General features: G+C 41.0%; 1 protein-coding gene and 2 pseudogenes across 2 annotated transcripts in view; all 3 read left to right on the plus strand.

Annotated features, from left to right (window-relative positions):
- Window positions 1-13,786, plus strand: part of LOC139160048 (zinc finger protein 850-like) — a 15,436-nt gene extending 1,650 nt beyond the window's left edge. For both annotated transcript variants that reach the window (XM_070737575.1, XM_070737574.1), the window contains exon 2: window positions 9,782-13,786. In XM_070737575.1, the coding sequence (XP_070593676.1) occupies window positions 10,623-12,974 (2,352 nt within the window). In that variant the 5' untranslated portion in view covers window positions 9,782-10,622 and the 3' untranslated portion in view covers window positions 12,975-13,786. The remainder of the gene's footprint in view (window positions 1-9,781) is intronic.
- A 5,426-nt stretch (window positions 13,787-19,212) lies between these two features.
- LOC139159263 (zinc finger protein 850-like) lies at window positions 19,213-59,719 on the plus strand (annotated as a pseudogene).
- LOC139160050 (zinc finger protein 252-like) lies at window positions 29,414-31,209 on the plus strand (annotated as a pseudogene).
- Window positions 59,720-60,948: the final 1,229 nt, after the last annotated feature.

Below are 60,948 nucleotides of genomic sequence, written 5' to 3' on the forward strand. Positions count from 1 at the left end.
ATATATTAAATATGAAATAAATACTCCATATTAACACTGTCTATTCCTTATTAAAGCATGGGCAATTTGGCATTTCATGACAATAACAGTTATTGTTTCTATTGTATCATAACTCCCATTAAAGACCAAAATAATGAGCCATTCTTTAGCCAAAAGGGGAAATAAGTGGAGCAGTGGGGGAAAGCAAATTAAGTAAGATTGTATTGAATTACTAGAAAAGATAGGAGAGAAGAAACACAGACCTTCCTTTTCTGGAAGACTGATGGGGGGGAGGTAGCCTGAAGAGCCACTTTTGTGCTCTTCCGAGGATCGAAGCAGCAGCTGGAAGGTGAGTTAGAAACATAGAAACATAGAAGACTGACGGCAGAAAAAGACCACATGGTCCATCTAGTCTGCCCTTATACTATTTCCTGTATTTTATCTTACAATGGATATATGTTTATCCCAGGCATGTTTAAATTCAGTTACTGTGGGGAAAGTAGAAAAGTTGAGGGCAGGTAGGAGGAGAGTTTGTGACAGAGTTGGAAGGGACCTTGCGGGTCTTCTATTCCGACGCCCTGCACAAGCAGGTGACTCAATACCATTTCAGACAATTAGTTAGTTGTTCTCAGTTGTCAGGAAAATTCTCCTTAATTAATTGTAGGCTGCTTCTCTCCTGGATTAGATAGAACATAGAAACATAGAAGTCTGACGGCAGAAAAAGACCCCATGGTCCATCTAGTCTGCCCTTATACTATTTTCTGTATTTTATCTTAGGATGGATATATGTTTATCCCAGGCATGTTTAAATTCAGTTACTGTGGATTTATCTACCACGTCTGCTGGAAGTTTGTTCCAAGGATCTACTACTCTTTCAGTAAAATAATATTTTCTCATGTTGCTTTTGATCTTTCCCCCAACTAACCTCAGATTGTGTCCCCTTGTTCTTGTGTTCACTTTCCTATTAAAAACACTTCCCTCCTGGACCTTATTTAACCCTTTAATATATTTAAATGTTTCGATCATGTCCCCCCTTTTCCTTCTGTCCTCCAGACTATACAGATTGAGTTCATTAAGTCTTTCCTGATACGTTTTATACTTAAGACCTTCCACCATTCTTGTAGCCCGTCTTTGGACCCGTTCAATTTTGTCAATATCTTTTTGTAGGTGAGGTCTCCAGAACTGAACACAGTATTCCAAATGTGGTCTCACCAGCATTCTATATAGCGGGATCATAATCTCCCTCTTCCTGCTTGTTATACCTCTAGCTATGCAGCCAAGCATCCTACTTGCTTTCCCTACCGCCTGACTGCACTGTTCACCCATTTTGAGACTGTCAGAAATCACTACGCCTAAATCCTTTTCTTTTGAAGTATTTGCTAACACAGAACTGCCAATACAATAGTCAGATTGAGGATTCCTTTTCCCCAAGTGCATTATTTTACATTTGGAAACATTAAACTGCAGTTTCCATTGCTTTGACCATTTATCTAGTAAAGCTAAATCATTTACCATATTGCCGACGCCTCCAGGAATATCAACCCTATTGCACACTTTAGAGTCATCGGCAAATAGGCAAACCTTCCCTACCAGACCTTCCCCTATGTCACTCACAAACATATTAAAAAGAATAGGACCCAGAACAGACCCTTGTGGCACACCGCTTGTAACCTGACTCTGCTCAGAATACTCGCCATTCACAACAACCCTCTGGTGTCTATGCTTCAGCCAGCTGCAAATCCATTGAACTATCCAGGGATTAAGTCCAATCTTCACTAATTTATCTATCAGCTCTTTATGTGGAACCGTATCAAAGGCTTTGCTGAAGTCCAGGTAGGCAATATCCACGGCACCACCTTCATCCAACACCTTTGTGACATAGTCAAAGAAATCAATGAGATTAGTCTGACATGATTTGCCTTCAGTAAAGCCATGCTGATTTGGGTCCAATAAGTTATTGTTTTTTAGGTGCTGATTTATCCTCTTTTTCAGTAGAGTCTCCATCATTTTAACGACAACTGATGTCAAGCTAACTGGCCTGTAGTTACCAGCTTCTTCTCTACTGCCCTTCTTGTGGATAGGCACAACACTTGCCATTCTCCAATCCTCAGGAACATCTCCTGTTAACAAGGATTGGTTAAACAAATCAGTCAGGGGGGTAGCAATGACAGATCTGAGTTCTTTAAGAACTCTGGGGTGGATGCCATCTGGACCCATTGCCTTATTTATCTTTAATCGTTCAAGTTCTTCTAAGACATCGGCTTCTAAGATCACTGGAGCTGAATCCGTACAGTTGGAAGCAATGCTATATCCCTCTATAGTATTATTTTGTAAGGTGTCTTTTGAGAAAACTGAACAGAAGTAGCTATTGAAATGGTCAGCGATCTCCTTATTCCCATTAATGCATGTATTTTTCCCGGTACTAAGCTTCGTGATGCCACAGTTTTTCTTCTTCTTATCACTAATATATCTGAAAAAGGTTTTATCTCCCTTCTTTAGAGATTTGGCAATTTCTTCCTCTTTTGAGGCTTTAGCAGCATATATTATCTGTTTCGCCTCCTTCTGTCTCATTTTATACACCTCCCTATCAGCTATACTTCCAGACTCTTTATACCTCCTATAGGCAGCCTTTTTTTCATTGACTATAGTCCTTACATCATTGCTAAACCATAGCGGTTTCTTCTTCCTTTTACCTTTAGTTATTTGTCTTACATACAGTCCAGTGGCTTTTAAGATGGCCTTTTTAAATACAGTCCACTGGGTGCTCGCTCCTGCCATTTTATCCCTCCCCTTTAATTCATTATCTAAATATTCCCCCATTGCATTAAAATTTGTTTTTCTGAAATCCAATACTTTGGTTGCATTATAGGATTGCTCACAATGAGTTTTTACATCAAACCACAAACATAGATGGTCACTGCAACCTAAATTTTCTCCCACCTTGACATCTGAAACCCAATTCCCATTTGTAAAAACTAAATCTAGAATATTCTCCCCTCTAGTTGGTGTCTTAACCAGCTGTGCCAGAGCTGCTCCTGTAAAGGCCTCTACTATATTCTTACTTTTGCATGTAAGGGCACTGGGGATATTCCAGTCAACATCAGGCATGTTGAAATCACCCATAACCACAATATCTCCCTTTACTGCCATTTGGGTAATTTCATCCACCATCTTGTTGTCATATTCCTCAGATTGCCCTGGAGGCCTATAGATCACCCCAATTCTAATGACAGAACCGTCTTTATTTTGCATGCAAATCCAGAGGGTCTCTAGATCTTGACATGTATTTTGAATTAGTGTTGTTTTTAGAGTTTCTTTAACATAAATGGCTACTCCACCTCCCCTTCTCTCTATTCTATCCTTCCTATACAGTGTATATCCTGGTATGGATATTTCCCATTCATTAGAATCCTTAAACCATGTCTCAGTTATGGCAACCAGGTCCAAATTATCTCTAGATATTATGGCCATTAATTCACAGAGCTTGTTGCTCAAGCTTCGAGCATTCGTGCACATTACACGAAGAACATTATTTTCTTTATTAGTTTGCCCCTTATCATCAACAACTACATCTATTTTATTTGCAGCTCCCTTTTCATAAGCTTCCAAAAACTGCTTTATCCTCATTGGTCGGGGACAGAAATCACCCACATCAGTTACATCTCTGTCCCCTTTACCTAGTTTAAATGCCTGTCCAAAAAAGTTCTGAATTCCTCACCGAGTACCTGGGTACCTCTGTATGATGGATGCAAACCATCCCTCTTAAACAACTCCCTATTAGACCACCTACTGACATCATGACTTACATAGCCAAAACCTTCAGCTTTACACCACTGCTTTAACCACACATTAAACTCTATGATACACGTTGTTTTATCCTCTTGGCCACAAACCGGTAACACCTCTGAGAAAGTCACTGAATCTGCTATTTTACCCAGCTCCACACTTAGACATTGAAAATCTCTTTTTACTACATTGACATTTCTCTGGGACAAATCATTTGTGCCAAGATGCACCACCACATCAATGTTATTACCTTTACTCACAGCCTTGACAATGTTTGTAATCCTCCTCCTGTCCCTGCTGGCAGTGGCCCCTGGGAGACACCTCAGCACCTTCACCACGTCCTTACTCTGTCCCAAATCAACACCTCTAACAGTCGAATCACCCACAAGAAAATGTGTCCTCTTTTTATTTCTACTAACTGCACTTGATGGTTTGATTCCACCCACTGCTCCTTGTCTTGCCTTCTGCTGCACTGCAAAATAAGTTGACCCCGTTCTTGGCCCTTCAACTATTGGAACATTGATATCACGTCACCCTTAATCCTTCTTTTCAATAGACTAGACATACTCAATTCCTGCAACCCTTCTTTATGTGTTTTAGCCTCAAGCCCCCTATTGCTCTTCTCTGCCCTCTTTATAGAGTCTCAACACCTTTTTTAAAAACATGGCAATCAAAACTAGTTGCAGTAATGCAAGTGTGATCTTACCAAAGCATTATAAATTGATACTAACACTTCACATGATCTTCATTCTAGCCCTGTGTTAAGGCAGCCTAGGATTGCATCAGTTTTTGTGGCCACTGCATCACACTGTTGGCTCTTTTTAGTTGATTGTTCACTATGGTAGGACTTCAAGATCCATCTCGCCATTACTGCTATTGAGCCAGGTTTTTCGTGTGCAACCTCTTTTCTTTTCTCCACTGAATTTCATTTTGTTGGATAGGGCCCAGTGTTCGAATCTATCAAGATTCTTCTGTATATTGAGTCTGTCTATTGGGGTGTTGGCTATTCCTGCCAGCTTAGTGTTATCTACAAATTGTCCTCTGGGAATTTGGTGGAATATAAGTACAAACAAACAATGAGTTCCCATTGTAGTCATTCATTGAAATTATTCATGAAGATATTGAAGAATACTGAGATTAACATAGAGCCTTGGTGTACTTCACTGCTTACTTCCCTCCATATAGATGTACAGTGGTACTTCTACTTACGAACTTAATTCGTTCTGTGACCCGGTTCATAAGTAGAAAAGTTCGTAAGTAGAGGCAATTTTTCCCATAGAAATCAATGTAAACTATTTTGAATAATGCGAATAATGCGTGCAAACCCATCCCAAAACTCACCCCTTTTGCCTTATTACTGCCTGCATTCTCATCTTTTTTCGGGGGAGGGGGCTGAGGGGGCGTAAAGACTGTGGAGGCTGCCCGGAGAGAACCTCATGGGTGGATTGAAATGCGCGGGAAGCTGCCTGGCGGCTTGTCAGCCGACAGGGCTTCCACCCTCCTTGAAAGTTTTCCATGACAGTAGCAGGCAAAGGGGAATCTGGAGGAGTCCCTTCAAGGCGCCCAAAGCAGCGGGTTTTAATTCCTCCTACCTTCCATCCCCGCGGACCCTTCCCGATGCCTCCCTGCCATCCGCCAAGGAAGAAGTTTTCTGAGAGGGGCACCATAAAAATCTAATAAATAATAATAAAAAATAAATAAAAAGAAGAAGAGAGCGGAAAAGTTGTGAGGGACGGTAGAAGGACCCGCGTGAGGAACTAGAAGGACACCCGTGGAGCAGGGTGAAGAGAGTCAGGCAGAGGAGGAGGGTGCAAGGCAGGGTTTATCCCCAGCCTTGATCCCGAAGGCCAATCCGTGAAGTGAGCATCGGAGTCGCTGCGGTCTTTTGGGGAGGCTCCATCAGAGACTTCTCCATGTTTTCACTACTAAAGGCTTTGGTGCACAAAAGCCAAGGACGGTTGCTCCCTTTTAGGGAGAGGGACTTGGACTGAACGACTCTCCATTGGAGTTTTTGCCGGTCCATGGTGAGAATCCGGCACTACGGCAGGAAATGTGTTGCCCCCGCTGTGCTCTGGCTTCCATGTTTTTTAAATTATCAATGAGTCATCTGCTGGGTGGGTTGTTTCCAGATTCCAGCTACCACCATTCCGGCTGCCATTAATATGTGTATCGTTAGGTAATAATTATCTTGGCCCAATTTTTTATCTATGATTCCTAGAAGAAATGCTTTCGATTTCTTATTTATTTTGACTTTAATTATGTCCCTTATCCATTTTTGTATTTTGGTCCAAAATTTCTTGATCGATGGACAAGTCCACCACATAAGATAATAGGTTCCCATATTTTCTTTACGACTCCAACAATGTGGCTTTAATCTAGAATACATTTGGGCTAATCTTGCGGGAGGGAGATGCCATCATCTATAACACGTTTTGTATAAGCTCTCCCTATAAGTCAATTTCATCAATTTATAATTTTTAGGCTAAGTTATGTCCAAAATTTTTGTTCCAATTGTGAATATTAGTTAGAAAATTAGAAAGGAGATTCGTACGACCCCCACCCTCCTTGCCTTCCGTAAAAGTCTGAAGACGCACTTATACCGCCAGGCCTGGGGCCATCAGAACTCAATGAATGTGTTGAGAGAATGTAACATGAATAGAATGATTGTTTTTTATAGGGTGTTTTTTTTGGGGGGTGTTCAATTTTAATTAAATCAAGAGGCATAAACGATAATGACTATTTTTGGAAGTTAAGTTATAGCATTTAATTAGGAAGAAAGTGGACAATTACAGGTGGTAGACCCAGGCAACAAAAATAGGAGGAAGGAGGCAGCATTAGATCAAAAGTAGATGTACCCGGAATAATATATTAAAAATATAAATATATATAAAGGGAAAGATATGTTTAAGAAATAGCTATGATTTTGACATGATTGAAACATTTATATATGTTAAAGGGTTAAATAAAGTCCAGGAGGGAAGTGTTTTTAATAGGAAAGTGAACACAAGAACAAGGGGACACGATCTGAAGTTAGTTGGGGGAAAGATCAAAAGCAACGTGAGAAAATATTATTTACGGAAAGAGTAGTAGATCCTTGGAACAAACTTCCAGCAGACGTCGTAGATAAATCCACAGGAACTGAATTTAAACATGCCTGGGATAAACATAGATCCATTGTAAGATAAAATACAGAAAATAGTATAAGGGCAGACTAGATGGAATATGAGGTCTTTTTCGGCCGGATTATGATTAGATGTACTCAGGGAGGGATAAGAGGGAGAAAGAGGAAGTAGAAAGGGAGAGAGAGTGAGGAGGGAAGTAGGAAAGAGGTAGAGAGGGAAAAAGAAGGTAGAAGGAAGAGAGGGAGATAAAGGGAGGGGAATAGTATGAAATATAGAAGGAAAGCAGACTGGAGATAAAAGTATGAAAGGAGAAAACCAAAGATATATGTTTATGATATTTTGGATAAAAATATATAACTGGATGTCTCGATAATATGGTATATGTATGAATGTTTGTGTAAGTTTGGTGAAAACAATTAAAATTATTAAAAATAAAAATGAGTGACCACGCATATTTTTGACGTCAAGAATATAAGTGCTGGAAAAGCTCCAGGGATTGTGGGGAAATGCAGATATTGTAAATGACAGCTGATTATGCACAAGAAGATCCACACGGGAGAAAAGTCTTAAAAGTGCTCCCAATGTGGTAAGTTCTTTAGTGAGCATGGCAACATGGTGATACCTCAGCGGAATCGCATGATGTAAGAGTGTCCAGATTGTGTGAAAGTTTCATTGGAAGGCCTCACCTCATGAGACAACAGAGGACTCATATATGGGGGGTCAATGTTCCCTCTAATATTTTTTCGGTGTGGGCGGAAAAGTATAGTGTCTGAGCGGCATAGAAGTATAAATAAATGAATGAATGAATGAAGAATGAATAAGCAAATAAATAAACAAACAAACAAAAATTAAATTAAAAAATTAAATTAAATTAAATTAAATTAAATTAAATTATCTCCCCCCTGCCTCTGTGTGTGTGTGTTTTTGTGTGAACTCTTGAACCATTTCCAAAAACAGGTGAGGGCTGGGATTTTTTCTCTGCTATTTACCATATGCTTTAAATCAACAGTCACTTCTCTTTCTGTTTCTCTCTCTTTCCTGTCATTCTCTGCCGCAATCATTTTCTCATTTCTCTTTACTCCCCTTTTTTTCTATCATTTCTCTCTCTCTCCCTTCCTTCCACTCTTCTCTCTCTTTCTTCCTCTCTATCACTCTCTTCCTTCATCTCTCTCTCTCTCTCTCTCTCTTTCTCTCTCTTGCTTTCTTCCTCTCTCTCACTCTCTTCCTTCCTTTCTCATCTCTCTCTCTCTCTCTCTTTCTTTCTTTCTCTTTCTCTATCTCTATCTCTCCCGCTCTTTCTCTATCTCTCCCCCTCTTGCTCTCTCTCTTTTTCTCACTTTCCCTCTCTTGTTTTCTTTTTCTCTCTCTTGCTTTCTCTCTCTCACTCTTTCTCTCTTGTTTTCTTTCTCTCACTCTTTCTCTCATTCTCTCTCTCTCTTGCTATCTCTTTCTCTCCCCCCTCTTTCTCTCTCTCTCTCTTTCTCACTTTCTCTCTCGTTCTCCGGAGACAACCTTCGAAGCCTTCATCGCAGGCAGGAGCATGTTTCAAAATTCTGCAGAAGGCAGCCCAGAGCAGCCAAACCAGTCCAGCAAGTGAGGGAGACAGAGGCAAGGGGCAGAGCCAAAAGCGAGGGCGACAGGGACCTCTGCTTCTCAAGCCCTGGGCTCATCTGGGCTCTGCCTATGTTAGTTTGAAACGCCTCCTGCTTGCTGGCCGGCTCAGGTCTTTTCATCCACCACCTGTCTCCTTCAGATGGGGGATGCAGGCAAGGGCGGTGCATTTTAATGCCCTGCAGGACACTGATCCTCCTCCGCCTCCTAATATCGGGGAAACCAGGAGGGGGGAGAAACTCTCGCAGGCTGCATAAGGTATCTGAGCTGACAGCCAAACTTCTAGTTGGGCTGAGCTGCGCTTCCTTCCTTGCCAGTACAGTGGTACCTCATGATACGAACTTAATTGGTTCCAGGAGGAGGTTCGTAAGGTGAAAAGTTTGTAAGATGAAACAATGTTTCCCATAGGAATCAATGTAAAAGCAAATAATGCGTGCAAATCCTTCAGGAAAATCTCAAACTTTAGAAGGGAGGTGAACAGAGGGCAGGGAGGAGCAGCTAAAGGGGGCGGGTGGAAGAAGCAAGGCTAGGCTAAAGGGTGAGTGGGAAGGAAGAAAGGCAAGAGGGGCGCCCCTCCCTTTTCTTTCTTCAAAAGACACCCTTTCAGTGCCTGTGCAAGCACGCTGTTCTCCTACTTTTGTTAATGCGAAGTCTTTCCCCCTCCAAGCCGCCCCTCCCTTTTCTTTCTTCAAAAAAGGGGGGGGGGAAGAAACCCCTTCATCCCAGCAGCAGCGGCTTGGGTTCGTAAGGTGAAAATAGTTCGGAAGAAGAGGCAAAAAAATCTTAAACACCGGGTTCATATCTCGAAAAGTTCGTTAAAAGAGGCGTTCATAAGATGAGGTACCACGGTACTTGAGTTTAGCAGCTCTGTGTGCCTGTTGGCTGGTCTCTTTAGGAAATAAAAGCTTGAAAAATACAGAAACTCTCCTCATGAGGATAAGCAATTAACAACTTCTTGCAGTGAGAAGAGTTTCTCTACCGTGCAAGGGTTTTTTCTGTAAAGAGACCAGCTGAGAGATACACAGAGCTGCCAAACTCCAGTTCCGGTAAGACACCTGTCTCGTGCCCCACCCCCTTGGTGATCTGCTCCGCCCTCCCAGCCACCCCAAATTGTGTCTTATTTTCAGAAGGAAACAGCATCTACAATTATATAATCTATCCCTAGCATTTCAAGATATATTTGATGATAGTCCTTTGTATTGCTGAGAAATCTTGATTGACCCGATTAAATCTCTAACTATTTTATAAACAATTAAAATACTACTTTTCTTTTAATCTTACAGACAAAGAGGATGGCAATAAGAGCACTCTGGACAATTGTAAATAAAAACCAACGTTGAAAAGGGAAGAAAATCAAGCGGAAAATCAAAATATTTCCATTTCGTTCAGAAAACCATACAATTCCTACAGCAGCTGTTACATGAGAGAGAAAATCAAGAAAGATTTCAAACTCGAATAAGCAGATTAAGAAGAACTCAAGGAAAGGTTACATGAAAAGTCAAAGAAGATTATTTTTCAATCAGAAAACAATGAAATATCTGGAAGTCAGTGAGGAGGAAAAGGTCAATAGTAAAATCATGTAGCAAAGACAGGAATGCAAGCCTCTCATACCAATAAACAAAGCATTGCCCATATTTTTGGTGACCTCAACTGTGGAAAAGCAACATAAATTTGCCTAATGTTGGAAACAAAGAGATAGTAAATCATAGCTTTTTTTGCAATGAGGAGCTAGACATGCGAAAAGCATACGTATTATCTCAATGTAGCAAAATATGATCAGAACAGCTCCCTTGTGATTCATGGAAGCAACCACACCAGAGGGAAACCACAAAAGTGCTCCCTATGTGCTAAGTACTTTAGTGAACATGGCAACATGGTGGAATACCAGAAGACACACATGGAAGAGAAAACATATGACTGTGCAGATTGCGTAAATGTTTCTTTAGAAATTCTCAGGTCATGAGACACTAAAGGACACACACGAGAATAAAAGGGTTTGAACATCCTTTTCTGTGAGAAAGATTTCAAAGAGAGAATTCCATCCTGCTGAACTACCCGACTCGCAAAGAAGAGAAAACATTTCAATGTGCTGAGTTTGTAAAAAAATTACTAGTAATTTCAGTCATGAAACACCAGAGGACTCACACAGGAAAGAAATCATTTAAATGTCCTGACTGTGGGAAAAGTTTTAGTGATAGTTCCAAGCTGGTGGAACACCAGAGGACTCAAACAGGAGAGAAACCCTTTGAATGTCCTGACTGTGGGAATAGTTTTAGTCAGAATTCCAACCTGGTGCAACACCAGAGGACTCACACAGGAGATAAACCCTTTGAATGCCCTGGCTGTGAGAAAGGTTTTAGTCAGAATTCGAACCTGGTGAAACACAAGAGGACTCACACAGGAGATAAACCCTTTGAATGTCCTGGCTGTGAGAAAAGTTTTAGTCAGAATTCTGACCTGGTGCAACACCAGAGGACTCACACAGGAGAGAAACCCTTTGAATGTCCTGACTGTGAGAAAAGTTTTAGTCAGAATTCTGACCTGGTGAAACACCAGAGGACGCACACAGGAGAGAAACCCTTTGAATGTCCTGTCTGTGGGAAAAGTTTTAGTCAGAATTCTGACCTGATGAAACACAAGAGGACTCACACAAGAGAGAAACCCTTTGAATGTCCTTATTGTGGGAAAAGTTTTAGTCAGAATTCTGACCTGATGAAACACAAGAGGACTCACACAGGAGAGAAACCCTTTGAATGTCCTGACTGTGGGAAAAGTTTTAGTCAGAATTCCAGCCTGGTGCAACACCAGAGGACTCACACAGGAGAGAAACCCTTTGAATGTCCTGACTGTGAAAAAGGTTTTAGTCAGAATTCTGACCTGGTGAAACACAAGAGGACTCACACAGGAGAGAAACCCTTTGAATGTCCTGACTGTGGGAAAAATTTTAGTCAGAATTCCAGCCTGGTGCAACACCAGAGGACTCACACAGGAGAGAAACCCTTTGAATGTCCTGACTGTGAGAAAAGTTTTAGTCAGAATTCTGGCCTGATGAAACACAAGAGGACTCACACAGGAGAGAAACCCTTTGAATGTCCTGACTGTGGGAAAAGTTTTAGTCAGAATTCCAACCTGGTGCAACACCAGAGGACTCACACAGGAGAGAAACCCTTTGAATGTCCTGACTGTGGGAAAAGTTTTAGTCTGAATTCCAACCTGGTGCAACACCAGAGGACTCACACAGGAGAGAAACCCTTTGAATGTCCTGACTGTGGGAAAAGTTTTAGTCAGAATTCTGACCTGGTGAAACACCAGAGGACTCACACAGGAGAAAAACCCTTTGAATGTCCTGACTGTGGGAAACGTTTTAGTCAGAATTCCGACCTGGTGCAACACCAGAGGACTCACACAGGAGAGAAACCCTTTGAATGTCCTGATTGTGGGAAATGTTTTCGTCAGAATTCCGACCTGGTAAAACACAAGAGGACTCACACAGGAGAGAAACCCTTTGAATGTCCTGACTGTGGGAAAAGTTTTAGTCAGAATTCCGACCTGGTGAAACACCAGAGGACTCACACAGGAGAGAAACCCTTTGAATGTCCTGACTGTGGGAAAAATTTTAGTCAGAATACCAACCTGGTGAAACACCAGAGGATTCACACAGGAGAGAAACCCTTTGAATGTCCTGACTGTGGGAAAGGTTTTAGTCAGAATTCTGACCTGGTGAAACACAAGAGGACTCACACAGGAGAGAAACCCTTTGAATGTCCTGACTGTGAGAAAAGTTTTAGTCAGAATTCCGGCCTGATGAAACACAAGAGGACTCACACAGGAGAGAAACCCTTTGAATGTCCTGACTGTGGGAAAAGTTTTAGTCAGAATTCCAACCTGGTGCAACACCAGAGGACTCACACAGGAGAGAAACCCTTTGAATGTCCTGACTGTGGGAAAAGTTTTAGTCAGAATTCCGACCTGGTGCAACACCAGAGGACTCACACAGGAGAGAAACCCTTTGAATGTCCTGACTGTGGGAAAAGTTTTAGTAAGAATTCCGACCTGGTAAAACACAAGAGGATTCACACAGGAGAGAAACCCTTTGAATGTCCTGACTGTGGGAAAAGTTTTAGTCAGAATTCCGACCTGGTAAAACACAAGAGGATTCACACAGGAGAGAAACCCTTTGAATGTCCTAACTGTGTGAAAGGTTTTAGTGATCGTTCCAGCCTGGTGCAACACCTGAGGAGTCACACAGGAGAGAAACCCTTTGAATGTCCTGTCTGTGGGAAAAGTTTTAGTCGTAATTCCAGCCTGGTGCAGCACCAGAGGACTCACACAGGAGAGAAACCCTTTGAATGTCCTGACTGTGGGAAATGTTTTAGTCAGATTTCCAAACAGGTGCAACACCAGAGGACTCACACAGGAGAGGAACCCTTCAAATGTGCTGTGGGAAAGGTTTCAGCGATAGTTCCAGCCTTTTGAATCATAAGGGGACTCACACAGGAGTGAAACCCTTTGAATGTCCTCACTGTGAGAAACATTTTAGTCAAAATTCCACCCTCGTGATATACCAGAGGACTCACACAGGAGAGAAAGCCTTTGAATGTCCTGACTGCGGGAAAAGTTTTAGTCAGAATTTCATCTTGATCAGACACCAGAGGACTCACACAGATGAGAAACCCTTTTAATGTAGGAAAAGTTTTAGTCGTAAGTTCAGCCTGGTGAGAAACCTTTTGAATGAACTGATTGTGGGAAATGTTCTAACCTGGTGCAAAACCAGAGGACTCATACAGGAGGAAAACCCTTTCAATGTCCTGATTGTGGGAAAGGTTTCAGTCATAATTCCCATCTCATGGTACACCAGAGGACTCATACAGTAGAGAAACTCTTTGAATGTCCTGATTCCTGGATTGTTGTATCCCTTTCATCCTTGACACAAACTGTTTCAACTCCTACCCTCAAAATGTTGCTACAGAGCACTGCACACCAAGACAACTAGACACAAGTATAGTTTTTCCCCAAACACCATCACTCTGCTAAACAAATAATTCCCTCAACACTGTCAAACTACTTACTAATTCTGCACTTTCCTCCCTCTATTGACTGTATGACTGTAACTTTTTGCTTGTATCCTTAAGATTTTTATTAATATTGATTATTTCTTCATTTCTTATTTGACCCCTAAAATCATTAAGTGTTTTATCTCCTGATTCTTGACAAATGTATCTGTAATGTACACTGAGAGCATATCCACCAAGACAAATTCCCACTTGGGCAATAAATAATTCTATGAATATTCTTATTGTTGGAAAGGTTTTAGTCATAATTCTAGCCTGATGAAACACCAAAGGACTCACACAGGAGAGAAACACTTTGAATGTTCTGGTTGTGGGAAAGGTTTCAGTCTTATTTCCCATCTTGTGATATACCACTGATGTTAAAAAAATTATGAACAGATTAAAAATCTGGCAACGGGCCTGGAAAAGCGGGAACAGCTGGCTCTGGAGCAGGAGGATGAAGCGGAGAATCAGGATTTACTGAAACAAGTAGGGAGCCCTGAAACACGGGATGTACACGAAGAGGCAGTCAGGCGATAAATCACTGGATTGATGACCTTTTTGACAGGCAAATGTTCCGGCAAAGAATTTTTAAATTTTTTTTCTCTCCAATCAGAAATACAATATAAAATACCAACAACATCAAATTGCATCACAGTAAATCAATTTTGAGATTACGGTGTACAAATCCAATGCTACCTCCTTTATTTTTGACATCTGGACAAAAATAGCTTACATTATACTAATAAGCTATTAACTAATACACTTTTTAAGCTGTTCCTAATTTTGATCACCTCTAATTGATTTGGCTGTAATATTTCAAATTTCTCCATATCAATTTTCATGTACATTTATTAACCTTTTTAATAGTAAATGCCCTTTAAAATAAAAGAATCTATGAATAACCCCCCCCCAAAACCCTTCCAATAATGAATTCAAGGGGGAAAAGCCAAATAGTATACAGTGATCCCTCGATTTTCACGGGGGTTGCATTCCCAGACTGCCCGCGAAAGTCAAATTTCCGCGAAGTAGAGATGTGGAAGTAAAAACACAATTTTTTGCTATGGACAGGCAAAAACTACCCCCGCGCACCCTTTTCCAAGGCCGCGCAAGGAGCCGGGATTGAAGTTGGGGGCGGGGAGCGACAAAAGTGCGGAGGCTGGCAAAGATTGTTTTGAATGTCGGCCGCCCCCGCCCCCCAGCGCCTCCGCCCCCCTCGCCGCTACCCCCCGCCTGGCCGATCCGCCCCTCTCACCGGCTTTCTTGGAGCATGGGTCCTCCTGCAGCAGCGCTGGTGGCTACAGCTTCTCGTCCTCCTCATTCGGCCGCTAGCCGCTCTGAGCGCTTTGAGAATGCCTGCCCCGCCCCTATCGCAGTCCCTTAGCTGAGAGCACTTTCGTCCCAGCTGTTAGCGAGGGGGCTGCAGGAGAGGCGGGGCAGGTGTTCTCACACAGAGAGAGCAAGATACAGAGCGAGATAGAAAGGAGAGAGGGAGAGAGAGAGTAAGGAAGAGAGAGAGAGCAACCGGGGAGAGTAGAAGGTAGAGAGAGAGAGGGAAATGATAGAAAAAAGGGGAGAGTAAAAGAGAAATGAGAAAATGATTGAAGCCGAGAATGACAGGAAAGATAGAAAGAGAGAGAGAAGTGACTCTTGGTGATGACATATGACATCATCGGGTGCGAAAAACCGTGGTATAGAAAAAAAAATGCGGATTATTTTTTAATTAATATCTTTTGAAAAACCGTGGTATAGCCGTTTCGCAAAGGTTGAACCCACAAAACTCTAGGGATCACTGCATTGTCAAATTAACCAAATTAATAAACCTAATTAATAATAATTCCTTTAAATAGGAATTATAAAGAGAAAAAATAAAGATTTAAAGTTAAAAGGTTAGAATAAAGGAAAAGGGGAGGTGGGAAAAGAAAGTGCAGTAAGAAAGAAAAGAAAAATAAAGAAAAAGGATCTTTCTTCTTCTTACCAACCTCCCATGGAAATCCAAGTAACACTATCGTAGCTTGCAGAACTTTATGGTTTGCAAATGAACCAATAAAATCCTCCAACCCACTCTACACCATATCCCTTTAAATCCAGTGACATAATAAACCCATCATAACCTCCATTATCTATACCAGCGGTCCGCAAACTACAGCCCGGGGACCGCATGCGTCCGGCTGAGGCCATTTATTTGGCCCGCAGGTGAGTGTCAGCCTGGAGAAACCCCCATGGGCTTTGAGCCCCGCCCGGCTTCTCCAGCTGTGTCCAGGGACCACGCCAATGTCCCCTGTAAGGTGTGCTGCCACGCACACAAAAACAACCCCCCGTGCACTCTTTTCTAAGGCCGCACTGGGGAGCTGGGCATTGGAGTTGGGGCGGGGAGGGACAAGGAAAATGCGGGGAACTCTTGCACCAGGGAAGGTTCGCACGTGCCTATGCGCGCGAGCTCCCCATTCCACTGCCAGCCTGCCATACACCTGGGGGTGGATGGGGAGGCTGAGCACTCCAACGCGAACTTCAAAGAGGCCCTTACATGCAAAAGTAAGAATATAGTAGAGGCCTTTACAGGAGCAGCTCTGGCACAGCTGGTTAAGACACCGACTAGAGGGGAGAATATTCTAGATTTAGTTTTTACAAATGGGAATTGGGTTTCAGAGGTTAAGGTGGGAGAAAATTTATGTTGCACTGACCACCTATGTTTGTGGTTTGATGTAAAAACTGATTGTGAGCAATCCTTTACTGCAACCAAACTATTGGATTTCAAAAAAACAAATTTTAATGCAAAGGGGGAATATTTAAATAATGAATGGCCAGTGTTGTGCCTATCCACAAGAAGGGCAGTAGAGAAGAAGCTGGTAACTACAGGCCAGTTAGCTTGACATCAGTTATAGTTACGATGATGGAGACTCTACTCAAAAAGAGGATATATCAGCACCTAAAAAACAATAATTTATTGGACCCAAATCAGCATAGCTTTACTGAAGGCAAATCATGTCAGACTAATCTCATTGATTTCTTTGACTATGTCACCAAAGTGGTGGATGAAGGTGGTGCCATGGATATTGCCTACCTGGACTTCAGCAAAGCCTTTGATACGGTTCCACATAAAGAGCTGATAGATAAGTTAGTGAAGATTGGACAATTGCTGGATAGTTCAGTGGATTTGCAGCTGGCTGAAGCATAGACATCAGAGGGTTGTTGTTAATGGCAAGTATTCTGAGCAGAGACTGGTTACAAGCGATGTGCCAGAAGGGTCTGTTCTGGGTCCTATTCTTTTTAATATGTTTGTGAGTGACATAGGGGAAGGTTTGGTAGGGAAGGTTTGCCTATTTGTTGATGACTAAAGTGCAATAGGGTTGATATTCCTGGAGGAGTCTGTAATATGGTAAATGATTTAGCTTTACTAGATAAATGGTCAAAGCAATGGAAACTGCAGTTTAATGTTTCCAAATGTAAAATAATGTACTTGGGGAAAAGGAATCCTCAATCTGAGTATTGTATTGGCAGTTCTGTGTTAGCAAATACTTCAAAAGAAAAGGATTTAGGGGTAGTGATTTCTGACAGTCTCAAAATGGGTGAACAGTGCAGTCAGGTGGTAGGGAAAGCAAGTAGGATGCTTGGCTGCATAGCTAGAGGTATAACAAGCAGGAACAGGGAGATTATGATCCTGTTATATAGAATGCTGGTGAGACCACATTTGGAATACTGTGTTCAGTTCTGGAGACCTCACCTACAAAAAGATATTGACAAAATTGAACGGGTCCAAAGACGGGCTACAAGAATGGTGGAAGGCCTTAAGCATAAAACGTATCAGGAAAGACTTAATGAACTCAATCTGTATAGTCTGGAGGACAGAAGGAAAAGGGGGGACATGATCGAAACATTTAAATATATTGGGTTAAATAAGGTCCAGGAGGGAAGTGTTTTTAATAGGAAAGTGAACACAAGAACAAGGGGACACAATCTGAAGTTAGTTGGGGGAAAGATCAAAAGCAACATGAGAAAATATTATTTTACAAACTTCCAGCAGACGTGGTAGATAAATCCACAGTAACTGAATTTAGTATAATAGTATTTGGGCAGACTAGATGGACCATGAGGTCTTTTTCTGCCCTCAGACTTCTATGTTTCTATGTTTCTATTTTGAGACTGTTAGAAATCACTATCCCTAAATCCTTTTCTGAAGTTTTTGCTAACGCAGAACTGTCAATACAATACTCAGATTGAGGATTCCTTTTCCCCAAGTGCATTATTTGTACATTTGGAAACATTAAGTTGCAGTTTCCACTGCTTTGACCACTTATCTAATAAAGCTATATCATTTGCCATATTACAGATGCCTCCAGGAATATCAACCCTATTACACACTTTAGAGTCATTGGCATATAGGCAAACCTTCCCTACCAAAACTTCCCCTTTATTTCTTTATAAAAAATTAATGTAGGGAAAAATGTCCCCCCACCTTTTTTTTTATGTTGGTCTTGTAAATATGTAAATATATAAATAAATAAAATAAAAATCTTTAAGGAAAAATGTTTCCCCATTCCCCCTCCTTTTTTTGTATGTTGGTCTTGTAGATATTTTGTCCTCGGAGAGGGGGGCATACAAATCTAAATAATAATAATAATAATAATAATAGTAATAATAATAATAATAATAATAATAATAATAATAATAATAACAACAACAATAATAACAATAATCACAATCCCAGGGGACAGCAGAATTGAGGAGAAGCAGCTAGAATAATTAGTGAAATACGAAGATCTAAAAATCGAACTGCAACGACTCTGGCATAAGCCAGTGAAAGTGGTCCCAGTGGTACTTGGCACGCTGGGCACAGTGCCAAAGGATCTCAGCGGACATTTGAAAACCATCGGAATTGACAAAATCTCCATCTGTCAATTGCAAAAGGCTGCTTTACTGTGATCGGTAAACATAATTCGCCGCTACATCACGCAGTCTTAGGTGCTTGGGAAGAACCCGACTGGTGATGAAATACGAAATCCAGCACAGTGATCTCGTTTGCTGTGTTGTATTGACCAGCATAGTGATCTTGTTTGCTTAGTTGTATTGACATAATAATAATAATAATAATAATAATAATAATAATAATAATAATAATCCTAGGTGCTTGGGAAGCGCCCGACTGGTGATGAAATGCGAAATCCAGCATAGTGATCTTGTTTGCTGAGTTGTATTGACATAATAATAATAATAATAATAATAATAATAATAATAATAATAATAATCCTAGGTGCTTGGGAAGCGCCCGACTGGTGATGAAATACGAAATCCAGCATAGTGATCTTGTTTGCTGAGTTGTATTGACATAATAATAATAATAATAACAATAATAATAATAATAATAATAATAATAAATCTAAACTTGGTAAGCTAAGTAGCATCATATTTCACTATTTCACTAGGCTCACTTGAAGAAGTCAGTTGCTAGAAGTTAAAAACTTTTTGATATTTGATAGAATTTGTACAGTGAAAACATCTTGCAAACTTAGAGACGGGACAAGAGAGCTTTTCTGCCGCTATAATGAGATGGCAGTCAGAAAGGCAGAATCTCTGCCAGAAACGTGAGGAGTTAAAACCATCGAGTACTGAATTGCTAGAAAAGATCGGAGGGAAGAAACGCAGAACTTCCTTTTCCGGAATATTGATGGAGGGAAGGTAGCCTGCAGAGCGGCTTTTGTGGTCTTCCGAGGATCGAAGCAGCAGCTGGTAGGTGAGTTGAGGGCAGGTGGAAGTAGAGTCCGGGAGCGAGTTGGGCTGTTTGGTTTCTTCCACGGTCTGGAAGCAGAGAAGCAACCGGGCTGAAACCTGTCAGCTGCTGCAGGTTCCTCTCCTGCCCAAATATAAGCCCACTGGTGCTGCACGCTGTTAAACTGGTGGCTGCAATTTTCTGCTAGTGGGAACAATGAAAATGCCTCTTTCAAGTTAAGGTTGATTTTTTGAGAATGGCTTCCCTGCAGAGGTTGCGGGTGGAAACTTAGATCAGCTGATGTGCAAGGGAAGAAACCATGTTAAGCTTGTTATATATTATTTGTTAACCAAACTAATTTATGAGTAGAAATAATAGATTTAAAGATATATTTGCTCCCAACCAGTATATTATGTTCATAGAAGGCTTCATTTTAACAGAAGGCTACAATTGTTTGCATATTTCTTTGGCTTTAAATGTCAACTAGCAGTGGAATATACTAAATATCTTGCCAAATATTGGTCTAGTCACTAAAGTATCATACATTTGCTGATTCCTCCAGTTCAAAGTTTGGAAATGTAAATTAGCATATTACTTAATATTTAATTTTATAAGAGCTCTGTTTTAAGAGAACTGTCTGAGAGAGCTTATCTACAATTTTGGTCAGGAAACTATCTTTACTGCCCAAAAGCAATATCAGTAAGTCTTACTAAGCCCAACATTTCTTACAAAAGCGAGTACAGTTTGTGACAGTCTCCATCATTTTCCAACCATAGTTGATTGGGGGGGGGGGGGAGTTTCCTACTGTTTTGAGCCTGGAAGTGAAATCTGTGGCATCTCACTATGATACTATGCGGTATTCCAAGTATAAATACAGTATGGAATGCTGTGTGGAATACTGCATTTAGTTTTGATCACCACAATGCAAAAAGGATGTTGAGACTTTAGAAAAAGTGCAGAGAAGAGCAACAAAGATGATCAGGGGACTAGAAGCTAAAACATATGAAGAATGGTTGCAGGAACTGAGCATGGCTATATTAATTGAAAGAAAGACCAGGGGAGACATGATAGCAGTGTTCCAATATCTCAGGGGCTGCCACAAAGAAGAAGGAGTCAACCTATTCTCCAAAGCACCTGAAGGCAGAACAAGAAGCAATGGGTGGAAACTAAACAAGGAGTGAAGCATCTTAGAACTAAGGAGAACATTCCGCTGACTTGCATCTTAAGGAGGTACAGTAACTTCACATTTGAAGTATGTGGAAAAATTCAGAATATTAGTTTCACAATTCATGTAAACATAATGATCTCTGTGCACAGCTGTTTCAGGATCTGGTAAACAATGGAAGTACACAGGAGCTTACACAGAGAAATAATGTTGAACAAGTTATCCCTTAGTGCAGTACATAACCAATTAAGTATGGTCATAGGAATAAAAAAGATAATTCATAAGAATAAAAGGCAAACGTGTTTGACAAGGAGGGTTGCTCTTAAGGCCAAATTAAAAGTGAAAAGGAAACATAATAAAGTATATCTCCAGCATGACCACATTGTACATATTTTCAACAAGAGCTTTAATAAGTAAGTTTTACTTTGCAAGATGTAGAACATATATTAAATATGAAATAAATACTCCATATTAACACTGTCTATTCCTTATTAAAGCACGGGCAATTTGGCATTTCATGACAATAACAGTTCTAGTTTCTATTGTATCATAACTCCGATTAGAGACCAAAATAATGAGCCATTCTTTAGCCAAAAGGGGAAATAAGTGGAGCAGGGGGGGAAAGCAAATTAAGTAAGATTGTATTGAATTACTAGAAAAGATAGGAGAGAAGAAACACAGACCTTCCTTTTCTGGAAGACTGATGGGGGAGAGGTAGCCTGAAGAGCGACTTTTGTGCTCTTCCGAGGATTGAAGCAGCAGCTGGAAGGTGAGTTAGAAACATAGAAACATAGAAGACTGACGGCAGAAAAAGACCACATGGTCCATCTAGTCTGCCCTTATACTATTTCCTGTATTTTATCTTACAATGGATATATGTTTATCCCAGGCATGTTTAAATTCAGTTACTGTGGAGAAAGTAGAAAAGTTGAGGGCAGGTAGGAGGAGAGTTTGTGACAGAGTTGGAAGGGACCTTGCGGGTCTTCTATTCCGACGCCCTGCACAAGCAGGTGACTCAATACCATTTCAGACAATTAGTTAGTTGTTCTCAGTTGTCAGGAAAATTCTCCTTAATTAATTGTAGGCTGCTTCTCTCCTGGATTAGATTCCACCCACTGCTCCTTGTCTTGCCTTCTGCTGCACTGCAAAATAAGTTGACCCCGTTCTTGGCCCTTCAACTATTGGAACATTGATATTAATCCTTCTTTCCACTAGACTAGACATACTCAGTTCCTGCAACCCTTCTTTATATGTTTTAGCCTCAAGCCCCCTACTGCTCTTCTCTGCCCTCTTTATAGAGTCTCAACACCTTTTTTAAAAATATGACAATCAAAACTAGTTGCAGTAATCCAAGTGTGATCTTACCAAATCATTATAAATTGATACTAACACTTCACATGATCTTCATTCTAGCCCTGTGTTAAGGCAGCCTAGGATTTCATCAGTTTTTGTGGCCACTGCATCACCCTGTTGGCTCTTTTTAGTTGATTGTTCACTATGGTAGGACTTCAAGATCCATCTCGCAATTACTGCTATTGAGCCAGGTTTTTCGTGTGCAACCTCTCTTTTTTTCTCCACTGAATTTCATTTTGTTGGATAGGGCCCAGTGTTCGAATCTATCAAGATTCTTCTGTATATTAAGTTTGTCTATTGGGGTGTTGGCTATTCCTGCCAGCTTAGTGTTATCTCCAAATTGTCCTCTGGGAGTTGGGTGGAATATAAGTACAAACAAACAATGAGTTCCCATTCTAGTCATTCATTGAAATTATTCATGAAGATATTGAAGAATACTGAGATTAACATAGAGCCTTGGTGTACTTCACTGCTTACTTCCCTCCATATAGATGTACAGTGGTACTTCTACTTACGAACTTAATTCGTTCCGTGACCCGGTTCATAAGTAGAAAAGTTCGTAAGTAGAGGCAATTTTTCCCATAGAAATCAATGTAAACGATTTTGAATAATGCGAATAATGCGTGCAAACCCATCCCAAAACTCACCCCTTTTGCCTTATTACTGCCTGCATTCTCATCTTTTTTCGGGGGGGGGGGGGCTGGGGGGGCGTAAAGACTGTGGAGGCTGCCCGGAGAGAACCTCATGGGTGGATTGAAATGCGCGGGAAGCTGCCTGGCGGCTTGTCAGCCGGCAGGGCTTCCACCCTCCTTGAAAGTTTTCCATGACAGTAGCAGGCAAAGGGGAATCTGGAGGAGTCCCTTCAAGGCGCCCAAAGCAGCGGGTTTTAATTCCTTCTACCTTCCATCCCCGCGGACCCTTCCCGATGCCTCCCTGCCAACCGCCAAGGAAGAAGTTTTCGGAGAGGGGCAGCATACAAATCTAATAAATAATAATAATAAATAAATAAAAAGAAGAAGAGAGCCAAAAAGTTGTGAGGGACGGTAGAAGGACCCGCGTGAGGAACTAGAAGGACACCCGTGGAGCAGGGTGAAGAGAGCCAGGCAGAGGAGGAGGGTGCAAGGCAGGGTTTATCCCCAGCCTTGATCCCGAAGGCCAATCCGTGAAGTGAGCATCGGAGTCGCTGCGGTCTTTTGGGGAGCGCTCCATCAGAGACTTCTCCATGTTTTCACTACTAAAGGCTTTGGTGCACAAAAGCCAAGGACGGTTGCTCCCTTTTAGGGAGAGGGACTTGGACTGAACGACTCTCCATTGGAGTTTTTGCCGGTCCATGGTGAGAATCCGGCACTACGGCAGGAAATGTGTTGCCCCCGCTGTGCTCTGGCTTCCATGTTTTTTAAATTATCAATGAGTCATCTGCTGGGTGGGTTGTTTCCAGATTCCAGCTACCACCATTCCGGCTTCCATTAATATGTGTATCGTTTGGTAATAATAATCTTGGCCCAATTTTTTATCTATGATTCCTAGAAGAAATGCTTTCGATTTCTTATTTATTTTGACTTTAATTATGTCCCTTATGCATTTTTGTATTTTGGTCCAAAATTTCTTGATCGATGGACAAGTCCACCACATAAGATAATAGGTTCCCATATTTTCTTTACGACTCCAACAATGTGGCTTTAATCTAGAATACATTTGGGCTAATCTTGCGGGAGGGAGATGCCATCATCTATAACACGTTTTGTATAAGCTCTCCCTATAAGCAGTCAATTTCATCAATTTATAATTTTTAGGCTAAGTTATGTCCAAAATTTTTGTTCCAATTGTGAATATTAGTTAGAAAATTAGAAAGGAGATTCGTACGACCCCCACCCTCCTTGCCTTCCGTAACAGTCTGAAGACGCACTTATACCGCCAGGCCTGGGGCCATCAGAACTCAATGAATGTGTTGAGAGAATGTAACATGAATAGAATGATTGTTTTTTATAGGGTGTTTTTTTTGGGGGGTGTTCAATTTTAATTAAATCAAGAGGCATAAACGATAATGACTATTTTTGGAAGTTAAGTTATAGCATTTAATTAGGAAGAAAGTGGACAATTACAGGTGGTAGACCCAGGCAACAAAAATAGGAGGAAGGAGGCAGCATTAGAGCAAAAGTAGATGTAGCCGGAATAATATATTAAAAATATAAATATATATAAAAGGAAAGATATGTTTAAGAAATAGCTCTGATGTTGACATGATCGAAACATTTAAATATGTTAAAGGGTTAAATAAAGTCCAGGAGGGAAGTGTTTTTAATAGGAAAGTGAACACAAGAACAAGGGGACACAATCTGAAGTTAGTTGGGGGGAAAGATCAGAAGCAACGTGAGAAAATATTATTTTACTGAAAGAGTAGTAGATCCTTGGAACAAACTTCCAGCAGACGTCGTAGATAAATCCACAGGAACTGAATTTAAACATGCCTGGGATAAACATATATCCATTGTAAGATAAAATACAGAAAATAGTATAAGGGCAGACCAGATGGACCATGAGGTCTTTTTCTGCCGTCAGACTTCTATGTCTCTGTTGAAATGAAGTTAAGGCTTCTGAATTGATAGTCTGCTAACCATAAAAGGGAGTAAGAGGAAGTAGAAAGGGAAGTAGGAAAGAGGTAGAGAAGGAGAAAGAAGGTAGAGGGAAGAGAGGGAGATAAAGGGAGGGGAGTAGTATGAAATATAGAAGGAAAGCAGACTGGAGATAAAAGTATGAAAGGAGAAAACCAAGGATATATGTTTATGATATTTCGGATAGAAATATATAACTGGATGTCTCGATAATATGGTATATGTACGAATGTTTATGTAAGTTTGGTGAAAAAAATAGAAATTATTAAAAAAAAATAAATGAGTGACCACACATATTTTTGACGTCAAGAATATAAGTGCTGGAAAAGCTCCAGGGATTGTGGGGAAATGCAGATATTGTAAATGACAGCTGATTATGCACAAGAAGATCCACACGGGAGAAAAGTCTTGAAAGTGCTCCCAATGTGGTAAATTCTTTAGTGAGCATGGCAACATGGTGATACCTCAGCGGAATCGCATGATGTAAGAGTGTCCAGATTGTGTGAAAGTTTCATTGGAAGGCCTCACCTCATGAGACAACAGAGGACTCATATATGGGGGGTCAATGTTCCCTCTAATATTTTTTCGGTGTGGGCGGAAAAGTATAGTGTCTGAGCGGCAGTCCTTTTGGGACTGAGCGGCATAGAAGTATAAATAAATAAATAAATACATAAATACATAAATAAGCAAGTAAATAAATAAAATAATAAATTAAATAAAATTAAATAATTAAATAAAATAAAATAATTAAATTAAATTAAATAAAATTAAATAATTAAATTAAATTAAATAATTAAATTACATTACATTACATTAAATTAAATTAAATAAAATTAAATTAATCTCCCCCCTGCCTCTGTGTGTGTGTGTTTCTCTGTGAACTCTTGAACCATTTCCAAAAAAAGGTGAGGGCTGGGGGTTTTTTTCTCTGTTATTATTTAAGTGCTTTTTACCATATGCTTTAAATCAAGAGTCACTTCTCTCTCTGTTTCTCTCTCTTTCCTGTCATTCTCTGCCTCATTTTCTCATTTCTCTTTTTTTCTCCCCTTTTTTCTATCATTTCTCTCTCTCCCTTCCTTCCACTCTTCTCTCTTTCTTGCTTTCTCTCTCTCTCTCTGGCTGGCATTTTGTCAGACTTTGAAGACATAGATTTTCTCCATATGTGTTTGTGTGTGTAGGTGGGTGTGTTTGTTTTTTTATTCAATCCATATACACTGTTTCCCCGAAAATAAGACATCCTGAAAATTAGTCCCACAGGGCTTTTCAGGACATGCATTGAAATAAGCCCTGTCCTGAAAATAAGCCCCCTCCCCAATACTTTCCGGGGAAAAGAGGAACATGCTGGGAAGTGTTCTTTCCCTGGCGGGGACTCTTTTACACAAGAAAGTGAGAGAAAGCGAGAGCAGGTGTGCAAACACCCGCAGGACTAGCTCGGCTCATATGGGCTCTGCGTACATCATTTTAAAATGTGCTCCTCCCTGTGAAAAACAGCAGACAACCTTCGAAGCCTTCATCGCAGGCAGGAGCATGTTTCAAAATTCTGCAGAAGGCAGCCCAGAGCAGCCAAACCAGTTTAGCAAGTGAGGGACTCAGAGAAAAGGTGCAGAGCCAAAAGCGAGGGCGACAGGGACCTCTGCTTCTCAAGCCCTGGGCTCATCTGGGCTCTGCCTATGTTAGTTTGAAACGCCTCCTGCTTGCTCGCCGGCTCAGGTCTTTTCATCCACCACCTGTCTCCTTCAGATGGGGGATGCAGGCAAGGGCGGTGCATTTTAATGCCCTGCAGGACACTGATCCTCCTCCGCCTCCTAATATCGGGGAAAGGAGGAGGGGGAAGAAACTCTCGCAGGCTGCATAAGGTATCTGAGCTGAGAGCGAAACTTCTAGTTGGGCTGAGCTGCGCTTCCTTCCTTGCCAGTACAGTGGTACCTCATGATACGAACTTAATTGGTTCCAGGAGGAGGTTCGTAAGGTGAAAAGTTCGTAAGACGAAACAATGTTTCCCATAGGAATCAATGTAAAAGCAAATAATGCGTGCAAATCCTTCAGGGAAATCCCAAACTTTAGAAGGGAGGCGAACAGAGGGCAGGGAGGAGCAGCTAAAGGGGGCGGGTGGAAGAAGCAAGGCTAAGCTAAAGGGTGAGTAGTTAGGAAGAAAGGCAAGGGAGGCGCCCCTCCCTTTTCTTTCTTCAAAAGACACCCTTTCAGTGCCTCTGCAGGCACGTTGTTCTCTGCAAAGTCTTTCCCCCTCCAAGCCGCCCCTCACTTTTCTTTTTTCAAAAGACACCCTTTCAGTGCCTTTGCAAGCACGCTGTTCTCTACAAAGTCTTTCCCCTCCAAGCCGCCCCTCCCTTTTCTTTCTTCAAAAGACACCCTTTCAGTGCCTCTGCAAGCACGCTGTTCTCTGCAAAGTCTTTCCCCCTCCAAGCCGCCCCTCCCTTTTCTTTCTTCAAAAGACACCCTTTCAGTGCCTCTGCAAGCACGCTGTTCTCTGCAAAGTCTTTCCCCCTCCAAGCCGCCCCTCCCTTTTCTTTCTTCAAAAGACACCCTTTCAGTGCCTCTGCAAGCACGCTGTTCTCCTACTTTTGTTAATGCAAAGTCTTTCCCCCTCCACACCGCCCCTCCCTTTTCTTTCTTCAAAAAAGGGGGGGGGAAAGAAACCCCTTCATCCCAGCAGCAGCGGCTTGGGTTCGTAAGGTGAAAATAGTTTGGAAGAAGAGGCAAAAAAATCTTAAACACCGGGTTCGTATCTCGAAAAGTTTGTTAGAAGAGGCGTTCGTAAGATGAGGTACCACTGTACTTGAGTTTAGCAGCTCTGTGTGCCGGTTGGCTGGTCTCTTTAGGAAATAAAAGCTTGAAAAATACAGAAACTCTCCTCATGAGGTTAAGCAATTAACAACTTCTCGCAGTGAGAAGAGTTTCTCTACCGTGCAAGGGTTTTTTCTGTAAAGAGACCAGCTGAGAGATACACAGAGCTGCCAAACTCCAGTACCAGTAAGACACCTGTCTCGCGCCCCACCCCCTTGGTGATCTGCTCCGCCCTCCCAGCCACCCCAAATTGTGTCTTATTTTCAGAAGGAAACAGCATCTACAATTATATAATCTATCCCTAGCATTTCAAGATTTATTTGATGATAGTCCTTTGTATTGCTGAGAAATCTTGATTGACCCGATTAAATCTCTAACTATTTTATAAACAATTAAAATACTACTTTTCTTTTAATCTTACAGACAAAGAGAATGGCAATAAGAGCACTCTGGACAATTGTAAATAAGAACCAACGTTGAAAAGGGAAGAAAATCAAGCGGAAAATCAAAATATTACCATTTCGTTCAGAAAACCATACAATTCCTACAGCAGCTGTTACACGAGAGAGAAAATCAAGACAGATTTCAAACTCGAATAAGCAGATTAAGAAGAACTCAAGGAAAGGTTACATGAAAAGTCAAAGAAGATTATTTTTCAATCAGAAAACAATGAAATATCTGGAAGTCAATGAGGAGGAAAAGGTCAATAGTAAAATCATGTAGAGAAGACAGGAATGAAAGCCTCTCCCACCACTAAACAAAGCATTGCCCCTATTTTTGGTGACCTCAACTGTGGGAAAGCAACATAAATTTGCCTAATGTTGAAAACAAAGAGATTGTAAATCATAGCTGTTTTTGCAATGAGGAGCTAGACATGCGAAAAGCATACGTATTATCTCAATGTAGCAAAATCTGATCAGAACAGCTCCCTTGTGATTCATGGAAGCAACCACACAAGAGGGAAACCACAAAAGTGCTCCCTATATGCTAAGTCTTTTAGTGCACATGGCAACATGGTGGAATACCAGAAGACACACATGGAAGAGAAAACATATGACTGTGCAGATTGTGTAAATGTTTCTTCAGAAATTCTCAGGTCATGAGACACTAAAGGACACACACGAGAATAAAAGGATTTGAACATCCTTTTCTGTGAGAAAGATTTCAAACAGAGAATTCCATCCTGCTGAACTACCCGACTCGCAAAGAAGAGAAAACATTTCAATGTGAGTATGTAAAAAAATTAGTAGTAATTTCAGTGATGAAACACCAGAGGACTCACACAGGAAAGAAATCATTTGAATGTCCTGACTGTGGGAAAAGTTTTAGTGATAGTTCCAAGCTGATGGAAAACCAGAGGACTCACACAGGAGATAAACCCTTTGAATGTCCTGACTGTGGGAATAGTTTTAGTCAGAATTCCGACCTGGTGCAACACCAGAGGACTCACACAGGAGAGAAACCCTTTGAATGTCCTGACTGTGAGAAAAGTTTTAGTCAGAATTCTGACCTGATGAAACACCAGAGGACTCACAGAGGAGAGAAACCCTTTGAATGTCCTGACTGTGAGAAAAGTTTTAGTCAGAATTCTGACCTGGTGAAACACCAGAGGACTCACACAGGAGAGAAACCCTTTGAATGTCCTGACTGTGAGAAAGGTTTTAGTCAGAATTCTGACCTGGTGAAACACCAGAGGACTCACACAGGAGAGAAACCCTTTGAATGTCCTGACTGTGGGAAAAGTTTTAGTCAGAATACCAACCTGGTGAAACACCAGAGGATTCACACAGGAGAGAAACCCTTTGAATGTCCTGACTGTGAGAAACGTTTTAGTCAGAATTCTGACCTGGTGAAACACAAGAGGACTCACACAGGAGAGAAACCCTTTGAATGTCCTGACTGTGGGAAAAGTTTTAGTCAGAATTCCGACCTGGTGCAACACCAGAGGACTCACACAGGAGAGAAACCCTTTGAATGTCCTGACTGTGGGAAAAAATTTAGTCAGAATTCCAGCCTGGTGAAACACCAGAGGACTCACACAGGAGAGAAACCCTTTGAATGTCCTGACTGTGAGAAAAGTTTTAGTCAGAATTCCAACCTGGTGCAACACCTGAGGAGTCACACAGGAGAGAAACCCTTTGAATGTCCTGTCTGTGGAAAATGTTTTAGTCAGAATTCCAACCTGGTGCAACACCAGAGGACTCACACAGGAGAAAAACCCTTTGCATGTCCTGTCTGTGGGAAATGTTTTAGTCAGAATTCCAACCTGGTGCAACACCAGAGGACTCATACAGGAGAGGAACCCTTCAAATGTACTGTGGGAAAGGTTTTAGCGATAGTTCCAGCCTGGTGAAACACCAGAGGACTCACACAGGAGTGAAACCCTTTGAATGTCCTGACTGTGGGAAAAGTTTTAGTCATAATTCCAGCCTGGTGCAACACCAGAGGACGCACACAGGAGAGAAACCCTTTGAATGTCCTGATTGTGGGAAAAGTTTTAGTCATAATTCCAACCTGGTGCAACACCAGAGGACTCACACAGGAGAGAAACCCTTTGAATGTCCTGACTGTGAGAAAGGTTTTAGTGATAGTTCCAGCCTAATGAAACACAAGAGGACTCACACAGGAGAGAAACCCTTTGAATGTCCTGACTGTGGGAAAGGTTTTAGTGATAGTTCCAGCGTAGTGAAACACAAGAGGACTCACACAGGAGAGAAACCCTTTGAATGTCAGGACTGTGGGAAACGTTTTAGTCAGAATTCCAACCTGGTGCAACACCTGAGGACTCACACAGGAGATAAACCCTTTGAATGTCCTGACTTTGGGAAAAGTTTGTCATAATTCCAGCCTGGTGCAACACCAGAGGACGCACAGGAGAGAAACCCTTTGAATGTCATGACTGTGGGGAAAGTTTTAGTCAGAATTCCAGCCTGGTGCAACACCAGAGGACGCACAGGAGCGAAACCCTTTGAATGTCCTGATTGTGGGAAACGTTTTAGTCAGAATTCCAACCTGGTGCAACACCTGAGGACTCACACAGGAGAGAAACCCTTTGAATGTCCTGACTGTGGGAAACGTTTTAGTCAGAATTCCAACCTAGTGCAACACCTGAGGACTCACACAGGAGAGAAACCCTTTGAATGTCCTGTCTGTGGAAAATGTTTTAGTCAGAATTCCAACCTAGTGCAACACCTGAGGAGTCACACAGGAGAGAAACCCTTTGAATGTCCTGTCTGTGGAAAATGTTTTAGTCAGAATTCCAACCTGGTGCAACACCAGAGGACTCACACAGGAGAAAAACCCTTTGCATGTCCTGTCTGTGGGAAATGTTTTAGTCAGAATTCCAACCTGGTGCAACACCAGAGGACTCATACAGGAGAGGAACCCTTCAAATGTACTGTGGGAAAGGTTTTAGCGATAGTTCCAGCCTGGTGAAACACCAGAGGACTCACACAGGAGTGAAACCCTTTGAATGTCCTGACTGTGGGAAAAGTTTTAGTCATAATTCCAGCCTGGTGCAACACCAGAGGACGCACACAGGAGAGAAACCCTTTGAATGTCCTGATTGTGGGAAAAGTTTTAGTCATAATTCCAACCTGGTGCAACACCAGAGGACTCACACAGGAGAGAAACCCTTTGAATGTCCTGACTGTGAGAAAGGTTTTAGTGATAGTTCCAGCCTAATGAAACACAAGAGGACTCACACAGGAGAGAAACCCTTTGAATGTCCTGACTGTGGGAAAGGTTTTAGTGATAGTTCCAGCGTAGTGAAACACAAGAGGACTCACACAGGAGAGAAACCCTTTGAATGTCAGGACTGTGGGAAACGTTTTAGTCAGAATTCCAACCTGGTGCAACACCTGAGGACTCACACAGGAGATAAACCCTTTGAATGTCCTGACTTTGGGAAAAGTTTGTCATAATTCCAGCCTGGTGCAACACCAGAGGACGCACAGGAGAGAAACCCTTTGAATGTCATGACTGTGGGGAAAGTTTTAGTCAGAATTCCAGCCTGGTGCAACACCAGAGGACGCACAGGAGCGAAACCCTTTGAATGTCCTGATTGTGGGAAACGTTTTAGTCAGAATTCCAACCTGGTGCAACACCTGAGGACTCACACAGGAGAGAAACCCTTTGAATGTCCTGACTGTGGGAAACGTTTTAGTCAGAATTCCAACCTAGTGCAACACCTGAGGACTCACACAGGAGATAAACCCTTTGAATGTCCTGACTGTGGGAAAAGTTTTAGTCATAATTCCAGCCTGGTGCAACACCAGAGGACGCACACAGGAGAGAAACCTTTTGAATGTCCTGACTGTGGGAAAGGTTTTAGTGATAGTTCCAGCCTGGTGCAACACCAGAGGACTCACACAGGAGATAAACCCTTTGAATGTCCTGATTGTGGGAAAAGTTTTAGTCATAATTCCAGCCTGGTGCAACACCAGAGGACTCACACAGGAGAGAAACCCTTTGAATGTCCTGACTGTGGGAAAGGTTTTAGTGATAGTTCCAGCGTAGTGAAACACCAGAGGACTCACACAGGAGAGAAACCCTTTGAATGTCCTGACTGTGGGAAAGGTTTTAGTGATAGTTCCAGCGTAGTGAAACACAAGAGGACTCACACAGCAGAGAAACCCTTTGAATGTCATGACTGTGGGAAACGTTTTAGTCAGAATTCCAACCTAGTGCAACACCTGAGGACTCACACAGGAGATAAACCCTTTGAATGTCCTGACTGTGGGAAAAGTTTTAGTCATAATTCCAGCCTGGTGCAACACCAGAGGACGCACACAGGAGAGAAACCCTTTGAATGTCCTGATTGTGGGAAAAGTTTTAGTCGTAATTCCAACCTGGTGCAACACCAGAGGACTCACACAGGAGAGAAACCCTTTGAATGTCCTGACTGTGAGAAAGGTTTTAGTGATAGTTCCAGCCTAATGAAACACAAGAGGACTCACACAGGAGAGAAACAATTTGAATGTCCTGATTGTGGGAAAAGTTTTAGTTGTAATTCCAACCTGGTAAAACACCAGAGGACTCACACAGGAGAGAAACCCTTTGAATGTCCTGACTGTGGGAAAGGTTTTAGTGATAGTTCCAGCGTAGTGAAACACAAGAGGACTCACACAGGAGAGAAACCCTTTGAATGTCAGGACTGTGGGAAACGTTTTAGTCAGAATTCCAGCCTGGTGCAACACCAGAGGACGCACAGGAGAGAAACCCTTTGAATGTCATGACTGTGGGGAAAGTTTTAGTCATAATTCCAGCCTGGTGCAACACCAGAGGACGCACAGGAGAGAAACCCTTTGAATGTCCTGATTGTGGGAAAAGTTTTAGTCACAATTCCAACCTGGTGAAACACCTGAGGACTCACACAGAGAAACCCTTTGAATGTCATGAATGTGGGAAACGTTTTAGTCAGAATTCCAACCTGGTGCAACACCTGAGGACTCACACAGGAGAGAAACCCTTTGAATGTCCTGACTGCGGGAAACGTTTTAGTCTGAATTTCATCTTGATCAGACACCAGAGGACTCACACAGGAGAGAAACCCTTTGAATGTAGGAAAAGTTTTAGTCGTAAGTTCAGCCTGGTGAGAAACCTTTTGAATGAACTGATTGTGGGAAAAGTTCTAACCTGGTGCAAAACCAGAGGACTCATACAGGAGGAAAACCCTTTCAATGTCCTGATTGTGGGAAAGGTTTCAGTCATGATTCCCATCTCATGGTACACCAGAGGACTCATACAGTAGAGAAACTCTTTGAATGTCTTGATTGTTGGATTGTTGCATCCCTCTCATCCTGGACTTAAACTGTTTCAACTCCTACCCTCAAAACGTTGCTACAGAGCACTGCACACCAAGACAACTAGACACAAATATAGTTTTTCCCCAAACACCATCACTCTGCTAAAATAATAATGCCCTCAACACTGTCAAACTGTTTACTAAGTCTGCACTTTCCTCCCACTAATGACTGTGTGACTGTAACTTTTTGCTTGTATCCTTAAGATTTTTATTAATCTTGATTATTCCTTCATTTCTTATTTGACCCCTAAAATCATTAAGTGTTTTATCTCCTGATTCTTGACAAATGTATCTTTTATGTACACTGAGAGCATATCCACCAAGACAAATTCCCACTTGGGCAATAAATAATTCTATGAATATTCTTATTGTTGGAAAGGTTTTAGTCATAATTCTAGCCTGATGAAACACCAAAGGACTCACACTGGAGAGAAACACTATGAATGTTCTGATTGTGGGAAAGGTTTCAGTCTTATTTCCCATCTTGTGATATACCACTGATGTTAAAAAAATTATGAACAGATTAAAAATCTGGCAACGGGCCTGGAAAAGCGGGAACAGCTGGCTCTGGAGCAGGAGGATGAAGAAGAGAATCTGGATTTACTGAAACAAGTAGAGATGTATACGAAGAGGCAGTCAGGCAATAAATCACTGGACCTTTTCGACAGGCAAAGATTTTTAAAAAAAAATTTCTCTCCAATCAGAAATACAATATAAAATACCAACAACATCAAATTGCATCACAATAAATCAATTTTGAGATTACGGTGTACAAATCCAATGCTACCTCCTTTATTTTTGACATCTGGACAAAAATAGCTTACATTATACTAATAAGCTATTAACTAATACACTTTTTAAGCTGTTCCTAATTTTGATCACCTCTAATTGATTTGGCTGTAATATTTCAAATTTCTCCATATCAATTTTCATGTACATTTATTAACCTTTTTAATAGTAAATGCCCTTTAAAATAAAAGAATCTATGAATAACACCCCCCCCCAAAAAAAACCTTCCAATAATGAATTCAAGGGGGAAAAGCCAAATAGTATAGAGCAGCGTTTCCCAACCGGTGTGCCGCGGCACACTAGTGTGCCGCGAGACATGGCCAGGTGTGCCGCCAAGCTTCAGCTGGGCGGGGCACTGCCGGTACTTCCGTCCTGGGGCTCCCGCTCGCAGCTGTCCCCCGCCTCCTGCTCGATGCCGCGGTTTTCGGCGCTCTCCTGCTGGGCCCCAAAGAAGAAAGGCAGGAAGAAGGAGAGCTCCATTCTTCGCACCTTTTTCCCGCCTTCCTTCTTTGGGGCCCAGCAGGAGAGCGCCGAAAACCGCGGCATCGAGCAGGAGGCAGGGGACAGCTGCGAGCGGGAGCCCCAGGACGCAAGTACCGGCAGCGCCCCGCCCAGCTGGAGCTTCTCTGGCGTCGACGGCAAGTGTCTGATGGGAGCGGGGGGGGCGGCTGCAGGCAGTCGCGGGGAGATGGCGGCGGCGAGAGGGATCGCTCTCTCTCTCTCTCTCTCAGCTGACTGCAAGCGGGAGCCCTGACGGTGGCGGTTGGACGTGCTGCTGGACGTCGTACATGCTGGCGCTGCGTGCCTGGCATATGCGGTGTCCAGCACCACGTCCAGCTGCCGCCGTCAGGGCTCCCGCTTGCAGTCAGCTGAGAGAGAGAGAGAAAGAAAGAGAGACATATAAGAGAGGCAGAGAGAGAGAGAAAGAGAGACATAGCAAGAGAGGCAGAGAAAGAGAGGCAGAGCAAGAAAGAGAGACAGCAAGAGAGGCAGAGAAAGAGAGAGAGAAAGAGAGAGAGAAAGAGAAACATAGCAAGAGAGGCAGAGAGAGAGAAAGAAAGAGAGACATAGCAAGAGAAAAAGAGAGACTTAGCAAGAGAGGCACAGAGAGAGAGAGAAAGAGAAAGAAAGAGAGACATAGCAAGAGAGACAGAGAGAGAGAAAGAGAGAGAAAGAAAGAGAGATAGCAAGAGGCAAAGAGAAAGAAAGAGACATATAGCAAGACAGTGAAAGAGAGAGAGAGAGCAAGAGAGAGAAAAACCAAGAAAGAGATAGCAAGAGAGACAGAGAGAGAGCAAGGGAGAGAGAAAGACATAGAGGAAGGGAAGGAGGGAGAGAGAAAGAGCAAAAAAGAGAGGAAGAAAGAAAGAGGGAGGGAGAGAGAGAAAGAAGGGAAGGAAGGAAAAGAGAGAAAGAGGGAGAAATAGAGCGAAAGGGAGGAAGAGAGAAGGTTTTTTTGTCCAAACTTTTCTTTAGCCTGCCCGCCCCCCCTTTCAGTGTTCCCCAGGATTTTGAAAATATGAATAATGTGCCGCGGCTCAAAAAAGGTTGGGAAACACTGGTATAGAGTGATCCCTCGATTTTTGCGGCGGTTGCATTGCCGGACTGCCCACGAAAATCAAATTTCCACGTAGTAGAGATGTGGAAGTAAAAACACAATTTTTTGCTATGGACAGCCAAAAACTACCCCCGCGCACCCTTTTCCAAGGCCGCGCAAGGAGCCGGGATTGAAGTTGGGGGTGGGGAGCGACGAAAGTGCGGAGGCCGGCAAAGATTGTTTTGAATGTCAGCCCCCCCGCCCCCCCCCAGCACCTCCGGCCCCCCTCGCTGCTACCCCCCGCCCGATCCGCCCCTCTCACCGGCTTTCTTGGGGCATGGGTCCTCCTGCAGCAGCGCTGGCGGCTACAGCTTCACGTCCTCATTCGACCGCTAGCTGCTCTGAGCGCTTTGAGAATGACGGCCCCGGCCCTTTCGCAGTCCATTAGCTGAGAGCGCTTTCGTCCCAGCTGTTAGCGAGGGGGCTGCAGAAGAGGCGGAGCAGGTGTTCTCACGGAGAGAGAGCAAGAGACAGAGCGAGATAGAAAGGAGAGAGGGAGAGAGAGTAAGAGAGAGAGAGAGCAAGAGGGGGGGAGAGGAAGGTAGAGAGAGACAGAAATGATAGAAAAAAGTGGAGAAAAAAAGAAATGAGGAAATGATTGAAGCTGAGAATGATAGGAAAGAGAGAGAGAAGTGACTCTTGGTGATGACGTATGACGTCATCGGGTGCGAAAAACCGTGGTATAGAAAAAAAAATGCGGAATATTTTTTAATTTATATTTTTTCAAAAAACATGGTATAGCCGTTTCGCGAAGTTTGAACCCACGAAAATCGAGGGATCATTCAAATTAACCAAATTAATAAACCTAATTAATAATAATTCCTTTCAATAGGAATTATAAAGAGAAAAAATAAAGATTTAAAGTTAAAAGGTTAGAATAAAGGAAAAGGGGAGGTGTGAAAAGAAAGCACAGTAAGAAAGAAAAGAAAAATAAAGAAAAAGGATCTTTCTTCTTCTTACCAACCTCCCATGTAAATCCAAGTAACACTATCGTAGCTTGCAGAACTTTATGGTTTGCGAATGAACCAATAAAATCCTCCAACCCACTCTAGACCATATCCCTTCAAATCCAGTGACATAATAAACTCATCATAGCCTCCATTATCTATACCAGCGGTCCCCAAACTACGGCCCAGGGGCCGCATGCGTCCCTCTGAGGCCATTTATCCGGCCCGCGGGTGAGTCTGTCAGCCTGGAGAAACCCCCATGGGCTTTGAGCCCCGCCCGGCTTCTCCGGCTGTGTCCAGGGACCCTGACAATGTCCCCTGTAAGGTGTGCTGGCACGCACACAAAAACAACCCCCTGTGCAGTCTTTTCCAAGGGCACACTGGGGAGCTGGGCATTGGAGTTGGGGCGGGGAGCAACAAGGAAAGTGTGGGGAAGTCTTGCACCAGGGAAGGTTCACATGCACCTATGCGCGCGAGCTCCCCATTCCACTGCCAGCCTGCCATACACCTGGGGGTGGGTGGGGAGGCTGAGCACTCCAACGCGAACTTCAAAGAGGCCCTTACATGCAAAAGTAAGAATATAGTAGAGGCCTTTACAGGAGCAGCTCTGGCACAGCTGGTTAAGACACCGACTAGAGGGGAGAATATTCTAGATTTAGTTTTTACGAATGGGAATTGGGTTTCAGAGGTCAAGGTGGGAGAAAATTTAGGTTGCAGTGACCATCTATGTTTCCGTTTTAATGTAAAATCTGATTGTGAGCAATCCTATACTGCAACCAAACTATTGGATTTCAAAAAAACAAATTTTAATGCAATGGGGGAATATTTAAATAATGAATTAAAGGGCAGGGATAAAATGGCAGGAGCGAGCACCCAGTGGACTCTATTAAAAAAGGCCATCTTAAAAGCCACTAGACTGTATGTAAGGCAAATAACTAAAGGTAAAAGGAAGAAGAAACCGCTATGGTTTAGCAATGATGTAAGGGCTATAGTCAATGAAAAAAAGTCTGCCTATAGGACTGAGGATTGGAGAATGACCAGTGTTGTGCCTATCCACAAGAAGGGCAGTAGAGAAGAAGCTGGAAACTACAGGCCAGTTAGCTTGACATCAGTTATAGTTAAAATGATGGAGACTCTACTCAAAAAGGATATATGAGCACCTAAAAAACAATAACTTATTGGACCCAAATCAGCATGGCTTTACTGAAGGCAAATCATGTCAGACTAATCTCATTGATTTCTTTGACTATGTCACAAAGGTGGTGGATGAAGGTGGTGCTGTGGATATTGCCTACCTGGACTTCAGCAAAGCCTTTAATACGGTTCCACATAAAGAGCTGATAGATAAGTTAGTGAAGATTGGACAATCGCTGGATAGTTCAGTGGATTTGCAGCTGGCTGAAGCATAGACATCAGAGGGTTGTTGTTAATGGCAAGTATTCTGAGTAGAGACTGGTTACAAGCGGTGTGCCACAAGGGTCTGTTCTGGGTCCTATTCTTTTTAATATGTTTGTGAGTGACATAGGGGAAGGTTTGGTAGGGAAGGTTTGCCTATTTGTTGATGACTACAGTGTGCAATAGGGTTGATATTCCTGGAGGCCTCTGTAATATGGCAAATGATTTAGCTTTACTAGATAAATAGTCAAAGCAATTGAAACTGCAGTTTAATGCTTCCAAATGTAAAATAATGCACTTGGGGAAAAGGAATCCTCCTGAGTATTGTATTGGCAGTTCTGTGTTAGCAAAAACTTCAGAAGGGAGTAGTTATATATGTATGTATGTATGTATGTATGTATGTATGTATGTATGTATGTATGACATATTTTTGCTGAATATTTAAAATTAAGGGAGACTAGGATAACGCTATTTCGGCCTTGTTCTGGCCTCATCAGCTAGCCATACCCTTACTGGGATTTGATCCTGGGGCCTCTGTCTTGTAAGGCAGAGAATTAACCTCTAGGCCACTAGATGTGATCCCTTCAGCTTTATACCAGGGAGGGGCTATGTGTTTTTTCTGTTGGATCACCCTGGTATATTGAAGGAATGTCACAGCTCCTTTTTGGCTCTAGACCCAACCCAGGGCCATTTCAAGGGAGTTAATTTATTCATAGCCAACAAATGTGGTGTCACCAGCACTCTATACAGCGGGATCACAATCTCCCTCTTCCTGCTTGTTATACCTCTAGCTATACAGCCAAGCATTCTACTTGCTTTCCCTACCACCTGATCGCACTGTTCACCCATTTTGAGACTGTTAGAAAATCACTACCCCTAAATCCTTTTCTGAAGTTTTTGCTAACACAGAACTGCCAATACAGTACTCAGATTGAGGATTCCTTTTCCACAAGTGCATTATTTTACATTTGGAAACATTAAACTGCAGTTTCCACTGCTTTGACCACTTATCTAATAAAGCTATATCATTTGCCATATTACAGATGCCTCCAGGAATATCAACCCTATTACACACTTTAGAGTCATTGGCATATAGGCAAACCTTCCCTACCAAAACTTCCCCTTTATTTCTTTATAAAAAATTAATTTAGGGAAAAATGTCCCCCCCCTTTTTTTATGTTGGTCTTGTAAATATGTAAATATATAAATAAATAAAATAAAAATCTTTAAGGAAAAATGTTTCCCCATTCCCCCTCCTTTTTTTGTATGTTGGTCTTGTAGATATTTTGTCCTCGGAGAGGGGGGCATAGAAATCTAAATAATAATAATAATAATAGTAATAATAATAACAACAACAATAATCACAATAATCACAATCCCAGGGGACAGCAGAATTGAGGAGAAGCAGCTAGAAAAATTAGTGAAATACGAAGATCTAAAAATCGAGCTGCAACGACTGGCATAAGCGAGTGAAAGTGGTCCCAGTGGTACTTGGCACGCTGGGCACAGTGCCAAAGGATCTCAGCGGACATTTGAAAACCATCGGAATTGACAAAATCTCCATCTGTCAATTGCAAAAGGCTGCTTTACTGTGATCGGTAAACATAATTCGCCGCTACATCACGCAGTCTTAGGTGCTTGGGAAGCACCCGACTGGTGATGAAATACGAAATCCAGCATAGTGATCTCGTTTGCTGTGTTGTATTGACCAGCAAAGTGATCTTGTTTGCTTAGTTGTATTGACATAATAATAATAATAATAATAATAATAATAATAATAATAATAATCCTAGGTGCTTGGGAAGCGCCCGACTGGTGATGAAATACGAAATCCAGCATAGTGATCTTGTTTGCTGAGTTGTATTGACATAATAATAATAATAACAATAACAATAACAATAATAATAAATCTAAACTTGGTAAGCTAAGTAGCATCATATTTCACTATTTCACTAGGCTCACTTGAAGAAGTCAGTTGCTAGAAGTTAAAAACTTTTTGATATTTGATAGAATTTGTACAGTGAAAACATCTTGCAAACTTAGATAGAGACGGGACAAGAGAGCTTTTCTGCCGCTATCATGACATGGCAGTCAGAAAGGCAGAATCTGTGCCACAAACGTGAGGAGTTAAAACCATCGAGTACTGAATTGCTAGAAAAGATCAGAGAGAGAAGAAACGCAAAACTTCCTTTTCCGGAATACTGATGGAGGGAAGGTAGCCTGCAGAGCGGCTTTTGTGGTCTTCCGAGGATCGAAGCAGCAGCAGCTGGTAGGTGAGTTGAGGGCAGGTGGGAGGAGAGTCCGGGAGCGAGTTAGGCTGTTTGGTTTCCTCCACGGTCTGGAAGCAGAGAAGCAACCGGGCTGAAACCTCTCAGCTGCTGCAGGTTCCTCTCCTGCCCAAATTTAAGCCCACTGGTGCTGCACGCTGTTAAACTGGTGGCTGCAATTTTCTGCTAGTGGGAACAATGAAAATGCCTCTTTCAAGTTAAGGTTGATTTTTTGAGAATGGCTTCCCTGCAGAGGTTGCGGGTGGAAACTTAGATCAGCTGATGTGCAAGGGAAGATACCATGTTAAGCTTGTTATATATTATTTGTTAACCAAACTAATTTATGAGTAGAAATAATAGATTTAAAGATATATTTGCTCCCAACCAGTATATTATGTTCATAGAAGGCTTCATTTTAACAGAAGGCTACAATTGTTTGGATAGTTCTTTGGCTTTAAATGTCAACTAGCAGTGGAATATACTAAATATCTTGCTAAATATTGGTCTAGTCACTAAAGTATCATACATTTGCTGATTCCTCCAGTTCAAAGTTTGGAAATGTAAATTAGCATATTACTTAATGTTCAATTTTATAAGAGCTCTGTTTTAAGAGAACTGTCTGAGAGAGCTTATCTACAATTTTGGTCAGGAAACTATCTTTACTGCCCAAAAGCAATATCAGTAAGTCTTACTAAGTCCAACATTTATTACAAAAGCGAGTACAGTTTGTGACAGTCTCCATCATTTTCCAACCATAGTTGATGGGGGGGGGGAGTTTCCTACTGTTTTGAGCCTAGAAGTGAAATCTGTGGCATCTCACTATGATACTATGCGGTATTCCAAGTATAAATACAGTATGGAATGCAGTATGGAATACTGCATTTAGTTTTGATCACCACAATGCAAAAAGGATGTTGAGACTTTAGAAAAAGTGCAGAGAAGAGCAACAAAGATGATCAGGGGACTAGAAGCTAAAACATACGAAGAATGGTTGCAGGAACTGAGCATGGCTATATTAATTGAAAGAAAGACCAGGGGAGACATGATAGCAGTGTTCCAATATCTCAGGGGTTGCCACAAAGGAGAAGGAGTCAACCTATTCTCCAAAGCACCTGAAGGCAGAACAAGAAGCAATGGGTGGAAACTAAACAAGGAGAGAAGCATCTTAGAACTAAGGAGAACATTCCGCTGACTTGCATCTTAAGGAGGTACAGTAACTTCACATTTGAAGTATGTGGAAAAATTCAGAATATTAGTTTCACAATTCATGTAAACATAATCTGTGCCCAACTGTTTCAGGATCTGGTAAACAATGGAAGTACACAGGAGCTTACACAGAGAAATAATGTTGAACAAGTTATCCCTTAGTGCAGTACATAACCAATTAAGTATGGTGATAGGAATAAAAAAGATAATTTATAAGAATATAAGGCAAACATGTTCGACAAGGAGGGTTGCTCTCAAGGCCAAATTAAAAGTGAAAAGGAAACATAATAAAGTACATCTCCAGCATGACCACATTGTACATATTTTCAACAAGAGCTTTAATAAGTAAGTTTTACTTTGCAAGATGTAGAACATATATTAAATATGAAATAAATACTCTATGTTAACACTGTCTATTCCTTATTAAAGCATGGGCAATTTGGCATTTCATGACAATAACAGTTATTGTTTCTATTGTATCATAACTCCCATTAAAGACCAAAATAATGAGCCATTCTTTAGCCAAAAGGGGAAATAAGTGGAGCAGGGGGGGAAAGCAAATTAAGTAAGATTGTATTGAATTACTAGAAAAGATCAGAGAGAAGAAACACAGACCTTCCTTTTCTGGAAGACTGATGGGGGGGAGGTAGCCTGAAGAGCCACTTTTGTGCTCTTCCGAGGATCGAAGCAGCAGCTGGAAGGTGAGTTAGAAACATAGAAACATAGAAGACTGACGGCAGAAAAAGACCACATGGTCCATCTAGTCTGCCCTTATACTATTTCCTGTATTTTATCTTACAATGGATATATGTTTATCCCAGGCATGTTTAAATTCAGTTACTGTGGAGAAAGTAGAAAAGTTGAGGGCAGGTAGGAGGAGAGTTTGTGACAGAGTTGGAAGGGACCTTGCGGGTCTTCTATTCCGACGCCCTGCACAAGCAGGTGACTCAATACCATTTCAGACAATTAGTTAGTTGTTCTCAGTTGTCAGGAAAATTCTCCTTAATTAATTGTAGGCTGCTTCTCTCCTGGATTAGATTCCACCCACTGCTCCTTGTCTTGCCTTCTGCTGCACTGCAAAATAAGTTGACCCCGTTCTTGGCCCTTCAACTATTGGAACATTAATCCTTCTTTTCAATAGACTAGACATACTCAATTCCTGCAACCCTTCTTTATATGTTTTAGCCTCAAGCCCCCTATTGCTCTTCTCTGCCTTCTTTATACCTTTTTTAAAAAAATATGGTAACACCTTCAACACCTTTTTTAAAAATATGGTAATCAAAACTAGTTGCAGTAATCCAAGTATGATGTTATCAAAGCATTATCAATTGACACTAAAACTTCACATGGTCTTCATTCTAGCCCTGTGTTAAGGCAGTCTAGTATTTCATCAGTTTTTGTGGCTACTGCATCACACTGTTGGCTTTTTTTAATTGATTGTTCACTATGGTAGGACTTCAAGATCCATCTCACAGTTACTGTTATTGAGCCAGGTTTTTCGTGTGCAACCTCTCTTTTTTTCTCCACTGAATTTCATTTTGTTGGATAGGGCCCAGTGTTCAAATCTATCAAGATTCTTCTGTATATTGAGTCTGTCTATTGGGGTGTTGGCTATTCCTGCCAGCTTAGTGTTATCTCCAAATTGTCCTCTGGGAGTTGGGTGGAATATAAGTACAAACAAACAATGAGTTCCCATTCTAGTCATTCATTGAAATTGTTCATGAAGATATTGAAGAATACTGAGATTAACATAGAGTCTTGGGGTACTGAGATATACTTTCCCCCTAGGCTTCTACAATTTATGTATGGTATGTTTGTATGTATGATTGGTTTTAAAATAAGGGTTTTTAACTGCTTTAGTATTGGATTGTCGCATGTTGTTTTTACCACTGTTGTTAGCCGCCACGAGTCTACGGAGAGGGGTGACATACAAATCCAATAAATAAATAAATACTTCACTGCTTACTTCCCTCCATATAGATGTACAGTGGTACTTCTTTTTTAAAAAAATAATATTTATTGATTATATACAAAACTATACACAAAAACGATACAAAACAGTATGAACAGGACAAGGTGTTCTTATCATATGCGTCTAATTGTTATTTTCATTAAGGTCGAACAAACCACATTCAACACTAACAATAAACATAGAACAACCCTTTTCCCTCCCTCCCCCCCTCTGCCAAGCTGCAGTTATATTTGTTTTTCATTTTTCTGGTTGTACTTTCAGCAGAATCCTGTTTCTTAGAATTTGCTTAATCTATTAGTCTAGTACTTCCTTTTCTAGGTGCTGTGTTTAAAATTCTGATTGTTATGTTTCTGGTATGTTTAATATTGAATAAATAAGTAAAAGGATATCAGCGAGCAATCAAATAAGTTGTTTTGTCTTGTTCTTCTCCTCCTTTCTCTTCATTCCTGATCTCTTTGTGATTTGTTCTTTTTTACTCAGTTTCCCTTCATTTCTGTCTCTCTCTCCCTTTCCTTGATCCAGTTATAGAACTTATCCCATGTGGTTATATTTTCTGTTTCCTTATTATCTTTCAGTTTTCGTGTTAAGGAATCATATTCGGCGCAGTCAAATATTTTTTTAATTATTTCTCTGTCTGATGGTACTTCCTCCCTTTTCCAGTTTTGAGCTATTGATATTCTGCTTGCTGTTATAATGTGTTGGATTATATGGTAATCTGTTTTCTTTATTTTTGCATCTATTATTCCCAGTAGAAAGATCTCTGGCTTAAGTGGTAGGTTGGTGCCCGTAATTTCGAATATCCAATGTTTTATTTTAGTCCATAGTTTTTTTATCTTTGGACAGCTCCACCAAATATGGTAGAAAGTTCCCGACGGATTTGAACACCTCCAACAATTTGGTCTGGTTTTAGGAAAGATCTGTGCTAGTCTTGATGGCGACATATGCCACCTGTAGAACATTTTTATGATGTTTTCTTTGAATGATACTGACTTCGTAATTTTGTAATTCTTATTCCAGATTGTCTCCCATTGTTCTATATGGATATTATAGCCAAAGTTCTTTGCCCAGCTGGTCATTGGGTCTTTAGATATTTCCGTTTCCATTTCATACATTATTAAGTAACTGTATATTCTTGTAATAAAAATTTTTTCGCTTCCTAATATTAGTTTATCCAGGGGTGTGTTATGTGCTGCTATTCCTTCTTTTTTAGTGTCTTTTTGCCATTTTGAAAATATTAGCCTATATGGCCACCAGTTCAAGGTTATATTCTGTTCTGCTAACTCTTCCTTCGTTTTTATCTTTCCTTCTGTATTTAGTAAGTGGTTATAAGTTATCATATTTTTTAATTCTATAGTGTTCGGGTGGGTAAGAGCTTCCAGACTGGAATACCATCTAGGTATTTTTGTATAATGATCTTTTTTTAATTTAAGCCATGTTGTTATTAAAACATCTCTGATCATGTGGTTTTTGAAATAAGTCGGAATCTTTTGGTGCTGATTCCATAGCATATTGTGCCAGCCAGAGAGTAAGTCATGGCCTTCTAGAGCTAGTATTCTCTCTGCTTTAAGCTCTATCCAATCTTTTATCCATAGCAAGTTGCATGATAAATGGTAAATCTTAAAGTCCGGTAACCCCAAACCTCCTTGTTTGGTTCTATCTTGTAGCCATTTTAATCTGATCCTGGGTCTTTTACTGTTCCATATGAATTTGGAAGTGATTTTATTCAATCTGTTAAAGAAGTCGTTATTTAATTTTGTTGGGATTGTTTGAAAGAGGTACAAGAATTTCGGCAGTATTGACATTTTGATTGTCGCTATTCTACCTAATAGTGAAATTTGCAGCTTGTCCCAGTCTTTTAATTGTTTCTCAGTTGTCTTTAATAATCTTTCGTAGTTATTATCTTTAATAGTACTACATTTTTTTGTAAGTAAAATCCCCAAATATTTTACTGTTTTAGCTATTTTAATTTTCAAAATTTCTTCCAGATCATTTTCCTGCTCTTTTGTCATATTTTTAGTTATAATTTTAGTTTTTTGCATATTTATTTTTAAACCTGCTACCTCACCGAAATCCTCCACCTCTTTCATAATAAATTTCCCCGATTCCAGTGGGTTTTCTAGTATCAAGTCCAAATCATCAGCGTAAGCCTGTAATTAAAACTCTTGTCCTTTGGTTTTTAATCCTCTTATTTTAGAGTTGGCTCTAATTTGTCTTAGCATGGTTTCTGTAGTAAGAATATATAGTAACGGGGATAGTGGGCAGCCTTGCCGAATTCCTTTTTCAATCTGAATTCTATCGGTTAGATCTCCATTTATTGCTATTCTTGTGTGTTGTTTATGGTAAATTGTCTCGATCATTCTTATAAATTTGGCACCAAATTTCATATGTTTTATTAATTCTATCATAAATCCCCAATTTAGATTGTCGAAAGCCTTCTGGGCATCTAAGAAAATAAGAGCTAATTGTTTGTCTGAGTGTTTTTCATAAAATTCTAAAACGTCTAATATTATCCTCGTGTTATTTCTTATATGTCTGCCGGGTAGAAAGCCATTTTGATTGGAATGTATCTTATTATTTAATATTGTTTTTAGTCTGTTTGCCATTAAACACATGAAAATTTTGTAATCCACATTTAGCAGGGAGATAGGTCTATAGTTTTGGATTTTATGCTTTCCTTCTTCATTCTTAGGAATCAAACTTGTAAATGCCTCCGTCCATGAGTTGGGCATTAAGCCTTTTTCTAGGACTTCATTATAAAGTGTTACTAGGAGGTCTCCTAACTCAGTGGAGAGTTCTTTATAGAATTCGGAGATGATGCCATCTGGACCTGGGGATTTATGGTTTTTCAGATTTTTAATTGTTTCCTCCAGTTCAGTTATCGTAATTTCTTTGTTTAACCTTTCCCTTTCGTTGTCTGTCAATTCTCCCGGTTCAGATTTTGTTATATACATCTTTTGTTTCTCTGGGGTTTTTATTTCCCTTTTATATAGTTCTATATAATAGTCAGTGGCAATTTGTTTTTTCCCTTCTAGAGTGAATTGTCTTTCTCCCCTGCTATCTTCTAGCGAATGAATATATCGTTCATTTTCTTCTTTTTTGAGTTTGTGGGCAAGCCATCTACCCGGCTTGTTTGCATTTTCAAAGTGGTCTAATTTAGCCCTTTTTAGCTTCCCTGCTAATTCATCCTGAGCCATTAGATTAATTTGGTGGGTTAATTTATCCTTTTCCTCTATAAGTTTCTCATTTGAAAGATCTTGTTGTAATTCTATTTCTAATTGTTTAATTCTAACTAGATAATCTTTAATCTTTTGGTTTTTAATTTTTTTTACTCTAGAGGAATATGATATAGTGATTCCTCTTAAATATGCCTTTAAGGTGTCCCATAGATTTTGTACGGAAGTGTCTTCATTCCAGTTATCTTTGAGAAAAAGAATTAATTCTCTTTTAACCTGGTCAGTGTAATTTTTTTCTTTAAGTAATGATTGGTTCAAGGACCACTTTTGAAAGTTCTTCCTTGGTTCTTTTATCTTGATTGTGATTGGGTGGTGATCTGCCCAAATGTTAGGACCAATCTCCACTTGCTCTATATATTTATCCATGTTCAGGTCACCCCAGGCCATATCTATTCTTGACCAGGATTGGTGTGGGTTTGAAAAAAAGGTGTATTCACTATTCCCCTGGTGTCTTTCTCTCCATAGATCCAAAAGATTAAATTCTCTTATTAGTTCAAAAAATTTGTTAGGTAGGATTTTCCTATCTTGAATTTTTTTTTTGGTTGTTTTATAGTCCTTTTTTTTAATCAGTGATCGCATTGAAGTCTCCTAATATACACACATTTTTCCCTTCTAATTGTATTAATTGATCCTTTATTTTTTGGTAAAATTCTGATTGGTTTGTATTTGGGGCATATATCACCATCAAGACTGCAGGACTTTGACCAATTTTGATTTTCAAATTGAGTATTCTTCCGTCGGGATCAGCATAGATTAACTCTGGTTGTAGCCTCTCTTTTACATACACTGCTATGCCTCTTTTCTTTGTTTCTGCTAGCGCCGTGAACAGTTTCCCTAATTTTTTATTCTTTAGTAAGTTTTGATCTTGCGATCTAATGTGCGTTTCTTGTAAGCAGATTATGTCTGCTTCTTCCTTCTTCAATTTAATCATCGTTTGTTTTCTTTTTATAATTGAATTTAGTCCGTTTATATTAACTGAGAAAATTTTTAATAATTTCATATTTATTATAAAGAATACGGAGAGAGAGAAAGAGAGAGAAAAAGAAAAAGAGAGGGAGTAGAAAAATTTGCTTGCTCGCCAAAGCTCCCCTTCTTCGTTTATTGTGTGTTATTTATCTAAGTGTATGTTCTATTGTAGTTGGTGTTGTGTACTTTCCTTTCTACTTCCTTTTTGCTGTTGCTCTTGTTGTTACTCTATTTTCTTCTCTAAAACTGAGATCCTTCTCGCTTTCTGCACTTTGTTGTCCTTGCTCGTTTTCTTCTGGTCTGGTCTGAGGGGCTCCTTCAGAGCCAAGTGTGTTTTCTCCTTCCAAATTTTGTATGATAAAATTATCTGCTTTTTCGAAAGAATCGATCTTGTACTTTCTTCCTTTCCAGGTCACCAGCAGGCCTTCTGGGATCAGCCATCTATATGGGATTCCCCTTCTCATCAGTTTAGCGGTCAAGAAGTGAAACTCCCTTCGTCCCTCTCTAATTCTCTTGGGTACCTGTTTCAGTATAGTTATTTCTCTGTCGTTAAACAGAATTTGCTCGTTTCTTGTGTTTCTATAGATCGCGTCCCTTGCAGTTTTTTTCGTGAAACGGATATGTACCTCTCTTGGGACTTTGTTTTTTTTAGCATAATTTGTTTGGATCCTGAAGACCTCGTCTATATGATTTTTTACTTCTTCTTCATCTATCTGCAGATTTTCTGATAAAATTTTTACCATTTTGGAAGTCAGATCTTCGTCCGCCTGTTCGGGGACGTTTTGAAAACGAAGATAATAAGAGGCTTTCTCCATCTCTAGGACCGCCACAGCCCCTTCCAACTCCTTATTTTCCGCCCTTAATCTTCCCTCGACAATAACGATGTTTTTGTCTGTTTTTGTTATGTTTTCTTCCATTCTTCTGATTTTCAACTCGTGGTTAATGACCGTTTCTTGGATTGATCCCATTTTTGCCTCTAGGCCTTCGATTTTGTCTGCCATCTTCTTAAAATTTTTGTTGGTTTCTTCTTGGTTTTTAACCATCGTTTCTTGTGTTGCAATGGAAGTTTCTTGGCTTCTAGCCATAAATTCTTGGATCAAATCCAGAGAGGCTTGAATTGACTGTAATGTCGGTAATTGATTTTGTTTTTCTATCGAGGCCATCTCTGCAGTCTGTTTCAAGTTGAGGGTATTCGGGCTTCCTGCAATGTTTGTTTTCTTGGCTGTTTTGGTAAAGGTAGTTGACATGCTTGGAGGGGAATTGCTTATAAAATTGATAATACAAGATTCGTTTTTAAATAGTGCAGTTATCTAAAAGTATTTGGTTGTAAATTAAATTGCTTCTTTTCTATTCAGCGAATTTACAGATTTAAGCCACTTCTCCTTTTGCCCTCAGACCATATACCTAAACTTTCCTTTTTTATTTCATCGTAAATTGTCTAAAATATTTAAATGTCTTACTACTAAAAACCTAAACCTAAATCCCCAATTTCTTATAGAATTTACTAAGTGGATGGTTTTGTATATAGTTTATATTAACACTGTTTAAATGTTTTGGTTTAATCAATAAGTCTTCCTCTGATCCCCACTAAACCACAATTCCCTGTCACTTCTATCTTTTCAAGTCTTTTCAATGTACAACGTATATTATAAACAGGTTAATTACATAAAAACATAAAAACAGTTAATTAAATTTCAACTGAAATACTAAATATTATAGATTGTAAAAACTTATATGACGTTTTTTAACGTTAAAGATAGTTTTATAGAGTTAGAAATTCTACTTGTGCTGATATATTTAGTATACTTGTGTTAATGTATTTAATAAACTTATATACTTATACTTGTATATTTATGCTTCTATTTGTATGTCTTCTACTAACTATTAATAAGTAATTGATCTTCAATAAATATTAAATATTAGATATTAAATACTATGTTTTAAATATTAAATATTAACTATTAAATATTAAACATTAAATCCTACCACAAATACAATTCATTAAGTCTCTCAAACCTGTTAAGTCTACCAATAATTAATAACCAGTAATTAATAGTCAATAATGCTCACGATTAAATAACAGTTAGTAATATGGGAGTAAGATTCAGAAGATTTATACTCTACAATATTTGAAATATATTTGAAATGTGAAATAAATGCATACGAAATAAATAGATTATTTAAAATGCTCTAAGATTAATAAGTAAGCAAGTTTTGATAGGCAAATTTTGATGGTAATTAAGGGGTAAGAACAAGAAAAGAGGGAAAAAGGACGATAGGAGAGGGGGAGAAGAAAAGTTACTAACTAAAGAACTAGTTTAGATTAAGGGTTACAAACTAAAGAGCTAGCTTAAAGTAATTTAAAATAATTTACAAAAGTCCACTTTCCGGGCTGCCCTAAGGTGTTAGTCTTCCTTTTTCCGTGTATTCCGTGTGTTTTCCGTCGTTCCGCTTCGTTCTTCGGCGTCTGTTGTCGGCTCTCGTTCCTTCTGCGTCACTTCCACTCTCTCTCGCTGTACAACCGGTTTACCACCCCCCGATTGCTCTCCCAGCCTCAAACGAGGCAAAAAGACACGTCAAATAAATCGGCAAATCGGCAAATCTTCCTCTGCTTCGCCCACACCGCTCCTTTCTCCTTTCTTCTAATCCTTCTGTCTCACGCTACCGCTCGTCCGCTGCTCCGCCGCAATGCCTCTCCTTCGTTCTCCGTTTCTCCTTCCACCACGCCTTTCTCCTCTTCTGTGTAGCTTTGTTTCGCCGCTCTTCCTTCCAAGCCTACGTTGCAGACACTACTCCTCCGTTATTCCTCCACTTCTCGCTCTTCCACTTGTTGGATCGGTTGCCAACAAAACACACAGAAGTCAAGTCTGGCCGTCTCTTCTCACTTCTCCTCACTTCCTTCACTTCCGCTCATCCGCCATCCACTTCCTTCCCCACACTCCGACTTACTTTGCTTTCTTAAACTCACGCTCCGCACACAATGATTGCCGCTTTACCGCACTCCAGGAGACTCACAACTCTTGATGCAAAGGTAAACACAACACCTTCTGATTTGAATATTAGAAATTAATTCTCGCTGAGTACACCACCTGTAGTTTCGACTCCCTGGTGGTAGTTTGCTGCGGGCCTTTCGGCCTTTGGGTTGAGGTAAACCACGACTTTTTTTCCCGCCCACTCACGGGGATTTGCCTCTGTTTCCAGGGGGTTTTGCGCGACCCCCCTTCTTTGAGACTTCCCCTTTCTTTAGTACCCTCGACCGTGAGAGACTATCTCCGTTATCACGGCTAATGAGCGAAAACTTCAACTACAAACCTGGAACCCCAAGTTTGTACGTCGCACCGGCCCAGCCCCGCCCCGGAAGTCTCTACAGTGGTACTTCTACTTACGAACTTAATTTGTTCCGTTACCCGGTTTGTAAGTAGAAAGATTTGTAAGTAGATGCAATTTTTCCCATAAAAATCAATGTAAATGATTTCGAATAATGCATGCAAACCCACCCCAAAACTCACCCCTTTTGCCTTATTACTGCCTGCATTCTCATCTTTTTTCAGGGGCGGCTGGGGGGGGGCGTAAAGACAGTGGAGGCTGCCCAGAGAGAACCTCATGGGTGGATTGAAATGTGCAGGAAGCTGCCTGGTGGCTTGTCAGCCGGCAAGGCTTCCACCCTCCTTGAAAGTTTTCGGAGAGGGGCAGCATACAAATCTAATAAATAATAATAAAAAATAAATAAAAAGAAGAAGAGAGCAGAAAAGTTGTGAGGGACGGTAGAAGAACCCGCGTGAGGAAGTAGAAGGACAACCAGGGAGCAGAGTGGGGAGAGCCAGGCAGAGGAGGAGGGTGCAAGGCAGGGTTTATCCCCAGCCTTGATCCCGAAGGCCAATCCGTGAAGTGAGCATCGGAGTCGCTGCGGTCCTTTGGGGAGTTTTTGCCGGTCCATGGTGAGAATCCAGCACTACGGCAGGAAATGTGTTGCCCCCGCTGTGCTCTGGCTTCCATGTTTTTTAAATTATCAATGAGTCATCTGCTGGGTGGATTGTTTTTTATAGGGTGTTTTTTGGGGGGGGTGTTCAATTTTAATTAAATCAAGAGGCATAAACGATAATGACTATTTTTGGAATTTAAGTTATAGCATTTAATTAGGAAGAAAGTGAACAATTACAGATGGTAGACCCAGGCAACAAAAATAGGAGGAAGGAGGCAGCATTAGATCAAAAGTAGATGTACCCGGAATAATATATTAAAAATATAAATATATATAAAGGGAAAGATATGTTTAAGAAATAGCTCTGATGTTGACATGATTGAAACATTTATATATGTTAAAGGATTAAATAAAGTCCAGGAGGGAAGTGTTTTTAATAGGAAAGTGAACACAAGAACAAGGGGACACAATCTGAAGTTAGTTGGGGGAAAAGATCAAAAGCAACGTGAGAAAATATTATTTTACGGAAAGAGTAGTAGATCCTTGGAACAAACTTCCAGCAGACGTCGTAGATAAATCCACAGGAACTGAATTTAAACATGCCTGGGATAAACATATATCCATTGTAAGATAAAATACAGAAAATAGTATAAGGGCAGACCAGATGGACCATGAGGTCTTTTTCTGCCATCAGACTTCTATGTTTCTATGTTGAAATGAAGTTAAGGCTTCTGAATTGATAGTCTGCTAACCATAAAAGGGAGTAAGAGGAAGTAGAAAGGGAAGTAGGAAAGAGGTAGAGAAGGAGAAAGAAGGTAGAGGGAAGAGAGGGAGATAAAGGGAGGGGAGTAGTATGAAATATAGAAGGAAAGCAGACTGGAGATAAAAGTATGAAAGGAGAAAACCAAGGATATATGTTTATGATATTTCGGATAGAAATATATAACTGGATGTCTCAATAATATGGTATATGTACGAATGTTTGTGTAAGTTTGGTGGAAAAAATAGAAATTATTAAAAAAAATAAATGAGTGACCACACATATTTCTGGCGTCAAGAATATAAGTGCTGGAAAAGCTCCAGGGATTGTGGGGAAATGCAGATATTGGAAATGACAGCTGATTATGCACAAGAAGATCCACACGGGAGAAAAGTCTTGAAAGTGCTCCCAATGTGGTAAATTCTTTAGTGAGCATGGCAACATGATGATACCTCAGCGGAATCGCATGATGTAAGAGTGTCCAGATTGTGTGAAAGTTTCATTGGAAGGCCTCACCTCATGAGACAACAGAGGACTCATATATGGGGGGTAAATGTTCCCGCTAATATTTTTTCGGTGTGGGCGGAAAAGTATAGTGTCTGAGTGGCATGGAAGTATAAATAAATAAATAAATAAGCAAATAAATAAGCAAATAAATAAGCAAATAAACAAACAAACAAATAAAAATTAAATTAAATTTAAAAATTAAATTTAATTTAATAATTTAATTTAATTAAAAATTAAATTTAAAATTAAATTAAATTAAATTATTAAATTAAATAATTAAATTAAATTAAATTAAATTAATCTCCCCCCTGCCTCTGTGTGTGTGTGTTTCTATGTGAACTCTTGAACCATTTCCAAAAAAAAGGTGAGGGCTGGGGTTTTTTTTCTCTGTTATTATTTAAGTGCTTTTTACCATATGCTTTAAATCAAGAGTCACTTCTCTCTCTGTTTCTCTCTCTTTCCTGTCATTCTCTGCCTCATTTTCTCATTTCTCTTTTTTTCTCCCCTTTTTTCTATCATTTCTCTCTCTCCCTTCCTTCCACTCTTCTCTCTTTCTTGCTTTCTCTCTCTCTCTCTGGCTGGCATTTTGTCAGACTTTGAAGACATAGATTTTCTCCATATGTGTTTGTGTGTGTAGGTGGGTGTGTTTGTTTTTTTATTCAATCCATATACACTGTTTCCCCGAAAATAAGACATCCTGAAAATAAGTCCCACAGGGCTTTTCAGGACATGCATTGAAATAAGCCCTGTCCTGAAAATAAGCCCCCTCCCCAATACTTTCTGGGGAAAAGAGGAACATGCTGGGAAGTGTTCTTTCCCTGGCGGGGACTCTTTTACACAAGAAAGTGAGAGAAAGCGAGAGCAGGTGTGCAAACACCCGCAGGACTAGCTCGGCTCATATGGGCTCTGCGTACATCATTTTGAAATGCGCTCCTCCCTGTGAAAAACAGCAGACAACCTTCGAAGCCTTCATCGCAGGCAGGAGCATGTTTCAAAATTCTGCAGAAGGCAGCCCAGAGCAGCCAAACCAGTTTAGCAAGTGAGGGAGTCAGAGAAAAGGTGCAGAGCCAAAAGCGAGGGCGACAGGAACCTCTGCTTCTCAAGCCCTGGGCTCATCTGGGCTCTGCCTATGTTAGTTTGAAACGCCTCCTGCTTGCTCGCCGGCTCAGGTCTTTTCATCCACCACCTGTCTCCTTCAGATGGGGGATGCAGGCAAGGGCGGTGCATTTTAATGCCCGCCCTTGCCTGCAGGACACTAATCCTCCCCCGCCTCCTAATATCGGGGAAAGCAGGAGGGGGAAGAAACTCTCGCAGGCTGCATAAGGTATCTGAGCTGACAGCCAAAGTTCTAGTTGGGCTGAGCTGCGCTTCCTTCCTTGCCAGTACAGTGGTACCTCATGATACGAACTTAATTGGTTCCAGGAGGAGGTTCGTAAGGTGAAAAGTTCGTAAGACGAAACAATGTTTCCCATAGGAATCAATGTAAAAGCAAATAATGCGTGCAAATCCTTCAGGAAAATCCCAAACTTTAGAAGGGAGGCGAACAGAGGGCAGGGAGGAGCAGCTAAAGGGGGCGGGTGGAAGAAGCAAGGCTAGGCTAAAGGGTGAGTGGGAAGGAAGAAAGGCAAGGGAGGCGCCCTTCCCTTTTCTTTCTTCAAAAGACACCCTTTCAGTGCCTCTGCAGGCACGCTGTTCTCTGCAAAGTCTTTCCCCCTCCAAGCCGCCCCTCCCTTTTCTTATTTCAAAAGACACCCTTTCAGTGCCTTTGCAAGCACGCTGTTCTCTACAAAGTCTTTCCCCTCCAAGCCGCCCCTCCCTTTTCTTTCTTCAAAAGACACCCTTTCAGTGCCTCTGCAAGCACGCTGTTCTCTGCAAAGTCTTTCCCCCTCCAAGCCGCCCCTCCCTTTTCTTTCTTCAAAAGACACCCTTTCAGTGCCTCTGCAAGCACGCTGTTCTCTGCAAAGTCTTTCCCCCTCCAAGCCGCCCCTCCCTTTTCTTTCTTCAAAAGACACCCTTTCAGTGCCTCTGCTAGCACGCTGTTGTCCTACTTTTGTTAATGCAAAGTCTTTCCCCCTCCAAGCCGCCCCTCCCTTTTCTTTCTTCAAAAAAGGGGGGGGAAAGAAACCCCTTCATCCCAGCAGCAGCGGCTTGGGTTCGTAAGGTGAAAATAGTTTGGAAGAAGAGGTAAAAAAATCTTAAACACCAGGTTCGTATCTCGAAAAGTTCGTTAGAAGAGGCGTTCGTAAGATGAGGTACCACTGTACTTGAGTTTAGCAGCTCTGTGTGCCGGTTGGCTGGTCTCTTTAGGAAATAAAAGCTTGAAAAATACAGAAACTCTCCTCATGAGGTTAAGCAATTAACAACTTCTCGCAGTGAGAAGAGTTTCTCTACCGTGCAAGGGTTTTTTCTGTAAAGAGACCAGCTGAGAGATACACAGAGCTGCCAAACTCCAGTACCAGTAAGACACCTGTCTCGCGCCCCACCCCCTTGGTGATCTGCTCCGCCCTCCCAGCCACCCCAAATTGTGTCTTATTTTCAGAAGGAAACAGCATCTACAATTATATAATCTATCCCTAGCATTTCAAGATTTATTTGATGATAGTCCTTTGTATTGCTGAGAAATCTTGATTGACCCGATTAAATCTCTAACTATTTTATAAACAATTAAAATACTACTTTTCTTTTAATCTTACAGACAAAGAGAATGGCAATAAGAGCACTCTGGACAATTGTAAATAAGAACCAACGTTGAAAAGGGAAGAAAATCAAGCGGAAAATCAAAATATTACCATTTCGTTCAGAAAACCATACAATTCCTACAGCAGCTGTTACACGAGAGAGAAAATCAAGACAGATTTCAAACTCGAATAAGCAGATTAAGAAGAACTCAAGGAAAGGTTACATGAAAAGTCAAAGAAGATTATTTTTCAATCAGAAAACAATGAAATATCTGGAAGTCAATGAGGAGGAAAAGGTCAATAGTAAAATCATGTAGAGAAGACAGGAATGAAAGCCTCTCCCACCACTAAACAAAGCATTGCCCCTATTTTTGGTGACCTCAACTGTGGGAAAGCAACATAAATTTGCCTAATGTTGAAAACAAAGAGATTGTAAATCATAGCTGTTTTTGCAATGAGGAGCTAGACATGCGAAAAGCATACGTATTATCTCAATGTAGCAAAATCTGATCAGAACAGCTCCCTTGTGATTCATGGAAGCAACCACACAAGAGGGAAACCACAAAAGTGCTCCCTATATGCTAAGTCTTTTAGTGCACATGGCAACATGGTGGAATACCAGAAGACACACATGGAAGAGAAAACATATGACTGTGCAGATTGTGTAAATGTTTCTTTAGAAATTCTCAGGTCATGAGACACTAAAGGACACACACGAGAATAAAAGGATTTGAACATCCTTTTCTGTGAGAAAGATTTCAAAGAGAGAATTCCAGTCTGCTGAACTACCAGACTCGCAAAGAAAACATTTGAATGTGCTGAGTATGGAAAAAATTAGTAGTAATTTCAGTCATGAAACACCAGAGGACTCACACAGGAAAGAAATCATTTGAATGTCCTGAGTGTGGGAAAAGTTTTAGTCAGAATTCTGACCTGGTGAAACACCAGAGGACTGACACAGGAGAGAAACCCTTTGAATGTCCTGACTGTGGGAAAAGTTTTAGTCAGAATTCCAACCTGGTGCAACACCAGAGGACTCACACAGGAGAGAAACCCTTTGAATGTCCTGACTGTGAGAAAGGTTTTAGTCAGAATTCTAACCTGGTGAAACACCAGAGGACTCACACAGGAGAGAAACCCTTTGAATGTCCTGACTGTGAGAAAAGTTTTAGTCAGAAGTTTGACCTGGTGAAACACCAGAGGACTCACACAGGAGAGAAACCCTTTGAATGTCCTGACTGTGAGAAAGGTTTTAGTCAGAATTCTAACCTGGTGAAACACCAGAGGACTCACACAGGAGAGAAACCCTTTGAATGTCCTGACTGTGAGAAAAGTTTTAGTTGTAATTCCAGCCTGGTGAAACACCAGAGGACTCACACAGGAGAGAAACCCTTTGAATGTCCTGACTGTGAGAAAGGTTTTAGTCAGAATTCTGACCTGGTGCAACACCAGAGGACTCACACAAGAGAGAAACACTTTGAATGTCCTGACTGTGAGAAAGGTTTTAGTCAGAATTCTGACCTGGTGAAACACAAGAGGACTCACACAGGAGAGAAACCCTTTGAATGTCCTGACTGGGAAAAGTTTTAGTCGTAATTCCAGCCTGGTACAACACCAGAGGACTTACAAAGGAGAGAAACCCTTTGAATGTCCTGTCTGTGGGAAATGTTTTAGTCAGAATTCTAACCTGGTGAAACACCAGAGGACTCACACAGGAGAGAAACCCTTTGAATGTCCTGACTGTGAGAAAAGTTTTAGTCGTAATTCCAGCCTGGTGAAACACCAGAGGACTCACACAGGAGAGAAACCCTTTGAATGTCCTATCTGTGGGAAATGTTTTAGTCAGAATTCCAACCTGGTGCAACACCAGAGGACTCACACAAGAGAGAAACACTTTGAATGTCCTGACTGTGAGAAAGGTTTTAGTCAGAATTCTGGCCTGATGATACACAAGAGGACTCACACAGGAGATAAACCCTTTGAATGTCCTGACTGTGGGAAAAGTTTTAGTCAGAATTCCAACCTGGTGCAACACCAGAGGACTCACACAGGAGAGAAACACTTTGAATGTCCTGACTGTGGGAAATGTTTTAGTCGTAATTCCAGCCTGGTGAAACACCAGAGGACTCACACAAGAGAGAAACACTTTGAATGTCCTGACTGTGAGAAAAGTTTTAGTCAGAATTCTGGCCTGATGAAACACAAGAGGACTCACACAGGAGAGAAACCCTTTGAATGTCCTGACTGTGGGAAAAGTTTTAGTAAGAATTCCAACCTGGTGCAACACCAGAGGACTCACACAGGAGAGAAACCCTTTGAATGTCCTGACTGTGGGAAAAGTTTTAGTCAGAATTCTGACCTGGTGAAACACCAGAGGACTCACACAGGAGAGAAACCCTTTGAATGTCCTGACTGTGGGAAATGTTTTAGTCAGAATTCCGACCTGGTAAAACACCAGAGGACTCACACAGGAGAGAAACCCTTTGAATGTCCTGACTGTGGGAAAAAATTTAGTCAGAATTCCGACCTGGTAAAACACCAGAGGACTCACACAGGAGAGAAACCCTTTGAATGTCCTGAGTGTGGGAAAAGTTTTAGTCAGAATTCCGACCTGGTGCAACACCAGAGGACTCACACAGGAGAGAAACCCTTTGACTGTCCTGTCTGTGGGAAAAGTTTTAGTCAGAATACCAACATGATCAAACACCAGAGGATTCACACAGGAGAGAAACCCTTTGAATGTCCTGACTGTGAGAAACGTTTTAGTCAGAATTCTGACCTGGTGAAACACAAGAGGACTCACACAGGAGAGAAACCATTTGAATGTCCTGACTGTGAGAAAGGTTTTAGTCAGAATTCTGACCTGGTGAAACACAAGAGGACTCACACAGGAGAGAAACCCTTTGAATGTCCTGACTGTGGGAAAAGTTTTAGTAAGAATTCTGACCTGGTGAAACACAAGAGGACTCACACAGGAGAGAAACCCTTTGAATGTCCTGAGTGTGAGAAAGGTTTTAGTCAGAATTCTGACCTGGTGAAACACAAGAGGACTCACACAGGAGAGAAACCCTTTGAATGTCCTGACTGTGGGGAAAAATTTAGTCAGAATTCCAGCCTGGTGGAACACCAGAGGACTCACACAGGAGAGAAACCCTTTGAATGTTCTGACTGTGGGAAAAGTTTTAGTCAGAATTCCAACCTGGTGCAACACCAGAGGACTCACACAGGAGGGAAACCCTTTGAATGTCCTGAATGTGGGAAAAGTTTTAGTCAGAATTCCAACCTGGTGCAACACCAGAGGACTCACACAGGAGAGAAACCCTTTGAATGTCCTGACTGTGGGAAACGTTTTAGTCAGAATTCCAACATGGTAAAACACAAGAGGACTCACACAGGAGAGAAACCCTTTGAATGTCCTGACTGTGGGAAACGTTTTAGTCAGAATTCTGACCTGGTGAAACACAAGAGGACTCACACAGGAGAGAAACCCTTTGAATGTCCTGAGTGTGAGAAAGGTTTTAGTCAGAATTCTGACCGGGTGAAACATTAGAGGACTCACACAGGAGAGAAACCCTTTGAATTTCCTGACTGTGGGGAAAAAATTAGTCAGAATTCCAGCCTGGTGCAACACCAGAGGACTCACAAAGGAGAGAAACCCTTTGAAGGTCCTGACTGTGAGAAAAGTTTTAGTCAGAATTCCGACCTGGTCCTGTCTGTGGGAAAAGATTTAGTGATCGTTCCAGCCTAGTGAAACACAAGAGGACTCACACAGGAGAGAAACCCTTTGAATGTCCTGACTGCAGGAAAAGTTTTAGTTAGAATTTCATCTTGATCAGACACCAGAGGACTCACACAGATGAGAAACCCTTTTAATGTAGGAAAAGTTTTAGTCGTAAGTTCAGCCTGGTGCGAAACCTTTTGAATGAACTGAGTGTGCGAAAAGTTCTAACCTGGTGCAAAACCAGAGGACTCATACAGGAGGAAAACCCTTTCAATGTCCTGATTGTGGGAAAGGTTTCAGTCATGATTCCCATCTTGTGATACACCAGAGAACTCACGCAGGAGAGAAACTCTTTGAATGTCCTGATTCCTGGATTATTGCATCCCTCTCATCCTTGACACAAACTGTTTCAACTCCTACCCTCAAAACGTTGCTACAGAGCACTGGACACCAAGACAACTAGACACAAGAATAGTTTTTCCCCAAACACCATCACTCTGCTAAACAAATAATTCCCTCAACACTGTCAAACTATTTACTAAGTCTGCACTTTCCTCCCACTAATGACTGTATGACTGTAACTTTTTGCTTGTATCCTTAAGATTTTTATTAATATTGATTATTCCTTCATTTCTTATTTGGCCCCTAAAATCATTAAGTGTTGTATCTCATGATTCTTGACAAATGTATCTTTTATGTACACTGAGAGCATATCCACCAAGACAAATTCCCACTTGGGCAATAAATAATTCTATGAATATTCTTATTGTTGGAAAGGTTTTAGTCATAATTCTAGCCTGATGAAACACCAAAGGACTCACACAGGAGAGAAACACTATGAATGTTCTGGTTGTGGGAAAGTTTCAGTCTTATTTCCCATCTTGTGATATACCACTGATGTTAAAAAAATTATGAACAGATAAAAAATCTGGCAACGGGCCTGGAAAAGCGGGAACAGCTGGCTCTGGAGCAGGAGGATGAAGCAGAGAATCAGGATTTACTGAAACAAGTAGGGAGCCCTGAAACACGGGATGTACACGAAGAGGCAGTCAGGCGATAAATCACTGGATTGATGACCTTTTCGACAGGCAAATGTTCCGGATAAAGAATTTTAAAAATGCTTTTCTCTCCAATCAGAAATACAATATAAAATACCAACAACATCAAATTGCATCACAATAAGTCAATTTTGAGATTACGGTGTACAAATCCAATGCTACCTCCTTTATTTTTGACATCTGGACAGAAATAGCTTACATTATACTAATAAGCTATTAACTAATACACTTTTTAAGCTGTTCCTAATTTTGATCACCTCTAATTGATTTGGCTGTAATATTTCAAATTTCTCCGTATCAATTTTCATGTACATTTGTTAACCTTTTTAATAGTAAATGTCCTTTAAAATAAAAGAATCTATGAATAACACCCTCCTCCCAAAAAACCTTCCAATAATGAATTCAAGGGGGGAAAGCCAAATAGTATACAGTGATCCCTCGATTTTTGCAGGGGATGCGTTCCGAGACTGCCCGCGAAAGTTGAATTTCCGCGAAGTAGAGATGCGGAAGTAAATACCGTATTTTTGGCTATGAACAGTATCACAAGCCCTCCCTTAACACTTTAAACCCCTAAATTGCAATTTCCCATTCCCTTAGCAACCATTTAGATTATTACTCACCATGTTTCTTTATTAAAGTTTATTAAAAGAAATATTTATTAAAAGTGGATGAAAGTTTGGTGATGACATATGACGTCATCGGGCAGGAAAAACCGTGGTATAGGGGAAAAAACCGCAAAGTATTTTTAATTAATTTTTTTAAAAAACCGTGGTATAGACTTTTCGCGAAGTTTGAACCCGCGAAAATCGAGGGAACACTGTACAGTGATCCCTCGATTTTCACGTGGGTTGCATTCCCAGACTGCCCGCAAAAGTCAAATTTCCGCGAAGTAGAGATGTGGAAGTAAAAACACCATTTTTTGCTATGGACAGC

The sequence above is a fragment of the Erythrolamprus reginae genome, chromosome 2 (genome assembly GCF_031021105.1).
Source record: "Erythrolamprus reginae isolate rEryReg1 chromosome 2, rEryReg1.hap1, whole genome shotgun sequence".
Lineage (NCBI taxonomy): Eukaryota > Metazoa > Chordata > Lepidosauria > Squamata > Dipsadidae > Erythrolamprus > Erythrolamprus reginae.